Source organism: Eurytemora carolleeae, unplaced genomic scaffold, assembly GCF_000591075.1.
Source record: "Eurytemora carolleeae unplaced genomic scaffold, Eaff_2.0 scaffold1082, whole genome shotgun sequence".
Lineage (NCBI taxonomy): Eukaryota > Metazoa > Arthropoda > Copepoda > Calanoida > Temoridae > Eurytemora > Eurytemora carolleeae.
This window is the reverse complement of record NW_019396971.1, coordinates 51,628-120,312: the sequence shown is the minus strand read 5'-3', so window position 1 is coordinate 120,312 and position 68,685 is coordinate 51,628. Positions and strand designations below refer to the sequence as shown.

General features: G+C 31.3%; 4 protein-coding genes and 2 long non-coding RNA genes across 6 annotated transcripts; 4 read left to right on the top strand and 2 right to left on the bottom strand.

Annotated features, from left to right (window-relative positions):
• Window positions 1-475: 475 nt before the first annotated feature.
• LOC111710647 (A disintegrin and metalloproteinase with thrombospondin motifs adt-2) lies at window positions 476-10,215 on the bottom strand (the record flags this gene model as incomplete). Its single annotated transcript, XM_023484762.1, has 5 exons — window positions 9,974-10,215; window positions 8,681-8,752; window positions 6,234-6,351; window positions 1,527-1,637; window positions 476-567 (listed from the first exon to the last, which is right to left on the bottom strand). Coding segments are annotated over exons 1-5 (502 nt in total), but the record flags the coding sequence as incomplete, so codon positions are not given.
• A 17,927-nt stretch (window positions 10,216-28,142) lies between these two features.
• Window positions 28,143-30,935, top strand: LOC111710644 (uncharacterized). Its single transcript, XR_002767095.1, has 5 exons — window positions 28,143-28,272; window positions 29,149-29,232; window positions 30,231-30,269; window positions 30,594-30,674; window positions 30,833-30,935. It is a non-coding gene; the product is annotated as an uncharacterized LOC111710644 (long non-coding RNA).
• Window positions 30,936-34,514: 3,579 nt separating this feature from the next.
• Window positions 34,515-36,065, top strand: LOC111710648 (uncharacterized). The gene is made up of 2 exons (XM_023484763.1): window positions 34,515-34,803; window positions 35,336-36,065. Exons 1-2 carry the CDS (start codon window positions 34,667-34,669, stop codon window positions 35,751-35,753), a joined length of 555 nt encoding a protein of 184 aa, XP_023340531.1. The 5' UTR covers window positions 34,515-34,666; the 3' UTR covers window positions 35,754-36,065.
• A 5,691-nt stretch (window positions 36,066-41,756) lies between these two features.
• Window positions 41,757-45,214, bottom strand: LOC111710649 (uncharacterized). The gene is made up of 10 exons (XM_023484764.1): window positions 45,085-45,214; window positions 44,830-44,929; window positions 44,563-44,646; window positions 44,449-44,487; window positions 44,278-44,358; window positions 43,746-43,859; window positions 43,471-43,509; window positions 42,663-42,787; window positions 42,348-42,435; window positions 41,757-42,016 (listed from the first exon to the last, which is right to left on the bottom strand). Exons 5-10 carry the CDS (start codon window positions 44,284-44,286, stop codon window positions 41,939-41,941), a joined length of 453 nt encoding a protein of 150 aa, XP_023340532.1. The 5' UTR covers window positions 44,287-44,358; window positions 44,449-44,487; window positions 44,563-44,646; window positions 44,830-44,929; window positions 45,085-45,214; the 3' UTR covers window positions 41,757-41,938.
• Window positions 45,215-58,709: 13,495 nt separating this feature from the next.
• LOC111710646 (uncharacterized) lies at window positions 58,710-59,588 on the top strand. Its single transcript, XR_002767096.1, has 3 exons — window positions 58,710-58,783; window positions 58,847-58,905; window positions 59,501-59,588. It is a non-coding gene; the product is annotated as an uncharacterized LOC111710646 (long non-coding RNA).
• Window positions 59,589-62,866: 3,278 nt separating this feature from the next.
• LOC111710645 (eukaryotic translation initiation factor 3 subunit A-like) lies at window positions 62,867-63,834 on the top strand. Its single transcript, XM_023484761.1, has 2 exons — window positions 62,867-62,873; window positions 63,134-63,834. Exons 1-2 carry the CDS (start codon window positions 62,867-62,869, stop codon window positions 63,832-63,834), a joined length of 708 nt encoding a protein of 235 aa, XP_023340529.1.
• Window positions 63,835-68,685: the final 4,851 nt, after the last annotated feature.

Genomic DNA, 68,685 nt, shown 5'->3' with positions numbered 1-68,685 from the left:
GTCTAGGATGTATATAGGGAGACGGGGGGAAAGGTGTATAGGTCTAGGATGTATATAGGGAGACGGGGGGAAAGGTGTATAGGTCTAGGATGTATGAATATTAAAACTGAATAATAATTAAATATTACAGCGCAGAGAGGACAAAATACAACCTGGACACTAGCCAATACAAGGAGTTTTAATGGTGGGAGCCAGGAAAGGGACGTTGGGGGGGGAGTGCTACAGGGGCCCAGCCCCCTTCCCTTTAACAGCTGAAAGTGGGGAGGGGAACCCGGGGGGATGGAAGATAACAAAAAGATCTAAATTGATGAACACATTTGAGGAAAATCTTAAAGGAAGTGTTCGCGAAAAATTAACGAACCCCTATAATTTTTGCTATTCCCCGAATTGAATCTATTTTCTTCGGTGTAAAGCATTTTTAACCATTTTAATCAATGAATAAAGAAAGAAACAAAGTGTTTAAAAATTTTCTAACCTGAGCATTCTTTATCCTGGCAACCCTGGTACATTACTTCAGTTTCACCAGAACATTTTCCTACCCTGCCATCAGATCCTTCTACACGCCTCCTAATAATGAACATTTCTATTCTATTCTATTCGCATACCCTCTTATCGTCAATGACTTATTATATGCATTTAATTCTCTACGACTTCACTGTTGCACTCTTCAATTTATATGTCTTGCAGGATCCAAGTATCCTTAAGTCCAAATTTCTAATTTAAGAAATGTACGTATTTAACCCTTATACAGATCTATCAAAAAAAAAATGTAAACACATATAAACAATTTTGTATTTATTTCACAAATCTAAAAAAATGTAAACGAATTTGTCGATTCCACGTAAACTATTTTGTACAATTTAAAAAGACAATAAATATTTAGATTTAAAAAAAAAATAATGTACATTTCTTTAGTATCATTAATATTATTTCCTATTCAACTAAATCAAATTGCAATAGAATTCTCTTCAAATTGAAATCTGATTTCTAACAAAACTCCTTTGTATTGAGAGCTCTTGGCAACATTTTTTTAACCACTCTAGATAGGTTACAAATAGAGTTTCCAGCGAAATGGGGGAATTGTTTAGCAAAAATTTCGCATTTTTCACGGACAATTTTTTTTCGCCGAAAATTCAAAATTTTTGCGAAACAATTTCCCCATTTTGCTAGAAACCCTATATCGTATATTATCAAGTTTTTATACCAAAGAGTGGTTAAAAAAAATTCTTTTTGGTTTCGCGAAATTCTAGCATTTTTTCGCGATACAGATTAATGCTTAATTTTGCAAAGAAAACGAAACCTTTCACTATTTTTTGCAAAATTGTCGCATATTTTGTTTAGTTTTCCACGAAATTCCGCATAGTTTTCGCTTCCTTTCGCAAAATTAATTTTCGCAAAAAAGTTTGCGAAATCGGAAGAAAATTTTTGCGAAATTCCTCATTTATTCCGCGGAAGTTTTCTTTCTCTGGAAACCCAAGTTTCAAAGTCGTATTTAAACTCTGATTAGCCATTATAGCGTGTTCTACCTTCTAGCCATAGTTCCAGCTCCACAGGTTGTGGAACAGTGTCCCCAGGAACTCCAGGTCCCCCAGGAACAGAAATCATCAAGGAACGGGGAGCAGTAATCCCAGTCTCCTCTAAAGATAAGAGTTTGGTCAGCTGTGCCTTTAAACTAGATAATTTATCCAACAAACCCTTTATTTGCTGAGCTTAATTCATTAGTTTAATTACTTCATCAATATCTAATATTTATTTCTATAAACATATCTAACAATCATATAATATATGGATAAATTGAAACTGAAATTATCAACGGAAGAATTAATGAAATGATAAATCATGAAACGATAATTGGAAGTTGACTGATCATATTCGAGTATACAGGGTGTCCAAATAAACATGGGAAAATAGTACAGGGTGTCCAAATAAACATGGGAGTGGAGTGCAGTGAAACTTGCATTGTAATATATAATATCTAAAGTTTGGTAGAAGATATGAACAATTTCATAAAAAATGTAAAAGGCTGCTTTTTATCATAAAAAAATCCTATAAAAGTTCATAGATTCCTATATTGTCATTGGGACACCCTGTAGATTAACGGGGGGGGGGGGGGGGATAGCAAAGTTTTCTCTCTATTTCTACTAAAATGAGAGAACATTATTAATGAAAAGAGGGTGAAATTAACCTATTTGATTGTAGATGAGAATCGTACTGATTTAATACAGTGTAACCCTTAATAACGAATACATCAAAAGAACTCATAAAATGTCGTATTCTTCACTTTCTGTTAATGGAATGTTGCAGATATTTAGTTTTTAAATTAAATAATTATATAGAGCATTTTAAAACTGTTCCCGCATATTCCATGGCTTTTTATCTATTTTCGCAAATACTAAAATTTACGTAATATAGTATAAAACTCATTGAAAAATTGTCAAGAGGATATTTGATAAATTTTTCTGATGTATTCGTTAATAAGGGTTTCACTGTATTAAAGAAGGATAAAATTTAGAGATCTTGAGAAATCAGCTAAATTGCAAAATCACAGTCCGAATTTAATGAATTTGAGCCGCGTCTCAAATTCGCCAAAAACCGGTTTTCAATTGAGCGCCGGCTTAAATCTTGAAACATTGAATACAATTTTAAGTGGAACCAACCATGTTTGAGACGCCTCTTAATTTTAAGCCGCGGCTCAAATTCTTTAAATTCGGCCTCATGGATTTTGCTGGGATTAAGTATTTAACTAAAATCTGAGAAAATGAAAGAATAGAATTGTTTAAGAAAGTTCATTTCGGAAAGTAAACTATTAATTAAAATATTCATACTATTATGAGAAAATCCATTAGAAAGGAATTGAGTTTTCGGCCACAAACTCAAATTTTCTAATCCCTTTATCTTTACAACCTGATGAGGTAAACCTTTGATATTTCAAACTTAGACTATTTGATCTAACAGAATTCATAGTTTGAAAAAACCAAGGTCTACGACAAGGGTGCAGGGAATAGAAATTCAGAGTTTGTGGCAAAACTCAATTCCTTTGTAAATTTCCTATTGAGAAGCTAGAAGCAACTACAGGGTTTAAATCTTCATATCAAGATCAATTCCTGAAAATACTTCTCTCACAAATTTTGCTAAAAAAAATTTCTTGAAAAAAAATATTATTTTGCTTGAGACACAATATCGTTATTCTTCAATACTTCATTTTTCTGAACATAATTGTGCAATATGCATTCTGCATTCTCATTGTCACTGTATACTAATCTTTATGTAAATAGGTAAAATGACATAAAAGAAGACTCCCATAACTAGTACAATAATCATGTATTTGTAAAATTGAAAAATCATCTCTTATTTAAATTGTTAAAAGCCATCGTACATAAAATCTACTGTATTTTAATGATAAAAGGCTTAGTTTTTTTGGCTCAAGACTAATCTATCTATCTATATATCTATCTTTTCATCTAGTTGTCTATCTATCTATCTATCTATCTATCTAGCTATCTATCTATCTATCTATCTATTTATCTATCTTTCTATTTAACTATCTATTTATCTATCTTTCATCTATCTATCTATCTTTATATCTATCTATCTATCTATCTATCAATCTATCTGTGTTTGATGTGCTATCTGCACAATTTATTATGATTTGTTTCGGTCCCTGTGTACTCTGTAATAGTGTATATCTACTATACAGTATATACTTATATATACTTATATATACTTATATAGGTTCACTTGGTGGTCATCTTAACCTTTTAGTGACCCCCAACTAGAATAATATCTTCCCCTCCTCATACTTTGATTCCCCCCGGCCCCCCCAGGCCCACTCTCCGCCTTAGGCCTACCCTTTACCCCACGGCCCCTCCAATAGGCCCACTCTCTTCCTTAGGCCTACCCTTTACCTCCGGGCTCACCTTTCTCCTTAGGCTTACCCTTTACCCCTTCGAATCTTTCTTCGATATCCTGCTTGGTAATTGTACCTGAGAGGAGCTTTAATCATGGGAGGTATGGTATAACTTAGATAAACATGGGAAAGAATTGCTTTATAGACTCTAAAATTAGAAGTCTCCACTCACTGTGGATATCGAGTTCAAGCGATCAGGATTAAGATCTGAACATCTTTAATGCCAAAATATGTTTGATATAAATTCTGTTTTCTTTTAGTTTTGTTCCTCTACTTAAAATGACTTAATGGTCTTCGCCATTTTTTGTTGAGCACACTTCTTATTCTTCCTGTGCCACACCTTACGCGCGTTTTCCCCCAGGATGCGCGTCTGCTGCGCCTTATGTTTGCTGGGGGCAAGATTTTTTATTGACTAATCATTATTATTCACCTCAGCAGAGCTGTGATGGAATTCATTTATTAAACGGTCAAACCCGGGTTCCCTCAGGCCCACGGGAAATTAAACGGTCAAGTCATCTTCCAGAAAATTGCCATTTTTTATTTTCAAAACAAATTAAGCAAAGAAGTGAAATTGTCACAAAGAAATGTTGATGGAACAACAATGAAAGTATTTATGTAGTTTAGGTTAAAAAGTTTTTAAAAAATTATTTTAATTTAAAAAATATTTGCAAAATTCTTTTTTTTGTAAAAGTGGAGCCCAGGTTGTAAAAAATATTTGAGTTTGTTGCAAGTAACAAGAATTTTTACACGTTAGAAAGAATCTTACATGCTTTCCATTTTAAAAAAAAGTTTTGAATTTCTGAACTCTGACCAGATAATTATAAAATCACAAAGATGTAGCAGTAATTTAGCAGCAACCATAAATAGCTACAAAGCTTCTCGGTTTGAAATGTAAATAGATAAGTATACCGCGCAAGTTTATAACGATAAAAAATGTTAACTAAATTTGTTTCCATAATTTCTTAACCTTTGCATGCCACAATTAGGCAGTTTTCTTCTTTTGGCCTAATTACAGGCAGTCAAATTTAGTTTAGAGGATATACTTTTCAATGTAAAATGTTTATGCGTGTATAGTGTGTACTAACTAATTTATTGTTGTAAAACTTAATTTTAGGGGGGTTAGAAATATCAAGGTCGCTTGGGAGGAAAAACGCCAAATTGTATTTAGATCTTAATTTTCTGTTTGCAAAGAGAACTTATCTAGAATAAGAATTGCAACAAAGTAATGTTTCTTAGAGGAAAAAAATTATTATCTTGTAAAATCATTGTGAACTAGAAAGAATGAGAAGATTAAATTTGTGCGACATTACTGGTACACCTTTAATTGTGATATATTTGAACACAGAAAATTTATCAGAGCTGAAAACTTTAGAATGGTAAGTTTCGAGATCAATGCTTGATCTCCTCTTTTTCTTAATCTCCAGATTAAATAATCCTTGTGCTCTTCTTGTAATTAATCTCCAGATTAATTAATCGCTTGGGATTAAGGATATCCCATTTTAAAGTTTTCAGCTCCGGTTACATATTTTAAATTCAAAATATATTTGTTTTTACTCTTCTTAGAAACTTTTGAATAAGAGGAGTTATTATTGAAAATTACCGAACCTCCCTGTTTCTTACAACAAAAAAAGGCATTTGTTCAAATATGTTTGCAACCCTTTTACAGACAGTTAATTTTTCTTGTTAAACCAATTTGCTTGAGATTTTTTCAACATTCTTTAAAAATGTGTTTTTGTGACATGTTTTATTTGGTACGCATGGACATTAACGATAGTAATGAACTGACCCAAAGCTGTAAATGTTCAAAGAGTGAGGGGGGGAGTGAGGGGGGGGGAGGAGGTCAATAGTCAAGCTTTAAATCAGTATAAGCAATCCATGGACTCATGGAGAGATACGAATCTAAGATAAGTTGTATATTTAGTAGATGTCTAATATGACTGCGCAGAGTATAAAGATATCCATTTATACCTTATTTTGTCCAGTTATTAACCATTCAAACATCTATCTATCTATCTATCTATCTATCTATCTATCTATCTATCTATCTATCTATCTATCTATCTATCTAATCTATCTATCTATCTATCTATCTATCTATCTATCTATCTATCTATCTATCTATCTATCTATCTATCTATCTATCTATCTATCTATCTATCTATATATCCAGCCATCCATCCATCCATCTATCCATCTATCCTTCTATCTATCTATTACATGTATATATCTATTTATCTATCTATCTATCTATCTAAATATCTATTTATCTATCTATTACATGTATATATCTATTTATCTATTTATATTTCTATCTTTCTATCTGTACCTTGATGTAGTGTAAGTATGACACCAATAAAAAGGTTTTCCATCTCGTCTCTCACATGAATCTGTACATGTCTCCAAATATCTTGTTGTACCGTACACAGGACTGCAGTAATCTCGATCTAGAATAGTAAATAAGTTTTAAAGTTGCTGGTCTAGTCTTTGCCGTACCGCCCCGTCTATTGTACCCAGTAAGTGAGTAGTTGACCCAATAGAATAAGGCAGGCTGAACTATAGTGAATATAAAGCATATAATGTTAATATCTTCAATGAAGAAATCCACGAACAATACCAGATTAATCCATAACTGGTAAAATTAAGAAAGGATGGCATGGAAAGTACTAATTATTTTTCGTCTTATAAATACTTTCTTTTCATGTATGTGTAAAGTGTACTTCTGAACAAACCGCTGTAAAATTTCAACAGTTTATAATTCTAAAAAACCTGGTATAGATTTATTCTTTAACGTTAGATCTCTGCCAAAATGACGCAATGATGATAATTTCCGGAAATTCAAACTATAACGTAAGTTTAAATTTAGAAGTAATTATTCTACAGTTTTTTTTTTTATTTTCAAACAAACATTTTAGGATCATTTTAGAATATTTTATGAGTACATAGGGACTGTAAGCGTAATTTCAAGTGACCCTCAATGCAAATATGCCAATATCCGGTTCTCAACCAATTTAAAGCTTTATCATTTATAAGATCATCAACATTGTTAATCAGATAAAGGTTTCATTGCCTAGAGGGTCACTTGAAATTTCGGTACAGTCCCTTTAAATAAGATTTATTGGAAAATCAGAGCAATTTTGATGAAAACTATTCAACACAAAACGAAACAAAACTCTAATCTTTTAATCACTGTCATAGATCTATGATATTAGAAACACAGCATTCTGTTATTTTATTCATCAGCCAGAAATTAAGGGAAACTTTATAAAAACTTAAATTAGCGTTTGAATTATATTTGGTTTGTAAAGAGGATAAGTTTCAAAGACAAATAGACAGATAGATAGATAGACAGATAGATATATAGACAGATAGACAGATAGACAGACAGACAGATAGACAGATAGATAGATAGACAGATAGACAGATAGACAGACAGACAGATAGACAGATAGACAGATAGACAGATAGAAAGATAGACAGTTAGACAGTTAGACAGATATACAGATAGACAGATAAACAGATAGACAGATATACAGATATACAAATAGACAGATAGACAGATAGACAGATAGAAAGATAGACTGATAGAAAGATAAACAGATAGACAGATAGACAGATAGAAAGATAGACAGATAAACGGATAGCTAGATAGACAGATAAACAGATAGACAGATAGACAGATAGACAGATAGACAGATAGAAAGATAGACAGATAGACAGATAGACAGATAAACAGATAGACAGATAGACAGATAGCTAGACAGATAGACGGATAGACGGATAGCTAGATAGCTAGACAGATAGCCTTTAAAAAAGGGTGCAGCTTTGATATTGCTTAGGGACGGTAACCCCGTAAAAACCCCGCGGAATTAATTTGATGATGAATAAAGCGATTTGGGAGGGGGTGGGCTGGCGGGGCCATATCCCCCCTCATAACAGCAGGACATGTATTAACATTACGTATTAACATTCCATGGTCAACACGAAAATAAATCGTCGGCCATATTCTGAATGAATAATTGCAGACAAAAATTATAATTTATCGATTTCAAGATAAAATGTCATAAGTTCTGTTCCCAAATTGATGAGTTGGTGTCTGTAGGGCCTGGGGTTGAAGAATTGCGTGGTTTAAGAATTTCGAACTTGAAAAATTTGTTGAAAAATTGATGAGGACCGTAATGATTATTCCAGCTGTGTTTAGACCTTCAATTTTCAATAAGAATATTGATTACAGAGGAGCTAGGGAGGATTTCAAGGCATTCTTGGGTTCATCTCTTTTCAATTTTATTTACAAAAGAAATATAAAATATCTTTTTTTGTTTCATTTAAAAATCTGTTGGGAAAACTATAAATAGCAATTTAATAGATTCCTTGATTTTTCATAAATATTTTATGTAATAAAAAACAGAAATATTTTATGTAATAAAAACAGAAATATTTTATGTAAATAAAAACAGAAATATTTTATGTAATAAAGAACAGAAATCTGTACAAATAAAGGCGATCGTCGTTCTGAATGAAATGAGAAAACGTATTCACTATACCAACAAAAAATATAAATATACCCAAAAAAAATGAAAAATATTCATAAACATATAATTATATCAATAAAATGAAATTGCATAGAAATCTTCATTGTCTTGAAAAAAGGTAATTATATTGGTATTATCAATGACAAAAGTACAGAAATTCTTCATTAAAAAGAAAAAAGTTCGCGATATTTCCCCATTTATACAAAAGTCAAGTGTTTTCCTTTATATGGGGGGAGTTAGTTACCTATAAAAGTTCCATTATGAGATTTCTGTTTATGGCACCAAGCGAAAGGAAACCCTCTCTGACTGCAAGCATCTAAAAATAAAATTGTTTTAAAAAAAATAGATACTATCCCATTAAACCTTCATCTGGTCAATAATTTGGAAGATATCATAGTTACACTAGAAAGTGTTTAATTTTCACAACTCCTTAAACTTTTATAAAGAACCAATATTTGAAAACTTTTAAAGAGAAATCATGGATATCTCATTCATTCTTTATCAGGCAAAGCTTTTCAGGTTTCCACTATGAAGGGTCACTTCAAATTACTTCATAAGTACAACTATTTCTATATCTTCTTTAGTTTTGCATCTAAAAACTAAAGCCTAATAAAATCATTATTTCTGTTAAATCAGTGCGCGCTGCGTTGAACTAATTTGAACAAAGGAATAGAGTAAAACACATATAGGGATTAGCAAATCATAGTTTGTGGCAAAGACTCAATTGCTTTTTTAGATTTTAGTTTAGTGAATGATTTATTACAACTCAATTCGAATTCACATCATAAATCATTAACTAATCAGAAAATATCAATTAATCATATTTTATTCTAATATCAATAAAGTTTAAAGATGTGACTGTTTTTTTATTTCTTTATGTTCCTAGGCGTCCTTTTAAGCAAAATCACCGGTTTTGGTTTGTAAATTCATTCAAAATAAACCAATAAAGTTTATATTGGGCACATTTATACATTACCAATTTTAACAATTCCATTATAAAATTCTGTTTTTTTGTGTGTTCAGTAATTTTCATTGAATTTCGCTAATCTAAAAACTTATATGCAGGTTCATGTTAAAATCATCTCTTAACAAAGAAATGTCATTTACTCTCAGAAAAATTAGAATCAATGTAACTTATGGGATTAAATTAGAATCAATGTAACTGATGGGATTAAATTAGAATCAATGTAACTGATGGGATTAAATTAAAATCAATGTAGCTAATGGGATTAAATTAGAATCAATGTAACTGATGGGATTAAATTAGAATCAATGTAACTGATGGGATTAAATTAGAATCAATGTAACTGATGGGATTAAATTAGAATTAAATTAATTTCTATTTGTTAACATTTTTCAGAGAGTAAAAGAAACATTGAAAATGTGGCAGAATAAATAGGCAAATATTGTCTCGCTTTTTCTTTTTATTAAAAATAGAATATTATATTTCTTTCTATTATCACTTTATATGTTCACATTTTAAATTGTACTGCTAATGAGAGAGCAAAGACGACAATCAAGATTGGTTTTCACTCACCTAAACATTGTTCTCCGTATGTAGTTAGACCAAAGGAGGTTACTCTACCCGGCTGAATAAGCCCAACCAGGAGAACCAGGAGAATCATATCCGTCCTGTCCCTTCTCATTCTTAGCTTCTGAAGATTCCTCCTAGTTTAGTTCATCTCCTTTAATCCCTTCTTTACCATATTTAGCGTTCTTAATTTTTAATTTCACCTTTTAGTTTATCTTTATTCACAGACAGATCACATTTTATAAAATAAATCTGAAAAAAAATCATTAATATTTTTTTTTGTAATTCAATAAAAATAGCGTTTAAATTGATTTGTGGTGAGTTATCAAACTCTCATTCTGACTCTTTATATTCATTATTTCAATCATGTAACTCACGTTTATAAACATCCACATTAGAGTGCATCACAGAGATATTATAGAATTATAGATAGATAGATAGATAGATAGATAGATGGATAGATAGATAGATAGATAGATAGATAGATAGATAGATAGATAGATAGATAGATAGATAGATAGATAGATAGATAGATAGATAGATAGATAGATAGATAGATAGATAGATGACGAGGGTAACTAGTTAAATTATATACGCATGTTGTGTCCAGGCGCTAATTGACTAATCATCCTGGAGCAGGGGGATCATTAAAAATATAATTAATTACAGATAATAAATGTAATTAGAGAGAGATTAGTTATATTCATCCTTTATTAAGCCAATTCATAACCACAAAACAAATTAGTTAGGATAGTAAAAAAAAATATTTTTCTGATTTTCTTTTAAATTCAGTCAGCCTTATACCCTTCTACCCTCACAGATTTTAAAGAAACTGTCGACGTACTTCCATTACAGTTTCCTGGCAGAATGCGAATCAATGCAGCAGAACCAAGGAAGGAAATTGACTAAATTTATCCATTATCAAGAAAGAAAATCGACGATATCTATTGTAGCGTGTTTTGAATTCTGAAAGAACCTCTTTAAATACAGGGTTTCTTAAAGTTTTGTCGAGAGTCCCTTTAAGGTGGGCAGCCATGCCCCTTACAAACCGTTTATTAAAATCACTTCCCCCGCATTTTCCTTTTTTAGGAAAATTATGCATGCAGGATATATTCTGGGTCAAACATGAGAACAAGTCACCGTAATATAGGAGAAATATGTGAGGAGGGAGCATGTCATTTAAACAGATAAGAAATACAGAGAACAGAGAGGGAGCATGTCACTGAAACTGATTTAAAACGTGTAGAAAGCATGTCACGGAAACAAAAAATAAACATGTAGAGAGCATGTCACGGAAACAGATTAGAAACATTTAGAGAGCATGTCACGGAAACAGAATTTGAAACATGTAGAGAGCATGTCACAGAAACAGATTAGAAACATGTAGAGAGCATGTCACGGAAACAGATTAGAAACATGTTGAGAACATGTCAAACAGATTAGAAACATGTTGAGAGCATGTCACGGAAACAGATTAGAAACATGTTGAGAGCATGTCAAACAGAGAGACATGTAAAGCGCATGTCACGGAATTATGTTGGAGACGGGACCCAAATGATAAGAAAAGCATCCATTTATATAAAGTAGTAATCTCTGTTCGGATGTTCGATTAGAAATAATAAACCTCTTCACCAATTTGCCTCAAACTTTGATTAAGGAACTCGGGAGAACCCTGGGATGTTCTTTTAAAAAGCTAAGTTGAGTGGGTTGACTTTATAGGGAAAAATTAGGGTCCAGGCAAAACTGGGTCCCCAAGCTAGTAAAATATAAAGAAACATTCTCGCTTTGTCTGTCTGATGTCTGATTATAACTCAGGAACCCCTGGACCGATTTGTCTCAAATTTTGATTGGGTAACTCGGCAGAAACACAAGATTGTTCTCAGTTTAGTTTCCAAGCAAAGCTGGGTTTCCAATCTAGTATTAATAAAAGTCAAGAACATAAAGAAAAATATTACTTGGTAACATGACTGAAAACACGTTATTCTGAAAAAATATGTAATGACATGATCTAATGATATATAGTTATAAAAATATCAATTTACAAGAAGCATCAAAGTGACAAATGGTTTTAGAGAATTGGTGGGTTGATTGATTGATTGATTGGTCTAAGGGAAATTATTTGAAACCTGGTTAAGTATAAAACATGCCTAAACTATACACTGTGGTTTACCAGTGGGACATGTAACCCATGTATTCGACAAAATTATGAATGATTATCCATACTTAGTCTATCTCCCCTAGTCGGCATACTCAAACAAACAAACATATCCGCAGACATTTTCATGACAAACACACGTAAATATCCGTAAACATTTTCACGACAAACACACCAATCCGCAAACATTTTTGTGATAAACAAGCATATTCATTAGCATTTTCATGACAAACAAGAAAATCCACAATTATTTTCATGACAAACAAACATATCTGCAAACATTTTTATGACAAGCAAGCATATCCGCAAACATTTTCATGACAAACACACCACATCCACAAATATTTTTATGGCAAACAAGCATATTTATAAGCATTTTCAGGGCAAACACACCTATCCACAAACATTTTTAGGGTTGCACGAAGAATGTTTTAATGGCAGCGAAGTTTGAGCGGAAATTCTATCGTTTTGTTTAAAATACCGAACACAATTTGTGCCAGATTTTTAAGGATATGTTAGATTTCGATTAACTAGCTTTTCCGATTATTTTTTTAAATAATCTATCATTTTAAAAGTGCCGCATATGGCTTAAAATGACCCCCTTAAAATGCAGACTATAAAGAGTACTGAAAATTAAGTTAACTACTTTATTCTCATTACCACACCCTGCTCTGGTGACTAAAAAGTAAATATTTTGATTCTTTACAAAGTATCCTCAATGGCTCCGGGCTCTTCAAGTTTAGGTGTGCACACTGCACAATCAAATCAAAATATTATTATCATCATGATTTTTTGCCTATTGCCAGAAACAGTATTGACTCCAAGGTATTAATACTAAAAAAGGGGGATAGGGTTTGTGCACTTGACTACCGGTTCAGATAATGTACCGGGCCGATTTTCAATAGAACTAGAACAAGCTTTTCAGTACAAAGAAGTCTAGATGAGGCAAAACGGAACTGTACGCCAAATAAATCCTACCCTCTCACTCTGCGATTAAAACTTTCCAAATTATACTTTATGCAAAAAATAGTTCTAAAATGTACATGTTTAGTGCTATAAAAAGATGTAAGTGAGTTTGTCAGGTAAATTTAAAGGCCAAGTCAACCCAAGTCTTTAATATTAACGCAATCTGGATCTATTTGTGAGTTTCATCAAAGAATAACACTTAATGCCAACATAAAATATAAATCAAGATTGCCCACTGTCGTCTTCCTGCTCAACAGTTTTATGGGTCTCACTGTACTGGTTGAATCTAAGACCTGGAAACAAGGAGTGGTGTTCAATTTAGTTATTGTGTATAATATATATCCAGGTAAACATATTTAATTGCAAGATCACGACCTTTGTGCAATATATTTGCAATATATGTGCAGTTTAAATATATAAATATATAAACATGTATATATATATATTGAACCAAATTAAATCTCGTAAAAAGTTTTCAAGAATTTGGAGGATAATGTGCATTATTGGGACTGGACCACCGAGAATGGATATTTTGTAGAAAAAAAAATATTAATCTAATTTTAACATATATATCCTTCATACACTTTCCGTATATTGTAAAGCGAGTATAAACATTTTTTTCTTCCTTTTTCGTATTTTCTTAGCTTAACCATCAAATCATCAAACCATCAAGCCTTCAAAATTTCCTTCAAGGAGGAAAAATCCGCAAGATATTGTGTTTTTTTTTACTATCGTTTCATTAAAACAGAATTTACGGAAATGAACAAAATATTCTTCACTATTATGAGAAAAGAGAAAAGAGTTCCGCCACATGTCATTAAGTTGTTTATAATTGCCTCCAGAATACAACTAATCATCTTAATCTGAGAAAAAAAATTTCAAAATTAGGTTTAAGGTATCTGCTGAGGTGCACTGTAGTTTTTAGAATAAAAGAAACAAATCGCAGTAACCAAAAGTGTACTGCAACGTATGAAACAAATAGTTTTTCAACATATTTTTGATTCTAAGTTTATATTTCTGCTAATTTATTTAATCCAAAGTTTACAAATTATTGCATTAATTGGGTTGTACAGATTTATTATTATGTTTCGTTGGTATTTAAAACGAGCAACATTGCTAGGATCTTTATTTTTACTTTCACCAATTCCTACAATTCTTCCCAAAACCTTAAATGATACAATTTGAAATGCCATTTATTATAAGTAAATTGCTTGGTTTCAAGAATCTTTTTTAATCTAAATAATACAAATACTTGAAGTTCTACAAAAGTTGCATAAAAATGCAAACTCTGGTTTTTACATTTTGGTCGACTGAACTTGTCAAATCAAAGCAGTTCAATATGATTGACATAAACACATTTTTAATTGATAAAAAATAGAAAAAATACTGGATCAATCATTTTTATCATTTTATGCTTGAAAAGGTATCATGTTTATTAGAAGTTTTTACAAATAATCATCAAACATGCATTAATTTTCGTCATGCTTTTTAATTGGTTTCAAAATAATAAAATTGACAAGAATAATGAATAACAATTATACATCATATTTAAACCCTCTGCTCCCCCCATATTTTTCTTCACTGCGGGTTTTCGGCTTACAAATATCTAAGATTTTAAATTTTAATTGGTTGGTCATATAAATTATATACATAGATTTTGGCTGCTATGAAAATTTGCTTTAATTTTTCAAGACTAGGTCAACTTTAAAGTGTCACAACGCCTTAGATTTTATCTCACTCACTCTCCTCTAAATGCAACTATATCTTCGATCAGTGTACTGCAAATTACAGCAAAACGCACCGACATCTTAGTCGAGAGCTCACTAACTAAAGTACATTTTCTTGTAGCCCTAGAAATGATGACTGTAACACACTTCGTTGGACAACTGCATGTGAGCTTTTACTTTTTAAAACTCTAATTTTCAAATTCTTTTATCATTGCAATCTGATGGTGTAATGCTTCTGATTATGTAACATTTGCGATTTACATTAAGTTACACATGCTACAACACCCGATATAAAATATACATGCTACAACACCCAATATAAAATATACATGCTACAACACCCGATATAAAATATACATGCTACAAATATAAAATATACATGCTACAACACCCGATATAAAATATACATGCTACTACACCCAATATAATATATACATGCCACAACACCCAATATAAAATATACATGCTACAACACCAAATATAACATGCATATTTGCAAAAGTACCCGGGCCAATATAAACTGAGTTATACAGTTTCCGCAAATTGAGAAATGCAAATATTGCAGTTGTTGACATTGTGCAAATAATTGAAAACTGCCAAAAATGTTTAGCAAATATTCAAATAAAGTTTATCCCTAAAAATGGCCCGCAATAAATTAAATTACATATTCAAATATTTTCCGACTTCCATGTTGCCATAAAAGAAAACTAAGTAAAAAAAATCTTACACTAAGGACACTTGAAATACGCCTTCAGTCCCTTTAAATGTTTATTTCTGGAACTTAAATCCATTGCATAAAGCTTATCCTGTGCAATTTGTTGACAAAGTTTTACAAATGCGCAAAATTGTATTCAAATGCATTGAAAACACAGACAGAGAAGAATAGAATTCTTAAATTCCTGGATTCTTCCAACCCAAAGAATTTACAAATCTACGCATATTCTATGCCGGGGGTCAAGCAAAATACGCATAGTTCGCAGGGTTTATGTGTCCGTGCGTTGTACGCAACTGTGTTTTTTTAACTTCAGGATAAAATAAATCACCTTTGTTACGCACACATTTTGCTTTACGCAATTATTTTCAAACCATCACTATACAATACCTTTGCTGTAAAAATATCTCGGGTCATTTTAGAGTTTGAAGATAGTTTAAAACTTTACAGATCGCATATGGCCAATCAATACTTTTACGATACCGTCTATTGAGTCGTTAAAGTCACTACAATTGCTAAATCTAAATATATTTAATAGAGTGGAAGGTTCTCTGATTGTAAGATTATATTTTCCTCTTAAACTTTGAAAAATCTAAATTGACCATTTAAAGCATTATTATGATATTTTATGATTTAAAGGGACAGAAGACGTAGTTTCAATTTTCAGTTAGAGAGAGGCATATCCAATTCAAAATAACCCTTTAAATGAGTATAAATGAGGAATACCTCTTGCTTAAAATATGCTGAATTCTGACAATCTACTTCATTTCCTCTGCTGTATCAATGGTTTAAATGGTACAGTTGGTAATTGCACATGTGGATAATCACTTGAAATTAAATGTTCGCCCCTTTTTTGAGATTTTCGTTTCCTTATCAATCTTTCCTCATTCTTGGTTAAAGAGCGTTTTCATTTCTCATCGAAAGTTTTCTTAGTTTTTCTCTAGTTAATTGTGGCTTGTTCTCTCTGAATTTAATGTGCTTCTGTGGTATTTGAATAATTTCAGTTCCAACACAGTTAAATACGTTGAAATAAGCCAGGATGCACACTGTACAGGTAGTTTACTGGCTGTCCTTTCAAAAATGCTAGTTTCTGCTTTTCATTTTTTAAATCCTTACAGTGAGAATCAGAAAACTATGGACTTTTATTCCATAGTTTTCTGATTCTTTAATTATGACTTTAAATAAGCCATCTGAACATTAGAGTCATCAATTGTGCAGTGTAAACAGATCCATTTCACTTAATATGTGATTTATAATAATTATAATTGTAATAACTCAAATTAACTTCAGTATTGCGTTAATGTTGTTTTCATATTATAAGTTTTTTTCTGGATATCATTGTAATAAAAATAGACGTATCTATAAGTGCTGCGTTATTAAACGACGAGCTTAAGAATAATTCTAATGTTTATTTCACCCCCCTGTACACAGATTGCAGTACTGTGTGCAACACACGCCTACATTATCTTTCAATACATCTAAATATGTTTACATCCATTCCTAACCTGCACGTTCGGACAATCTATCTATCTATCTATCTATTTATCTAACTACCTAACTATCTATCTATCTATATATCTATCTATTTATCTAACTATCTATCTAACTATCTATCTATCTATCTATCTATCTATCTATCTATCTATCTATCTATCTATCTATCTATCTATCTATCTATCTATCTATCTATCTATCTATCTATCTATCTATCTATCTATCTATCCATCCATCTATCTATCTATCTATCTATCTATCTATCTATCCATCTGTCTATCTATCTATCTATCTATCTATCTATCTTTCTATCTTGTTAACATGAGTTCCTGTGTATATATAGATATGTGCGCGTGACTCTTTGCTTCCCCTTTAAAGTTAAATTTAGCTTGGAGTTCACCTTCTACAAATACTTGACTATAGTTCCCACCGTTTTACTCCCATACTAAGGGATGAAAGGATGGAGACAGATGACAATATACACAATAAACATGTTCTATGAAAGTGTATAATTGTGTCAGAATCTAGTTAAAGGGACTCACGCACCCCTGTAGTAAAAGTGAATTCAACCTAAAATCTGACCGCGTCAACCTTGTTGCACCGGCTAGTCCTATTGAGGGTCTGCTTTATTTACCCAATGTCCGGGCAATACAGTACTAACTGGGACCGGAAAGGTTGACCTGGCTTGGAAATTCAAATGTACTACGGCTGCCCGTGGACTGTAAGTGTAATGTTTAAGTGACCATCCATGCAAAGATGACAATATCTCATTCACAAAGGTATTCTAAAAAGGTTTGTCATATCAAGTATCAATTTTATATCAATGTTAATAGTTTTGAAAACTGTTTATTTTCAATTGGGGTTTCTCTACAAAAGTGACTTGCGCATTTCTACTAACTGAAAACATTACCAGAAATATTCATTTTATTTGTACTTTTATAGCAACTAGCTGAAGGGCCCGGCGTTGCCCGTGCAAAAAAATGTAAAAATAAAAAAACACTCCCCAGCCACCCATGAAAGTGCACAAAAAAGTTCAGCCCAATCGGTTCAGCCGGTTGGCCGGCTATACGCAAAATACATATGAATGTCTTGTTTTATTACAAAGATAAGCTTCATAGTTTATTTACATATTGCCCAGACACTGCAGTACACTTCTCATTGAAAACAGAGATTTGTGGCTCCATAAAATCTTCAAGTGTATGTTTGGATATTGATTTCTTCTTTGGATTTAATTTGCGTTTGTTTTTTAACTTTCTTCATTGTTAAGGTTAAAATTAAACCAACATTCAAAACAAATAAAATACAATAATAACCAGAAAACTATGAATGATTATCATCCTAGTTTTTTTTTTATATTTTGCTTAAATTTTGTACTTTAATATTATTATAATGATGATGGCAAAATATTGATAAAATTAAATCAGTGCCAAATTATGAAATTTAAGTTGACGAAAAAAAAATAAGTTTACTTAAAGGGAGTGTTTACGAAAAATGAAAGGGGGTATCGGCTTAATGCGATAAAAAGTGCTTTTGATCGCTACTAATCTTACTTCTATCTGCTGCGTCTTTAAGGAGAAAATTGTTAAAAACGACTAATACCGAAGAACGTAGTGTCCATACAAATTCAGAAAGATGCAATATTCAACTCGGACCGTAAACAAATCATTTTAATTCAAAACAAATCATTCAGATATTACAAACAGTAGTCATCGATTATTTTTCGACGCATTCGTATATAGTTAATATTTCATAATAATAGGTTAGCGACCTCTCTCCTATTCATTAAATGCATGCCATGTTCAAAAATTTTGCCCTGCACTGAATATTTTTTATATTAGTCTGTTACTTTATATGAACCGATAAATTATCTGAACATTATCTAATCGGTTGCCTTAGCAAAGTAAAATTCAAGTTTTACAGATTTTTTCTCCGATGAATTTTCTAAATTCAGTAAAATTCTCAACTATTTAATTATGATTAGCATAACCCTTCCTCTGAATTCAGGTCCCAATTGGTTTAGCCATTAGAACGTTTGTGTGTTACAAACAAAAATATATTAAATATATCTATAAAAAATATTTACTGTGAACTAGACAGAAGAAGAAGTTTAAATTGAAGGGAAATTACTTGACTTTGTGACTACGCAGCTTTAATAGTTTGATTTTACGAAGTATCTGAAGAAACAGATTGATCCAGTAACATTTTAGAAATTCAACTTTTGTATTGTTGATATCGATATCAATGCTTTATCTCGATATTTTGCTAATCTACATAATCAATTAAAAAATAGAAAGAAAAATCAAGAGATCAAACAGATTCTGGTTAAAATTCCTCCCCATGCCCACTGTGGATATCGAGATCAAGCGATTATAATTATGGATATCCAATACAAAGGTTACCAGAGCTGAAAACTTTAGAATGGCGGAAATCGAGATAAATGCTCAATCCTCACTTTTTCCTAATATCAAGACTAATTTAGTCTTTAGATTAATTTGCTAGAGATTAGAGATGCGCTCTTTAACTTTTGAAAAACCGGTTTTTAATTTTTGTGCATCTCTGGTGTTGATGGTTTAATAGCAATTGAACTAATGATCGATTGAACGAACGTAAGTTTTGGATTAATGTGTATTAAGACCAACGTTCAAAATGGCTATTGTCCTCAAATGTGATAAAATATGATTTTAACAATTTGGTTATTAACATGATTAAATATATAAAGTAAATGCTCTTAAGACTAAAAGCCAGCTTGTGAACAGCTGTCTTTAGTTCAATCGAATATTAGGCCAATCGATATAGCATCGCATCTGTAATTGTTATCAAACGTAACTTTATACAGTAGGAATATCCAAAAAAGAGGATTAAGAAGAATATCAAAAGTGTGTACATTGGATGATCAGATTAAGCGATCGGGATTCGGAATATCCCATTCTAAAGTTTTCAGCTCAGCTCAAATCAGATACCATTGGATTCAGAAAAGAAAGTTTCAAGATCTCGTTGGATACTTTTTACTTAACAATTTTGAAAATATTGATATTTTGACCAAGATAAACTTTTCATGGAACTTGCAACTTTAATTTGTTTGTCTATGAGATATTTATATGTATGTATAGAATAGATATTTGTAAATCATATTTAATGTTGTGTAATGTGTTACACGTGAATAAAACAAAATTGATTTTTAACATTTGTTTTTCTTTGTAAACGTACTTTTATCCCAAAATTTGAATTTATTATATTTTAAATTATTTCTCTGCCACGAATGTATTTATTTAAATGTTGATGTTGCAAATTTGACCTTTACACGTACATATCCCACCCAAAACATTCTTACGTAAAAATGATCGATAAAAAAATTATTAATAAAAATAATAAAATTGAATAAGAATTATTTATAACACCGGAATTTTATAGGGAAAAAATTAAATTTGATTCACTAAAAACAATGAAGACCCAAAACATAAGAAGGATGAAATTTTAAAAAAATTATTTTACATCGGAATTTTTTAAGGAAAATCGTCAATTCGATTCACTTAAAAGTAAAGTCACCAAAAAAAAAATTTTGATAGAAAGGATAAATTGAAATAATAATTATTTCACACCGTAATTAAGAAAAAAATTAATTCACTAAAGAATAGTAGTGTCACCATATTAGAGTATGATAAAATTTTCGCGTAGCCTCCGAATTTCGAATGTCACAAAATTGTTAGATTTTAAAAAAATCACAAATTCGCAAATGGTCCCTTTAAGGCCATGAGTTCACATGTCTGGTTGGGAAGCAACACTAAAGTATAAAGGGATGAAGGAGGGATGGGCCGTAGCGCATCTTCCCAGGGACCCACAGAACAAAAAATAAATTGATATTTATTTGTGTGTCCTTAAACCAGATTCTTACGATCTCCAAGTTATTATATCAGGAAAAAATGTTAAACAATTGAATACATTTTTGCGTAAAATTGAGCATAAAATATTTCTATGGGACCCTAGGAACTGCGTGCTGACGCTTATTATATGCGGCTGTGACGCTAGAGCTACGCACCGGGCTGTGTTCACTTCCCAATACTCATCTTCTTGACGCAATCTTGCGTAATCTACAAATCTTCAAACAATTTAAACACCTGAAATAAAAAGACTCAGACGTGTAAATATGATGCCTTGACCCCCCCCCCCCTGCCAAAAACACCCCTTTCATTTTTTTATAATTTTGGTACAAACTGACCAACCATGGGCCTGCACAAACTAATGGCTTGCAACTGTTTTTTATGAAATTAGGAAAATTTTTCAGTGGGGAAAGGGGTCGAATAATTTCAGTAAAAAATATATTTTTAGAAAACTATGTGGGAGGGAGACAGGGTAATTATGGCACATGCATTGAAATGCAGTCCCTTTAAGGTTATATATAAGATTACAGTCTCTTTGAGGTTATATTTGAGATTACAGTCCCTTTAAGGTTATATTTGAGATTACAGTCCCTTTGAGGTTATATTTGAGATTACAGTCCCTTTAAGGTTATATTTGAGGTTACAATTCCTTTAAGGTTATATTTGAGATTACAGTTCCTTTAAAGTTATATTTGAGATTACAGTCCCTTTAAGGTTATATTTAAGATTACAGTACCTTTAAGGTTATATTTGAGATTACAGTTCCTTTAAGGTTATATTTGGATTACAGTTCCTTTGAGGTTATATTTGGATTACAGTTCCTTTGAGGTTATATTTGGATTACAGTTCCTTTGAGGTCATATTTTAGATTACAATACCTTTGAGGTTTTATTTTTATACGATACTTTAAGGCCTTAAATGAACACCGCAACTCCGTATACATTTTACTAATTAAGACACAGACATCAAAAATAAATTCAAATTTTTTCTTTTAAAAGTTTTTTTAGGAGTTTGTTTGCCAAAAGTTTGTCTTTCAAGCATACTCTCTCAGGAGTTTTTCTTTCAGGAGTTTGTCTTTCATGAGTTTGTCTTTTCAGAGTTTATCTTTTAAGAGTTGGTCTTCTAAGAGCTTATCTTTAACGAGTTTATCTTTCAAAAGTTTGTCTTTCAAGAGTTTATCTAGGTTTGTCTTCCAATAGTTGAAACGGCGAAAAATTAGCACATTTGATCGCCAGTAATCTTAAATCTATCTGTTGCGTCTATAAGGAGAATATTGTTAAAAACGACTCATGCTGAAGAACGTACCGTCCATTCAAATTCAGAAAGTTGCAACATTCAACTCGGATCGTAAAACAATCAATTTAATTCCAAACAAATCATTCAGATATTACAAACAATAATCTTCGGTTATTTTTCGACACATTCGTATAAAGTCAATATTTAATAATATTTTTGATTATGTTTTTTAAACTACTATTTCGCTGGCGCTGGATTTTCCAACATTCTTGGAAAATATGAAAATTTCGTCTTAATTATCAAAAATCCTCGAAACAGGAGTAAATGTTTTTAAAAGTAACTATCAGATCATAAAAATTTGTATGGACTCTACGTTCTTCGGTATGAGTCGTTTCTAACAGTTTTCTCCTCATAGACGCAACAAAATTATAGAAGTAAGATTAATTGCGAGTAGCGACCAAAAGCGCTTATCTTTCGCCGTAAGCCTATACCCCCTTTCATTTTTCGCGAGCACTCCCTTTAAGTGTCTGTTTTTTTAGGATTTTTAATATTTGAACAATATGGTGAAGTATTTTGATATTTAACAATAGACGCTTGAATCATTATTTTATAAGATTTACCACGAAATTTTCAAATTTTCAATAAAATTTAATCCTTTTTGAAGATTGTTATTTTCAAATGTTATAGGATTAAATAGCCACTTTTATTGATTATACAGGGTGTCCCAATAAACTGAGAAATTAATGGCGACATTGAAATCGTCTTGGATTTTAAAATAATGTAGCCTACTGTCTTCGTATCTTGCAAAATCACGGTGGTATTTAAAATATTGATAAATCTTACCAAACATAAGCTGTGGATCACTTTTGGGAAACCCAAACTAATTGGAATATTGCTTTTTGTTTTGTTGTTGAGTATTCATGTGTGATCATTTAATGTCCATGTTAATTAGGGCACCGCACCATGTAAGTGTACATGATCCAGTACAGTACAGTACAGTAGCTATAAAGCAAGTAGTGCAGTATAGTACATACAATAGAAGGCAAATGGTACAGTACACCAATTGAATCCTCCCCTGTTAAAGGGACTGTAAAGGAAAAATGAAAGGGGGTATGGGCTGAAAGAAAATCACTTTAGCTCTTGATCGCAACCCATTAAAGTTATATCTGATGTTCCTATCTCGAGAAATTGATATTCAACTGTGTCAAATTTATCGAAAATTAATATATATACAATTTTGTATAAAAGTAGAGGGTTTAAGTAGATCAAATTTAGCAAATAGGCAACCAATCTGAAAACGATGATATCCGATCCCCCCCGCCCCCCTCCTATCAATTTTGTACATGGTTATCATTGGTCAAGTGACCGCAGAGTCCGGCCCCTTGCCTGTCCTAGACACGGCGCTGGCCCCCTAGCCCGTCCTAGCCGCAGCGCTCGGCCCCCTAGCCTGTCCAAGCCACAGGGCTAGGCCCCCCTAGTCTGTCCTAGCTGCGGCGCTCGGACCAGAAATTGTCTTAACGTAACTTTATCCTAAAATAAAATAAAAATAATAATCGCTCTCTAGGACAGACCCAATTACAGTGGCTTCAAAAAAAAATACCGTTAACAAAACGAACTTTTCGTTTCTAGCTATAAACGAACGGCTACCTACAAAAAAAAATTTGCGGTTTTAACTTACCACTAACGAACGCCTAGAAAAAAGTCAGAACGTGCCCAGCCTTACTCACTTACAACTTAATAAAAACTCATTTATGAAATTGATTTATATTCTTTATTTTCTTTCTATTAACAAAACTCAACTGAGACATTATAGTTTATTTTATAGTTCTTTTATTATTTGGATTTGGTTTACAAGTCGTGGAGGACATAGATAGTTGTCTCTCTGTAGTTTAAGCTGAAAGATTTCCTGAGTAAGGAATCAAATAGGAAATAAAAAAGAGACTATATTTTTTTGTTCAACCAAAATTTTGCACATTAAAAGCAAACTTAGAATACAAGTTTTGTATCATTAGAAATAAATTAGAATCTTGATAAGACTATAAAAGTTTTTTAAAATGTTGGCCATGTCCATGCATAAATTTTGATCTGCTTTGTTTCTCTATCTTTAGATATTTGGATGAATCAGATTTTGAACAAAATTGTTAAATAAAATAGTTAACCCTTCAATGGAAATGTACTTGAAATATTACTGTAAAGGGGTTGTGTTTGTAATTGCATGTGACCCTACAACACTACTCTCTAAACCTTTATCTGATAAAAAATGTGAAAGATATCGGCGATGTTTTAACTTGAAGAGTGTTCAACAATAAAAATCTCCTTCACGGTCTTAGTGGCAAGATATCCGCAAGTAACTTGAATAGAAAAATGTAAACCAATAGAATTTGATGGATATCTTATCCATACTTGATTTGTCAAAGCTTTCAATGATACCCTTGGGAACCGTCCATTTCACGCTAAATTTAACTATATGGACGATCCCTTTAATATTACGACTGAGTCGATATTATATCAAGTTATTAAATCAAAAATGTCTTGTTATTTAAAATCCAACATTTAAAATTTGATGAAATATTAATATTAGGATATTTTCAAGTTTTCAAATAAAATAATCCTTCTTAAAAACCCATCTTGTTATGGATGATAGAAATCTTCAATCCAGTAGGTTTGAATCTTTCAAATCAAAATCAGATTAATCTTCAGTAGTCAATTCTAAATATTGTTTTATCTAACTTAAATATGTCTAGCTCGGATTTCCAATCGGAAATCTGTTGCGCGGAAAATCGCGCAGCTGTGCGAAATTGCTCGCAACTGTTCTCGTATTGCGCGGAATAGTGCGGAATTGTTCGAAATTGTGCGGAATTGTGCGGAATTGTGAGGAACTGCGCGAAAACCGCAATTGCGCGCAAGCAAAATCCACTTGCATTGGAAACCATTTAAAGGAGACCGCCCAAATATTTATGTGTATGTATATTTGTTAATTAAAAAGTTGTAAAAAAGTATTAAGCCGATTTTAAACAATTCCATGTAAAGCCCCACTACCAAGCGCGGCCTTTAACAAAAAAAAATAAAACTCTTGATATATGTTCTCTCTATTCAGTACTATCAATAATTGTTGAAAACAAATAGCTTTACTTTAAAATTATTTAATCAATAATGAAATGGGTCTGTTTGCACTGCACAATTGCTGTGTCTCGTGATTATTAAAAGTCATAACTTAAGTCTAAAAGTCGACATCCTATTTTAGAGTTTTCAGGCAGTCAAGCACATGCATGATGCATCACCCATTATCATTTACTTTGGCCTAATCTGAAGCTTTATATCTATATGTATATAAATTTTTGATCTCTGTTAGTTTTTCCGATCATAACTCATGAACCTAATGACCGATTTGCCTCAAATTAATTTAAGGAACTCAGGATAACCACGAGAATATTCTTCGAGAAGCTTGGCTTTGACATTCTAAGATGAGATGGTCGAATTCAAAGCTGGGTTCCCAAACTAGTATTTGTTTGGTAGTTGAACCAGTTCAACTATCTAACTTTCGTTTATAAGTTCTGACCTTCGCACTGTACGGTTTAATGTCCGTACTTTTGCAATTCTGTTTTTGACAACTTAGGGTCACAGTTGAATGTTTTATTACATACATATAAAACCAAAACCCTGCAGAATAGGAAGACGATATTAAAATAACATTTTATAGTATTTAATGTTGCAAAGCAAATATTTGATACGAGCAACTTATTAAATCACTTATTAAGAAAAGGGGCCTTTTACACCACATAAATATGGTGATATTAGGCGCATTGCATTAATTTAAGTCATGAAATAAGTCTAACAGTTGTTTTCAGAAATCCTATGAATGGTTCATGTTCTTCTGGAGGTATAACTTATCAGTATAATCATGTCATCTAAAATTTTGTATGATTTTGTTATTTACTTCCTGAAAGCAAGAGCTAGAAAAACTGCTCTAAAAACTTTTTAAAAATATATGTCTTAAATTTTAATCAAAATTTTCAGATAGAAAAGTTCTAAGTTTAAAAACAAGTGGCTGAAGATTACTAAGAACATGATTTTAATATAAGTTCAGATTAATTATATAATATGATAATTTAATCATTTATCATTTATGCCCGATAAAACACCAAAGCAGTTCCAAAATTTTATAAAATTATCAAATCAAACTATTTTGTAGGAGTTGTTTCGAGCTGCAAGTTTAAAAACAAGTGGCTGAAGATTACTAAGAATATAATTTTAACATAAGTTCAGATTAATTATATAATATGATAATTTAATCATTTATCATTTATGCTTGATAAAAACACCAAAGCAGTTCCAAAATTTTATAAAATTATCAAATCAATAATTGTGCAGGATTTGTTTCGAGCTGCAAGTTGTGGAGTTTGCCATATTCTATGGCAAACAATCAGGGAGCTAAACTTAATATTTTTTCTGAAAAACAGAGTGATTTATTTAAATAAACGTAATTTTGGATTTTAAGATTTGTTTGTATTCTATGGCAAACAATCAGGGAGATAAACTTAATATTTTTTTCTGAAAACAGAGTGATTTATTTAAATTAACGTAATTTTGAATTTTAAGATTTGTTTGTATTCTATGGCAAACAATCAGGGAGATAAACTTAATATTTTTTCTGAAAAACAGAGTGATTTATTTAAATTAACGTAATTTTGGATTTTAAGATTTGTTTGTATTCTATGGCAAACAATCAGGGAGATAAACTTAATATTTTTTCTGAAAAACAGAGTGATTTATTTAAATTAACGTAATTTTGGATTTTAAGATTTGTTCAAATCTCTTTGGAATCTTAATCTGTTAATAAAAATCTTGATTTACCCAGGAAACAAAAGTGGAGAAATTCCGTTTGCACAGAATTCGGCATTGTGATAAAATTTCTTTGAATTGTACAGTATATGATCTCCAAGTCAAAATTTTGGCTTATTTGGAAAATTCATACAGAGGACATGTTTTTGGCATTTTTGAATCTTCCCTTTTAGTAAAACCCAACAAAAGCCAAATTTTCAATAATTATATCAAAATTTTGTTCAGTTCAATTCAGAGCGAATGTAAAAATATTTTTTTATCGCCAGTTTTCTAACTAGAAAGATAAATAAAAAATTAATATTTTGGTGAATTTATCCAGAAACTACCAGTGGTCGATCCCTGCCGGAGACAAGACTGCAATATCAGATATTCTCATCCTCATCACATACAACCTGTTAGTTATCAGAGCCGTCATTAAAAGCTTAAAGGATTTTAATTCTTTTAATTTAATTCTTCTTTATTTGTTAAAGCTAAGTTTTTATTCGCTTGACCTGGGCTTTCATTTGTTTGACCCGGGTTTTTATTTGTTTAACCTGGGTTTTCATTTGTTTAACCTAAGTTTTCATTCATTTAACCCAAGTTTTCATTCGTTTTACCTGAGTTTTTATTCGTTATACCCAAGTTTTCATTCCATTACCCCAAATTTTCATTCGTAAAACACGAGTTTTCATTCCTTCAACCAGAATTTTCTTTCATTTAACCCGAGTTTTCATTCTTTAAATCTGAGTATTCATTTGTTTAACCCGAGTTTTCATTCGTTTAACCCTACTTTTCATTTATTTAACCCAGGTTAAAAGCTTTATATTAGACTCAACAAAAGAATCAGCTGACAAGAGCTTGTGTCACATGATCGACAGATACTAGTTCTTAAACTTGACTTTAGGAGTTAGGCCTGGTGAACAAAAACACCTGTATTGGTTTATGTCTCAATGATGGGTCTTGGCTCTAAACAAATTCTATTCAGAAATCAGAAATTTGTAAAATTCGTAGTTTTGTACGTTTTCTGTTTTAAGATGGCACATTTATCAGAAATTGACTGCACAATTGTTCGAAAATATTTGTTAACAAAAAATGTGCAATTCAGTTTTTTATATCGCGCAAATTTGACAAAAAAAATCGCCATTTCATAGAAACCCTTAGCCTGCACAATAACAAAAATTTTAAAAGTTTGAAAATATAAATTGTTGTTTTTCAGGGAGTTCATCCCATGGATTGGAACTGTGTTTAATGTGGTGAGGGATATTTTTGGAGAGTTCAATTACTTCTTCACTTATGTCGTTGTGGCACATTCCAGGGTCAGTTCAATTTTCTAACCACAAAGTGCAATATGAACCACAAAAAATAAGAGACAGATATGTTGAGTGCAGAGATCATTCTAACCACAGACAATGAGTGACAGATTTGTTGAAATCTGAGAGCAATATGAACCACAGACAATAAGAGACAGATATGTTGAGAGCAGAGATCATTCTAACCACACATACAATGAGAGACAGATTTGTTGAAATCAGAGAGCAATATGAACCACAGACAATGAGAGACAGATATGTTGAGAGCAGAGATCATTCTAATCACACAGACAATGAGTGACAGATTTGTTGAAATCAGAGAGCAATGTGAACCACAGAAATAAGAGACAGATATGTTGAGAGCAGAGATCATTCTAACCACATATACAATGAGAGACAGATTTGTTGAAATCAGAGAGCAATATGAACCACAGACAATGAGAGACAGATATGTTAAGAGCAAAGATCATTCTAACCACACAGACAATGAGTGACAGATTTGTTGAAATCAGAGAGCAATGTGAACCACAGACAATAAGAAACAGATTTTTTGAGAGAAGAGAGTATTTTAACCACAGACAATAAGAGACTGATTTGTTAAGAGCAGAAAGCATTCTACCCAAAGACATTGAGAGACAGATTTGTCAAGCTTAAAGAGCGTTCTAACCACAGAGCCAGAGCCAGATTTGTTGAGATCAGAGAGCATTCTATCCAGAGACAATGAGAGACAGATATGTTGAGTCATGTTAAATTCATCGTTGAAAATTAGTATGACTTTTTTAAATGACTTGAGTAAATTTAGGATTTTTCAAGTGGTTTTTTTTCAATTACTTTTTCTAAATACTCTGTTTCCCGTCACTTTCTTAGAATGATTCATTTTAGTTTGTGTTTAATTCGAGTGTGGGACTATGGAACCTGGCGACTACAATACGATACTTGTACTTATTTAATGTGGAGTTTATTCAGGTCTTGAAAATCCGCGAATTTTTTTTTAAAAATCCGCAAATTTTTTCTTCTTTGTTTTTAAATGTAAACAAAAAGAACATGTTCACAATTTAAATAGAAGATGGGAGCGAAGCGCCCTAAAAGTCTAGTATATCTATACTTTGCTTGTCTGTTTGTTTGTTTGTATCCAATAAACGTCAAAACGGCTGAACCGATCGGGCCCAAATTTGTTTCGGGACCTCGCGTGACCCCAGGGAAGGTTTACAGATGATCGAATTTCCAAAAATTTGCTTTTCTCAAATTTCGATTTTTGAACATTTTGAAAATACACGATTTTTTTTATAACATCCGCGAAATTTTTCTTGTTTTTGTTTCACAATAATGCAAAGAGAACATGTTCATAATTGAAATAGAAGATGGCGCGAAGCGCCCTTAAAGCCTAAAAGTATAAATATTTTGCTGTCTGTCTGTTTGTTCGTATCCAATAAACGTAAAAAAGGCTGAACCGATCGGGACCAAATTTAGTGTGGGACCTTACATGACCCCATGGAAAGTTTGTGGATGATCAAAAATTAAAAAATTAGCCTCCAACAAAATACAGTTTTAATAAATTTTGTAAATCCGCGAATTTTTGTTTTTGTTTTAAAATGATATACAAACAAAATTCGATTTTTGTTAAATTTTGAAAATCCCCAAAATCCGACAGTTTTTTTGTTTTACAATGTATACAAAGAGAACATGTATAAAATTGAAAAAGGGGGCCTGAAAAGCCAAAAAAAAGCCTAGTTTAAACAATTTTACCCAATTTAAAAAATTTGATTTCGGGTAATTACAGCCTAATTTTCACTTTACCCTTTCAAAAAAACAAAAAAAAATTAAAAATCTTTTGCATAATTTATTCTTTTCTTTCATTTTTGCGAAGTTATCAAATGAATCCGTAATTTTGATGAAAGAAAGTTTCTTCAATAATGAAGCAACAAAATTTAAAAAAAAATTCTTACTGGGAAAACTTGTTTTAGGACACATTGGATAGAACTATTCTATGGCTTGGTAAACTGGTAAGGTTTAATTAATGTATACGAGAACAGACTTGCTTAGGTGAAGAATTTGCTAATTGCGCAAACGCTGCAAGAAAATTGCTTAAACTTTTTTTACTTTTGTGATTATGGCTATTTTCCCATAAATTTGACATTTTCCGCGGAATTTAAATAAGGAAGCGGAAAATTGATTTTGACATATTCTAAAGTAAAGATTATTTATCTTCACAAAAAGGATTGCAGAAAATGAATTTTACAGTCAGATTTTTTTTACTTTTTAATCATTTTCATTGAAACATTGTTTACAAAAAAAGGAAAAGGGTGTAACCATTTTTTTTGTTTTAGGTTATTGTGCTCCATGTTGTTGGGTCAATCTGCTACGATTTAATTATGTCTTACTTCAATATATACCCTCTTATAGCTCGGGTAATTATTATTAAATTTTTCATTTTTTTAGGAAAATATAAACAATGCCAACTGATATTCAAAATTCATTTGAATGAAAACAAATCCAGAGATATTTCATGTTGCTCAGAATACTCCTGTGGCAAAAAAATATCCACTTTTTTAACTCTTAATTTTAGGGGACAATAGTCTACACCATGGGATCTAAGGAACTATTTAACTCACTACCTGAAATTCCTAAAACTCAAGGATTAAGCCAAGGAACCTACTTCTTATTCACAATTATCTACCAGGAAAGTTATTACATTTTAAAATATTTTTAAAAGCTTTAAACTAATTACAATTTAGAATTGCGAAATTGGCAAATAATATTTTTTATTGTTTCTCCTCTTTTTTAAATGAAAATTTTGTCATTTTATCTCTTTAGAAGTTTTTGTGAATCTGTAAAATTTAATGACTTAAGGTTACTTTGTATGTTGCCAAGTGGTTCAAGTTTAAGAAGGTAAATTTTAACCATGGACTAATTTTTTACTAAGATATTTTTTTATCTCCTGGATTTTCTTTTTTCTGAAACAATCATTTAAAAAACCATTGTTTTAAAAAAATATTTTGCTACTGAATTTGAGTTTTATGTAAATTATTTTCAATTTTTTTTAGGAAGATAAGGTTATGATCTATGAATGTTGTTTTAAATGTTTTTTTTTTTTATCGAGAAAAATAACCTGAATATCTTAAATGAATCCAAAACTTCATCAATAATAAACCACACACTTAATTTCATTATTTGTTTAGGTTTATACTGCTGAGGCTAATCCTCAAAGAAGGACTTTGAATAGTGCATCTAATGCTTTCAGTGCATTTGCCAGTATTATTGCAATGGTTGCAGGAACAATGGTTTGGGTCAACCATTTTTATGTGTAAGATTCTTTCTTCAATTTAAATTCTAAAGTATGCAATATTTAGATTTGGGTCTGCAGGTATAGGTTTATGTTAGTAATTTCCAGAACGTAAATAGAAACAAAACTAAATAATATAAAAGAAGGATTTCTTTAACAATTGTTTTATAATTAAAATGTCTTTGCAAAAAGATGTCATTAAAAAATTACAATCTTCCAAGATTAACTGGTAATTTATATATTATAATTAAATATGTATTTATATCTGAATTTTTAGAATGCATACAAGCGCTGAATATGAAAATACCAACTCCACCTGTACATTACTGGACAACAATGTGAACCTGACAAGACAGGAAGATCAAGTAATTAAATATATCAAAATCTATTAAGAGATTTGCTTGCTGTCTTATATACTACACTAAGATTATATTTAACACTACACTACACCAAGCTTATATTTAACACTACAGAGTTCTGCTTGCTGTTCTATATACTACACTAAGCTTATATTTAACACTACAGAGTTCTGCTTACTGTTCTATATACTACACTTAGCTTATATTTAACACTACAGAGCTCTGCTTGCTGTTCTATATACTACAATAAGCTTATATTTAACACTAAAGAGTTGTGCTTGCTGTTCTATATACTACACTAAGCTTATATTTAACACTACAGAGTTGTGCTTACTGTTCTATATACTACACTAAGCTTATATTTAACACTACGGAGTTCTGCTTACTGTTCTTTATACTACACTAAGCTTATATTTAACACTACAGAGTTCTGCTTACTGTTCTATATACTACACTTAGCTTATATTTAACACTACAGAGTTCTGCTTGCTGTTCTATATTCTACACTAAGCTTATATTTAATACTAAAGAGTTGTGCTTGCTGTCCACTAAGCATGATTGAGACTGGATTTAAAATCAGGGTTTGTTTGAGATTATATCTTCAATCAAGGTTGGATTAAGAGTAGATCTTATATCAGGGTTGGTTTGAGATAAGATCTTAAATCAGGGTCGGATTAAGACTAAATCTTAAATAAGGGTTTGGTTGAGAATAGATCTTAAATCTCGGTTGGATTAAAACTAGATATTTAATCAGATTTGAAATGAGACTATAGATCTTTAATCAGGATGGGTTCAGATTAGATCTTAATTCAGGGTTGGATTGAGGCTAAATCTTTAATTGGGGCTTTACATTTTTTTCTCTATAAAGTTACATTGAAACCCTTAGCTTTTTTACAGCTGAGTTTTCCTACCCTTTTTATACCAACACCAAGACAAAAAGGAATTCTGGAATCCATTGGGAATTGTAATTTGAAAAAATATTGCTTTACAATTAAACCATCATTTAAATCTTAAACTGTTTTTTACTTTCAGGAGAATTGGGCCAACACAACTTGCACTTCCACAGAGGCACATAATGAACAGATTTTAGTAAAAAACATTTTGTTTATCTTCTTTATTTTTGTCTTATTTTACCTCTTTATTTCTTGAACCCGGAGTATGTCAAATGTTTTGATTGATAATTTTGCAAATTAGTTCAAATTATGCATGAATTTACAGGGACCAGGATATGCTAAAACATTCAGGAAGATTAGCAAGAAAAAAAAATAGAAAAATTAGATAAAAATTGACATATTTAACAAAGGAATTGAGTCTTCGCCACAAACTCTGATTTTCTAATCCCTTTATTTTTGCAATTCAAAGTCGCAGATCTTGGATATTTCAAACAAAAAATTTAGTTAGAACAGTGAAGTTAAGTTTGAGATTGAAAGGTTTTCAGATTACAGAAATATAGAAATTAGAACATTTTAGTTTGTGGCAAATACTCAATTCCTTACTAAACAAAATATTTCTAAATATTTCGCAAAAAATTATCGATGGTGATCGCTACTAATCTTACTTCTATCTGTTGTGTCTGTAAGGGGAAAATTGTTAAAAACGACCCATACCAAAGAATGTAGCGTCCATGCAACTTTAGAAAGTTGCAACATTCGACTAGGATCATAAAAAATCAATTCAATTCCAAACAAATCATTTAGATATTACAACCTGCAATCATCGATAATTTTTCGACGCATTCTTAAAAAGTTGATATTTCATATTATTTCTTATTTGTTTTATATACAATGCCTTAAAACGCCAATTTGTTGGCCGCCAGATTTCTCTGCTCTGAATGAATTCACATGGCAGAGACACCAAGCGGAAAAAAATCGTCGTTTTTAAATACTAAATCTTTTTAGAAGCTGCAAACCCTGTTTCCTGAGATCAGTTCTCCTGGTGTTTGCCTACATAGTTCCAAGTTCATTATTTTTTTTTAATTTTCAAAAATCTTATTTAAATTGATTTTTTTGCCTACATACGTAGACGATGACAGTAAAGTTCAAATCTGGTACAGATAATGTTCTAAAAATTTACCACCATTTTTTAAACATTTTTATTTTTTTTATTTTTTACAAAATTGTATAAATCATCCGATAATAACAGCTGCTGGTTATTTGCAATCTCTGTATTTCCCCAGTCTTAATTCTCTTGTTCGAATTTACGGCTAATTTTGAAAAAGAAAGAAAAGAAATTTTCTTTGACATCCCTGCAAAAAGCCGAATGTATTTTTTTGCAAGCTCAGGTGTCCACTCTTGCTTTCTCAATCTTTTTCTGGAATCTTGCTACCATTTTTTAAATAACATAATTTGCAATTCATATTATATATCGGATAAACCTTATTTAAGGTACAGGGCCTGATCCAATAAACATGGGATTTAAAAAAGGACTTGAAAATCATATTTGCTTTCCAATAATCTATCAATAACAAAGAGTGACTTAAAATAAAGATTGTACGGCTTGTGAGCTTTCAAAAATGTGGTCGACCTTCATTGTATCTTCAAAATTGACTGAGATAATAAACATTTAAACATTGATAAATTTGATCAATTTGAATTTAAACAGATTTGTTCAAAATGGTAAACCATATTTTCGAATTTCTCAGACTAATTAGTAGGTTTAATAGTTACAGTATTTTAGTAGTTATAGTAGGTTTACCTAGAATATTAATAAAATCATGTTTATGTAAATATGCCGATGAAGAAGTCGTCAATTAAATCTCATGTTTATTGGGAGAATAATTTTTGACACAATATTTTTCCTAGGTGTTGCATTTGTCTTCAACAAGAAGCTTAGAAACTATGTAAAAAGAGGAATAAGAAAGGTTTCTCTGAACTCTCTCATTTATGGTGTTTGGAGGTATATATATGTGAACATTGGTTTTGAACTTAAAACATGAATTTATTTATCCTTTATTATCAGAATTAAGAAAGTTTTTATTTGAAAAGACAAAAATCATTTAAAAATAAAGACAAGCCTAATTGCCTCATTAAATTAACTGCCTAATTTTCACAAATGTTCTTAATATATCCGAACCAATGATTTTTTTCTTTAAAACCTAGGGTGCCAGACAATTTGATATTTTTTCTCAATTTCTTAATTTTACCTTAGGTTTTTCTATTAACAATTGTGCCTACAAAAAAAGGACTAAAATTCAACCAAATCTTTTCCTATGGTGGTAATCGACAACTTTTGATTTCAACTTTTAATTTCTATTAAGCTTTTTAATAGCATTGAGATTCAAAAAATGGAAACAAGAGAAGAAGTCAATTAAACCAGCTTCTCTTTTATTTCTTGTAAACTTTGAAATCGAAAAAAAGCTTGTTACCAATAAAAACTTTTTAAAAGTCGTCTTCATTATATTGCTATTATTGCCTTCCACCATATTTAGACCTTGTTCAGCAGCTAGGCAACCAAGAAGAAATCAAAGAACAACACCATTTCAAGTTAACCCAGTCAGAAATCTGACAAGAGCTCCTAGACAGGTGCATCCTAGTAATAGTAGTGGTGAAGCAGGTTTAACCCTGAGTGAACCAAGAAGAAACATCAGCCCAGAGAAAGGAGTCAGGTATCCACCTGGAGAAAATACTGGAGTAATATCTCATGTTCCTTCCTCAAGAATAATCTATACTACTTCAGCGGAGATTCATTTGCAACCTGCAGAAGAGCATCAATCAAATTCTACCAATTTAGAACAAACTCAAGAATATTTTGAAATGAATACCATCATAACGGATTTCCATCAAACAATGAGTAGTATAGAAGAGAATTCTTTAGCTGGAGAAGATACTAGAAGAATGTCCTTCTAGAATGATTTGTGTCTCTTCTGTTCGTAATGATTCTGATCGAGAAGAGGAGAATATTTATGAGCAAGATTCAAGTTTAGAACTTACTTAGGAAGATCCAGTACTAGATCATAACTTTCCTTAATTTGCATCAAAATAAAGCAGTTTAGTTGAAAATTCTGTAACTGAACCTTTTTCAATACTCAATGAAAATCTGTCTTGGAAGATATCATCTTTGTTTACTTGATTTAAATGAAACAAAAAGTAGCACTGAAAGAAAACTGATTTTGAAAAGGCTTTTACCGAATTTTAGCCTGATTAGTTAAAAGGTCTAAAATTGATCTCATGCTTGTATGTATGTAACTATAAATTTGAAGAAAATAACATAAATGTTAATTATGTATAAACAAGTTTCAAGTTTTGTTGTTTGTATATTTGATATAAATTTATTTGTTATGATGTTCATATGTAAATTTATGAAGAAAATAAAAAAAACTCTGGAATGAATTGTAACAAAGATAGTTTTTGTATATAGATCAGAGTATTAGTTTCAATGAATTCTTTTGTGCTAAAATAAACTATAAAAGCTTTTTTATCAAAATAGATCAGGATTTAATAGTTGATCAGAATTTAAAAAATTAAAAATGATTTTAAATTTAAAAATATCAAAAATGTTCTAATTTGAAATATAAATATGATTTGTTCCACATCTTTCAAACCAGCACCAAAAGTTTGCATTTGATGCACTTAACTTTTTGTACCTTCTTTTACAAGACCATAATGGGTAATGCTTGTTTTTTTGCAATTAACTTCAAAAGTGTCTAAATATTTTTTTTGTCATAAATTAAATGCAGTTCTGAAGAAGCTCTTTTGTTCGGTTCTGTTTGTTAGTGTGAAAGGACAATCATTCATGAACATGAATGAAGCTTAGCTCTTACAGGGTGTCCCAAAAAACATGAGAATTCAGTGACAAATTCAATATCGTCTTTGTTATGAATTAGCATTGTAATACCTAATTTCAAAAGCCATAATATTATTATGTCTGCTATAGTTTATTTTATGAGAAGGGTAAAAGACTGTAAAGATGTGTCTATAATGTCTCTGCAAAATGAACAGTGAAGACTAACAAGTTTACTCTGTTTGTATACTGCAATTTTCTTGTTTTACTAAGTACAACCGTATACAGTCAAAACATAAAAAAAAACAAAATGTGAACATAGCAGACAAAACTCTTGCAGATTACAGCTCTCTCAGTAGGTATCACTATACTAAATCAAAGAATTACTTAAAAAGACAATATCGATTTTGTCATTGAATTCCCATGTTTATTGGGGCACCCTGTAGTTAAAACTAAATATTAGCTCTCTGAATTACTGATAAACTTGCTTTTTTAACTCAATCTAAATCTTGTGATAATAAAAGTATACAATATTGTTTTTTAATACTTTGAAAATTTTTCTGTCTCAATACTAAATATTTTTATTTTCACAATTAGGATAAAGGCAGTGAATTGTTTAAAGTTTGCTTAAGTGGGAAAACAGTATAGAAAACAAAAACAGTTGACAATTTACAATAAGTAAATCCATAAACCTTCCCTGGTTTTATGTAAGTTGGTTCAAAAACTTTGGGCCTTATTGGTTTGGCTGTTTTGACGTTTATTGGATACAAACATTCTGACAAATAGATGGACAAGCAAAGTACATACACAGATTTGCACACATGGAGGGAAAATCAAAAACAGGCCCCTCCCTTTCTAAGTGTCCACAAGTAGAATACATCATAAGAAACAGTGATAACCAGAAAGACCCGGAATCAATCTACAATTAATCAGATGACTTCACAATAGAATTTTACAATTATGATTATGAAACAATAATAACAAAATATCCCTAGTGCTATCAATTTCAGAATGTGGTCTGCCTTGTCTGTTTAAAATTACCAGAAATATATATTTAAAGTTGTCCTGATTATTGTCTTTCTGCTTGTGACTGTATATAACATCTTAAAAAACTCGTACTTGAGTTCCTGCACGTTTATTTTCACAACACAAAACATCTTTATTATGAAATATACCTTACATACTACTAACAACAAACAAGATAAAGCATTAAACATTTTTATAAAATAATTTTGTATTACTTGATGTGTGTTAATGGTTTCAAGGGTACCAATATGAATCAGTCATTGTCATCTTTGCTTGGAAGGTCACCAGAAATAATGCTTATATCCTTTTAATAAAAAATGGTTTTGTGGATTGGGCCTTTTCTGGGCATTTTTTATAGTTTATTTGTTTTCAAATATTTTTTTTTAGTAATTGCAAGTTTGTTTTCAAATATTATTTTTGGGGGGGAGGGAGAGGTTCTGGGCTAGTTTACTGAATGATTGGGATGAAAGTAATTACAGCAAGCTTGAGAAAATCCTTTCAATGGGATTCTCAGGTATTGGCTAACTATTAACGGTAGTCAACCTTTCATCTTTGTTACATATAATTTCTTGAGGATTATTGTTATATTCCAGCTTAGTGGAATTCTCTATTTTTATTGAAAGGTGTTGTGTTGGTTTTTATTGATTTACCAGGGGTTGTAATCTGGCAGCACATTCATCCATCCACGCTTCATTCACACTGAGAAGAGGATTGACAAGAATCCAGCTGCCTAAGGGCTTCTTAGAGCTGAGAATATAGAGTGAAGGAATTCTTCTGATATACTGAAAAATGAGGCCCCCGGGTGCCTCACAAACAAGAAACATCACACTCATTGCTCCCAATCCTGAGTTTATTCAAAACTTTAATCTTACTCATGTATACTCTCCTCTTCTTGATCAGAATGATTATGAACAGAAGAGACAAAAATCATTCCTGAAGGAGAACCATGAGACGCTACGCTAGTATCTTCTTCTATTCTACAAGTGCTTATGGTTTGATGAAAATCAGGTGGGGTTATGATTCTTGTGAATGAACGATCTACTTGAGTTTGTTCTAAATTGGTAGAATTTGATTGATGCTCTTCTTGTGGTTGCAAATGAACCTCAGCGGAAGTAGTATAGATTATTCTTGAGGAAATAACATGAGATATTACTCCAGTATTTTCTCCAGGTGGATACCTGACTTCTCTCTTTGGGTTGATGTTTCTTCTTGGTTCACTCAGGGTTAAACCTGCTTCACTTCCACTATTACTAGGATTCACCTGTCTGGGAGCTCTTGTCAGATTTCTGACTGGGTTAACTTGAAATGGTGTTGTTCTGTGATTTCTTCTTAATTGCCTATCTGCTGAACAAGGTCTAAATAGTAAAAGTTTGTTGTATTTAAGTCCTTTTTTCATAAACACAATTGTTCTAAGAAAAACTTCAGGTAAAATCATGGAATTGAGAAAAAATACAAAATTGTCTCCTGCTTTTAAAAGAAAAATTCTACTTCATCAGCTAGAACACTAAGATTAATTATAAAAATAAGTTAGTTAGGAAATTTTGTAATGAATGATAATAAAGAATAAATAAATTCATGTTTTAAGGTCAAAACCATTGTATATATATATATATATATATATATATATTATATATATACCTCCAAACACCATAAATGAGAGAGTTTAGAGAAACCTTTCTTATTCCTCTTTTTACATAGTTTCTAAGCTTCTTGTTGAAGACAAATGCAACACCTAGGAAAAATTCTTTGTTAATAATGTGCCTTTAAAAACCCCTACACAACTAAAACCATACTTTTTAATAATAATAACAATATATTTGAACTGCTAAACTCATCAAGGAAAAATAATAAGAACATAGTTTTAGAATAGTGTTTCCAACAAAATAAATTTGTGGAAATGAACAAAGAAAGTTCATTAAAAATGTAGCTAATTTTGATGTACTATGGAAAAATTTTTTTACTTATTTCGCCAAAAATTTTTGTTCAATAAAATCTAATATTTTTTTCCCTTTCAAGAAGATAGTTGGATTTCTGACGGAGTGTCTTGGGCAAGGCCCCCATTGTTATTTAATGGATAAGGAAAAACTAGCAAATAATCTCAGGAAAACAATAATTTCTTAATATATCTGCTTAAAAAATGTATGTATGAAAATTGATGGGGGGTCACCCCTGTAGTTTATTCTAAGCTTTGAAACCGCTTGCTTCACTATTTTAACATCATAATTGTGAATAGGGTATGGTGGAGAACAGTGAAAATAGGGTGAAAATAGGTGTTTCAACAAAATTAGAAATGCTTAAGAACTTAATTAATTAAGCTACAGGACAAAAATATATATATTTGAAAAGCCCCTGAAAAATTGAATCTTGTGTAGCATATTTTTATATTTTTCAAAATTAAAAATAATTATTTTTGAAAATTTTTCCCACACATTTTTTAAGCTTATTTAAAATCCGCCCTTGCATCCCATAACCATTAAAGTTACAGGGTCTTATTTTTTTTAATGAGCAGGCCTTGAAAAATTCAATCTTATGAATAGTTTTACAAAATGTATGTTCAATAATTTGGCAAAAAAAATAAGTTTAAAGCTGTGGGGAGCATTCAGTAATAAACGAAGACCCAACAAATTTGACTGTTGTTTCTTCAGTCTCATTTTTGTGGGTAATGCTGTAATATATTATGACTGGTTCATGATTCTTGTTGAAACATAAAAGTTAATTTGATATGCAACAAATTATCTAGATGTGTAAATACTAGTCATCTATTATAGGGTGTTCAACTGAACATAACGATATAAAATGAATATCATGTTAAATAATCCCTGAATGTTAAATTTTTTTTTAATATTTCTGCATGAATGCTATGTGTAAGGGTTGTTAAAATCAGCAAATTTAGTTGTCAACTTTGACTTTAATTAAACAGTTTTTAAACACAAAGTTTTAACAAAATATCAAATATGATTTTGAACAAAAGGTCAAACATTTTCACAAAATTCATGAAAAATTTTGATTGAAAATTTTAGCTTTTGTTCACTTTTCCATTCCCTGAACAAAATTTTCACGAAAAAGAGATTGTACAAAAATTTTGAAATCCTATTTAAGAGTTGTTGATGTGAATTTATGTGTAACGGACAAATCAAAATTTTCCCAAATTGCAGAAAACTGATTAAATGGTTTATATTTAAACAAACAATATAGTTAAAGACAAACAATTTTAGTAACAAACTTTTGGTTGCAGCAAATTCAAAATTGAGTTTCTGCCACTTTGGATGATTGATATTTTGTTTAAAAAATTACTTGGAACTATGTATGCAAATACCAGTAGAATAGATCTCAGGAGACAGGGTTTACAACTTCTATATAAATTAGTATTTAAAAAAGTAAATTATATAAATATTTTAATCACATACATATGTAGAAATATATATTTTATCTTTTTGTCTAAATATAATTTTTTCTTTAAAACTTTCTTATCTCAAAACATCTAAATATATACTTTGCTTGTCTGTCGGTTTGTTTGGGTGTTTGTTTGCTTGTTTGATTGTATCCAATAAATATCAAAATGGCTGAACTGCTTGGGATCAAATTTTTTGTAGGACCTCAAATGACCCAAGGGAAGGGTTATGGATGATCAAATTCTCCAAAATTTGCCTCTAAGAAGATTCAATTTATGAAAATTATGAAAATCATCAAATTATTTTATAAAATCTGCGAACTTTTTTGTTGGTTTTTCTTTTACAATGTACACAAAGAGAACATGTTCACAATTGAAATGGGAGATGGGCGGAAGTGCCCTAAACCTAGTATTATATATTCATAAATTAATTAAATTTGGCTATGTTATTCAAATTTTATATTTATTTTTTACTAATCTTCCTGAATTTTTTAGAATAACCTGGTCCCTGTAAATTAAAACATGGTTTGAACTTATTTACAAAATATTGATCAAAAATATTAAACATCCTTCTGGTTAAAAGAAATGAATAAGTTAGATAGTATGATGTTTTAAAAATAAATAAGACTACTTTAACTATTATAACACTATTACTTTGATTAGCAGTGCTATAAAGTTTTAGACAAAAATGTTCCCTTTATTGAGAGGCTTCAAGTCTTTTTACATTATATTTTGTCCTACAAAAAGGCAAAAACTTTTGCGAGACAGAAAATATAAGTCCAAAAGCTTATAACAGACTGTTCCAAACTATTATTATTCATAGGTAATTTTACGAAACATTAGTGAACTTGTCTGGATGCAAAGGTCATTTCTAAATATAGAAAATAGATAGTTTTATAAAAATAATATTCTGTTTAGTAATTCTGTTCTATAATGTGCCTCTGTAGGGCAGGTTGTGTTTTCCCAATTCTCCTGAAAGTAAAAAACATGTTTAAATGTTTCAATTTGAAGCAGTATTTTTTCATTGAATCAGTCAAATGTGAAATGTCAATGGATACTAAAAATGCCATTTATCTTGGTGCTAAGATAAAAAGGGTAGGCAAAAAAAAACTAAAATATTTACTGATTAGCCCTAAAAAGCCATAGCTGCACAAAATGGAGGTACAGTGAATGTATTTTATCTATTTTGAATGTTTTTTTTATAATATACATATAACAAACAAAAAACTATTAATAAAATTTTAATTTAGTGCAGAAAAAAGAACAGCGAGCAAGACTCTAGATAGATTTATATATATCTTACTTGTTCTTCCTGTTTTGTCAGGTTCACAATGTTGTCCAGTAATGTACAGGTGGAGTTGGTATTTTCGTATTCAGCGCTTGTGTGTAATCTGAACATATATATTAAAAGATTTGAATTTTGATTAATGCTATAATTTTTGTTTGCTATTTAAAAAATCCTTCTTAGATAATATTATGTTATCGTTCTATTTATGTTCAACACAAAACCAGTCCCAGAATAAATCAATTCTATTCCCATGTTTTAGAACCCTTGTTACATACTTTTGAACTGTTGAGCATACTTTATAATAAAAAAGAAACAAAAAATTCTTCTTACACATAAAAATGGTTGACCCAGACCATTGTTCCTGCAACCATTGCAATAATACTAGCAAATGCACTGAAAGCATTATATGCACTGTTCATAGTCCTTCTTTGAGGATCAGCCTCAACAGTATAAACCTAAACAAACAATTAAAGGAACTGTTTGCTTTTTTTTTGTGAACTTTAAATTATTAAACCTGTGTCTGCTTAAGTTAAGCATAGACAAAAAAGGCCCCATGACTCTTATAGTTTTTATAAAATTTCACTGTCTCTAACACTTACTGTTAGGAATGAAATGTTTTAATTTTTGTTGACAATGTATAAAAAATAATAAATCTTTTCCAATTGATTTTTGATGTTGTGAAAAAATGACTGTGCTTTAGTTAAAAAATGTTAACAATGACCTTTCATTAACACTTGTGTTGACAACCTTTAGTCTTCTTCAAATAGAATAAAAAACAATTGTTCAGAAAGATTAAAACAAGTGTATCCTAACTTGTCTTTAAATAAGTTTTTAAAAATCAAGTAGAGGAAACCCAGGTATCCAAACTAATTATCAAATTTACTTCAGAATAAAATTTCAATAACAATAGTTTATGTTTAGTAAACCTTCCTTTTTAAAAAAAACGAAAGTTTATCAGTAAAAAATCAAACCAAAAAAAAACAATTATTGTTTTATTTTAATTTTTTAAATAATTAACAACCCTACTTACAGTTCAAAGGATCAAATGTTTACAAGTTATTGGTGACAATACATCAAACAGAAATACCTTAGTTATTTATTAAGTTGAATCCATGTTTAGCATATTGAAAATAGTTACCTTTTTAAACTTGAACCACTTGGCAACATATAAAGTAACCTAAAAAAACAATTAGATATGAAAAATCCTCTTTTAATGATGAGCTGGTAACACCATTTTAAAAAAAAAAAACTTTTCCTCATTCTACTGAAAACAGTCATTCAGCAAAACGAAATGTCTGTTTAAAAGTGGAGAAAAAATCAAGAGATGTGTTTTATCAGAGGTAGCAGGATTGTTAAAATTATAATTGCAATAAGGGAAATGTTTTTTTAAAGTTTTTAAATGTAATTATTTACCTGGTAGATTATTGTGAATAAGAAGTAGGTTCCTTGACTAAAGCTTTGAGTTTTAGGAATTTCAGGTAGTGAATCAAAAAGTTCCTTGGATCCCATTGCATAGACTATTGTTCCCTGAAAAAATGGTGTGATAATTAAAGTTTTTATCCACAAATAAAACATCTGATTGACAAGGTCTGTTCTGAGAAATTAACAATGGTAATATTTTGTTAGTTAATTTTAGAAATAAATTCAATTTTATATTTTGATTCTTATTTTTTATGTTTATGGTAAAAATTTAAATATATCTAAACAAAGTTAATAAGTGGACAAAGTGGACAGAGAAGAAGTTTATTGGGAAAAATGTTTATTTGCATCTATCAATTACTAGTCCATTAAAAATTGTTATTAGTTTTAGACTTAGACTTCCATTCCATTCTGTTTCAGATTTTTTTTTAAATTCAGAAACTGTGAACCATAAAAATTTCATATTTAGATTTTTAAATATTCAGACTTAAATTTAGATTCAACATCTTATTAACTATTTAATTACCCGAGCCATAAGAGGGTAAATGTTGAAGTAAGCTGTGATTAGATCAAAACTGATTGATCCAACAACATGAAGCACAATAACCTAGAAATATAATTAAACATAATAACATTTATCAATTTTCTGAAGATAACATGGAGCATAGAAAAAAAGTTAAATTTGAAAATATCTTACCAGATTACCAACCCATAGAATTGTTGTATCCAATGTGTCCTGAAGTAAATTTCCTTTGCATAATATTTTATTTGTGATATTCAATTTCTAAGGTAATGTTTTTTTCATAACGACCTGAATAAACTCCACATTGAGTAAGTACAGGTATCGCAACGTAGTGGCCAGGTTCCAAAGTCCCACACTCGAATTTAACACAAACTAAATTTATGGTTTTTCTAAGCCTGTCTAATTATTTTACTAAATATTTTAATACAAATATTTAAAGTTAAAAAATACCAACAAATATATATTTACTTCAGTTCATCGAAAAGCAATATTTTGGAACTTGGTAATGAAAAACCTTCAGGCTTATTCTTATCAACTTCAACTAATCTGACTCACCCTTGCATGTGCCACCACCAGATATGTGAAGAAATAATTGAATTCACCATAGATGTCCCTGGCTACCCACCAGAATGTTCCAATAAAGGGAACAAATTCTCTATAAAATTACATGAAAAAAGAAGTTTTATGTGAAATTATTGTTTAATTTACTAAATCTGAATATTAATTGACAAACCTGTGTGTATCAGATATGTAAATTTTTGTTTTTAAATTATAAAAAAAATTGTTTCAAAATTTTAAATAGTATCTTACAGATTGTAGGTGATGAGAATAATTACATCAGATAACCCTGTTTTATTTCCAGCTGGGATAGACCACTGGTAGTTTCTAATATTTGAATATCAATATATCACAATTTTAAGTTTTTCAAAGATAAAGTTAAGGAAGAATGATGTCCTATATATTAGTCAGTTAAGTAGCAAAAGGGTTAGTATCAAAAAACATGGATTTTTCAATGTTTTGGACAAAATTTTCCAATTATTATTTAGTTAGGAGTTAAGGCATAAATTAAAAAAAAATTTTGGAACACAAAAAAATTCTGTGAAATCGAAATCGAAAAATTGGTGGAAAAATGTTTATTCAATTGTTAGTAAATGTTATAACTTTAGAACTGTTGACTTCAAAAATGCAAATAATTGGCTTCCATTTTTTATTATGTCTCATTCAATTTTTCATTGAATTTTGATGAAATTTTGGAAAGCAATAAAATAAACATTGGCAAAACAATTTTTCAAAACATTAATGTTTTCAAACAAAAATTGGTATAGCAGATTTTTTCTTCAATTATCCAAAAAAAATGTTTTATCACATTTTATTTTATTTATGCCAAAAATCAGAGCAAATTAGTAATGATTTTGAAAGGTTTGTCCATAACATTGATAATCCCTGTTTTACTTAACATAAATAAAATCCCTTCGTCTGTTGGTTGGCATGTTTTGATACAAGAATGCTATGGCGAAAAGGCAATGCATTTAAAATTAGTACCTCTTTCCATCATATCTTAATTATCTCTCAGTGGATTTTTTTCAATTAAAAAATGTACACAGTAGACTCAAATTCAGAAGTTGCAACTACAAGTGTTGTCCAAAACTAAATGTATGAAAACTTTTATAATTAAATTTTTTGTGATATATAGAATCCTAATAGTTTGCCACAGAACATGGCACACTGTGCAACTGATAGCTCGAAATAAATCCTGAAGCAACAAATTTTGCATTAGGTCATTACACCTTAAAAAAAAAATTTCAGAGAGTATGATCATCTACCAAAAAGAAAATATTTTTGGGAAAACAAAAGATATTTTATTAAATTAAGAAATATTGGAAATATTACAGAGAATAAAATCAGGTAAGCCCTGCTTTGGAATAAATCAACCCTTCTGAACTGAATAACTTTTGTTGGCTTTATGTTTTAAAATTTAAAAAAAATGTGTTAAAAAAACTAAAATTCCTTAATTAACAAAGCCAAAACCAAATAAAAGATTTGCTTCAAATAAGTGCTTCATTAAATTTCATTTGCCTATAATACTAAGTACCACAATACAAAACAAAACAAACAAAACAAAAAATTAAAGTAACTGAGTCTTGAGGGTGTAAACCTCTGATATTTCAAACTCAGATTATATTATGTAACAGAATTCATAGTTTAAAATGTCTAAGATCTACAAACATAAAGGGCTTTGAAAATCTGAGAATTTTACAAAAGCTCAATTTTTTTTAATGCGTCCAGAAATTTGGTAATATGAATTATCTGAATATGTACCTCTAGAATGATGTGCACCATTATTTCAATTTGTCATTGTTTCTGTGTTAAACTTGTCTTAAGTTTTTTAAAAAAGAACAAAAAAAATTATATTCTTATTCATAAAAGTAATAAAAAGTAAATTTTTTATCATAAACGTAGAACAAGTTTATAATGGTGGTGAATAATAATGATTTTTATTTTCTTACATCATTTTTCTGGGAATCATCTAATGTTACTGTATAAGTTGCCTTTGACCTTGAGTTGCAGTTGCATATAGCACAAGTTTAAATCAAAGAATTTTAAATACCATCAAAATTAGAGCTATGTTATTTTTAAAAGATTTGTTTCTACATTGTATCTTTTAATCTTTATGTATAAATTGTTTGATTTTTGGCACTGTGTCCATATTTTAAAAGAAGCCTCAATCATTTAAGAAAGATAGAAGACTACTGGAATTAAGCTCCTAATCTTAAAAACAAGGTACTCAAACAAATACAAATTTAATCCCTGGTCTAGTAAAATTAGATTTTTATTTCGTGGAATTGTTATTTACTTGGTCTAATTTTTCAGCCTTTTAACAAACCACATGGAATATTTTTGTTTAATGTTGTTTTCCAGGGAAAAAAATTCCTTAGGGTAAAACTAGCTCAAACAAAAAATTTTAACAATTTAAAATAATTTTCCTAACTGTTATTCACACCATGTTAAAAATGTTTAAAAATCATTTAACTAAAGGTTATGTTGACAGTATTCAACAAAACAATTGAAAAATCAAATATTTAAAAACAGGTGAAAAATTGAGTCATATTTACATCTTTTGTTATGTCCATCTGGGAGTGGTTGATGTATATTTTTATTTTCAAACTTAACACCATAATACTAGAAGTATTTTCACAATTTAAGAATGGTCTAAAAAATGTTTTATTGACAAAATAAGGAGATGATATGTAAGTTGTTTCCCAAAAAATCCATAGTAAAAACCATATTCATTGCAATTTCCTCCTTAACTCATAATGCTTTGCCTATAAAAAAATTATTTTCATAGAATGATGCCATTTGATGTCTCAACTGCAGTGCACAAAAACAAAACTCCAATATCTTTAAAGACTATGAAGAAATTAACCTTTAGTGAATTATTTTTAAAAAATAACTGTGACTGTATTACTTTAATGGGCCTAAAAGCAATGTTACTCAAATAAACGGGATTTAACCATTGTTAAACTAGTTTACTGTAAAGTCGTAAAAGATATCAAACATTTATTTTTTACTGTGCAATCTTAACGTCAATGAGCATCTTTTTCTGAAAAACAATTTTATAATAGGTTGCATAATATGGCCAAGCAAGAGGAGTTCAGGAGGAAATTGCATCGAAAACTGTTTTTACTATGGATCCAAAATTGTATCACACTTCAAAATTCATTAAACCAATTTAGCAAAGAATGGGGAGAAAGTCAGGAAAATGGCTGGCTCATTTAGGAAAATTATTTTAAACTGCTGAAATTTTGTATTTGATCTATTTTTACCATAATGTTTCCTAAAAGTGTCTCACACATCTGGGATATTTTTTTTGGGGCACTCAAGAGTGGATAATCAATGTCAGATTACAAACATTGAGTTTTTACCATAAACTTGATTTTCTAATCCCTAGATCCCTGCTACCAAAGAAATTAAAACTATTTTAAATAAGGTGCAAAAGTTTGAAATTTGACAGGTTTAGAACATCAGGCCCAAGGATGAGAAATTTTTGGTTTGTGGCAAAACCAAGTCCTTTAAGTGCTTTGAAACTATTTAAAACCCAACATACTGTTATAAAAAAAAAACAAGGTCATCCTTGCATGGACAAAAGTTTTAAATGAATCAATTCTAACTAGGTTATTTTCATATTTTTATTTAAAATTTCATTTAAAACCATTCAAATAACTTGACTTTTGCAGCTTTAAATTAAAGAGAAATTTTTAATATTTGAAGATTAAGGATTAGAAATATTATGTTGAGAAAATATCTTAAGGGGATGATACAAATTTGAAGCTTTAAGTCTGAAGTAGTTTCAAGAAATAATAAAAGATGAGTGTATTCTTTAAAAATGATTTTATAGAAAGAGATTTATACTTGAAATTTGAAATTTGAAATCCAGAAAATTATAGATTTAGTCCAAACCTAAAGAATGTGGAGGCCACAACATTTTTCAGAGAATCTTGGTTGGTATAAAAAGATTATGAGAAACTTTGGGGGGATTTCATGAGTATAAAATATTTTAGCTTAAGCTTAAAGTTATGGTTTATTTATGGCAGCATTTAAGCTGAAACTTAACCTGTTCTTTAATTTAGGACTATATTTATCAAAATGACTTACCTTAATTACCCACTGACAAGCAATAACAATTTTTTCTTTTAAGGGGGAGGGGGGCTAAGCAGCTGTTTGAGCATGAAACCCCACTGGAAACCATAAATTTTACGGAAAGGGTGGGCTCACCTGATTCAAAATTTAAATCATTTCCATATCATTTATCCTTGAAAGAGGGAGGGGTGGCTGCTCTCAGGGTTTTGGAATTGCTCCCAGGGTTTTGAGTGCTCCCAGGGTTTTGGAGTGCTCCCAGGAGTTTAGAGTATAATGTGAAAATTTATCCGACCATTTATGAAAAGCTTACACATTAAAGATTATTGGCAAATGTAAAAAAAATATCGTTTTTTAGCTAGATACATAAAGGTTTCATTTGAGCTGGTCTAGTACATCTCATATCTTTGTATGTTATCTTATTTCAAATTTTTCTTTCAGAAAAATCCAATTTTTGCCTTATGAAATCTTTAATTGATTGGTGCCATTAAAAAATGTGTTTTTACTGAACAGTCACAAAATAAAAATTATTTTATGTTTTTTTAGTTTTCCTCAGATATCTTAATAATTTGAGGATTTTTGGTATGATGCGCCCATACAAAAGGCTCTAAATTTATCCTTGAATCATAAAGATTAAGAACAGTTAAAGAAAGCTTTAGGTTATTTTAATTTTGTATTATGAAAACAAAATACATTTTAGTGGGGGGGGGGGACTCAAGTGGGGTTCATATGTACTATAATTGGTGCTAATAAGATTGGGAAATCGCAGAAAAAATTAAGAGGGGTTAGAATCAAATCAAAGATGGGCTAAGACAGGAAAATAATGTGTTCAGGGACATAAAATGATGTTAGGTATTTTCCCAAAGGCAACTTCCCAAGTGGCAATTTCCCAAGTGGCAATTTCCCAAGTGGCAATTTCCCTATTGTGCAATTCCCAAGATGCAACATCCCAAAGGTTAAGTTAGGCCTTCTTAGGCCCTGCACGGTAAAATGGGGGCCAAGCTCTGCAGCTAGGATGGGTTTGGGGGTCTGCTAGAATGGGCTGTTGGTTGAGCCTTGCAGCAAAGACGGACTAGGGAAGTTGCTGCTTGGGAAATTGCACATTTGGGAAATTTTTACTTGGGTAAATACCCTGGTGAGGTTGCCACTTTAGAAAAAGCCCTTGGGAAAGTACACAATATTTATAAAGCATTGCAAATTTCCATGGGATGTTTTTTGCAACAATAATAGTCTCTGTGTTGGACTCGGAAACCTTGGTTATAAACCAGCTCTATGGACTACTAACTGGAGAAGGTACCTTGCCGGTACCAACATTAAAAGATAAAACAACATTTATAGATCAATCTTCAGAGCAGAAAGAAAGATTTCCAATTTAGCATAATCTTGATGATAAATGTGATGTAAAGGAATTTTGTGGTTTTCTTGGGTTCTGATGAGACCTTTTTTAGGGTTCCATCTTAAATGTGTCAAAAATCTTTACAGATGGGAAAATGTCCCAATTTAAATATGAACTGATCCAGCTTTTGGGGATTTAGGACAATCTGGGCAGATTTGTTTGTCTTTACTTTGTTATATTTATGTTAATGCTTTCATGATAAAGAAATACTTAAAATATAATTTAAATTTTAAATTTCAACATAAAAATATATTCCCTTATAAAAATGATATGATCACAGAAAAAATGAGAAATTAAAACCATGGTGAACATCATTCTAGAGGTATAAAGAGAATTTTTATTTGTACTTTTATATGGCTTTATTATTAAATAAGAAATAATTTTTTTTCTCCAAGTTAATTAATATTTTTTATGGATTTTTAAAACTTCAGGAATATCAAAATATTTTGGGCTCAATCTGTTCAGCCATTTTTGTGGTTTTAAGATACAAACAAACATAAAGAAAAGCAAAGTATATATATAGATTTGAATTGATAAAAAAAAAACTACAAAGATATAAAATTTAAATTTTTTATTTTGGTGACTTATGTTTCCCATTCCTAAATATAGAAAATATAATCTAAAAGAGAGGGGAAGTCAATCTATGTGTTAAATCTTTCATAATTGTTTCAGAATTTGTTTCGATCTATCAGTTGCACAGTGTGCCATGCTCTATGGCAAACCATTAGGAACCTACATATCACAAATATTTGAAAAGATTAAATCTTTTAAAAAAGACATTCTTTTTATAAGAGTTATTTTTTAATTTTTTGAGCTTCTACATTTTTCTAGTCTAATTGATATGAAATTGTAAAAAGCCTTAAACACTTTCTATTATTTCTATGTGAATTTGTTTTAGTAAGAAAAGTCTTATTTTGGAAGTTAATCCATTCCCACTGTATTTAATTTATCATACCTATAAACAAAAAACAAAATTTTGACCTAATAGGCTTTGCTATTCCCCCGTTTGTTTATTGAACCCAAACATAGAAACCAACAGACAAGAGGAATTTAAGAATATATCTATCTTAACTTTATCTTTGAACTTTAATACTAAAAAACTAAAAAATGTGATACTTTGATGTTTGAATCTAAGAAACTACCAGTGGTCTATCCCAGCCGGAGATAAAACAGGGTTATCTGATGTAATTATTCTCATCACCTACAATCTGTAAGACTCTATTTTAAAAAAAATGAGCTATTTTACCAAATGATTGTTCAGTGAGAAAACGGATTAAATAGATGGAAAATTAACTATAATTTTAAAAACAAACAAAATCAAATAGATTATCAAGTAAAATAGGTGGCAACACTGAAATGGAATAATTATACACAACGTCACAAGTTCCAAATACAAGGAAAATGAAATTTTCTTACATTAGTTGATATGCTTTTCAAGATGAAATAAAAAAGTGTAAAAACAGATTGTAAAGAACACATAAAATTTCAATTATTTTACTGTAAGATAAGAATTTTTTTCTAAAATTTTGACTATTATTAATAATTATTTTGAACACAAAAACTGAGTTGATACTTGAGAAAAAAGAATACAGCTGTACTAGGAGTGTACAAATTCTAAGTTGCCTCTATTTTACTAGAATCTATGATTTGAAAAAAATCAATTTTTTTAATGCTTAAAAAACTAACCAAATGGGTCGTTCTTTCACAAACAATGAACAAATAGAATAAAGAAAAAATAATAATAAACCCATCTCTATTCATACGATTGAGTGAAGGCCTTGGTCTTAATGTGTTTTTTTCTTTGTAATTTTGTAGAGAATTTATTCCCTGGGTTTCAACTTTCTGGTGGGGACTGAGGGACATCTTTGGAGAGTTTAATTATTTCTTGACCTATGTGGTGGTGGCACATGCTAGGGTGAGTGCTTTAATTATTTCTTGACCTATGTGGTGGTGGCACATGCTAGGGTGAGTGCTTTAATTATTTCTTGACCTATGTGGTGGTGGCACATGCTAGGGTGAGTGCTTTAATTTTGGGTTCAGGGCTGGGCATAATATTTAGTCCACCATTAATTATTAAAAGGGAAATGAAAGTCCTTTTTTAAATGGAAATTTAGCTAAAGAAAGTATACTTTGTAATGGGTATGATTGATAAATGTCAGATTAAGGTTCAGGTAACGTTCTTAAAGTTAAAACAGTTGAAAATCAAAAATAAATTGCCACTTTAAAACATTTAAACAGTTTCTTATTGCTATTTACTTAGTTTGTGTTCAACTCCAGTGTTGGATTGTGGAATTTGGCAACAACTATCAGATATATGTACTTACTCAACATTCAAATTATTCAGGTAGAATATTGTTGTACCTTCATTTTAATTCTTTTTGACAATTCTTCTTGATTGAAATATTTATTAGTTTTATTCTTTATTTAAAGCTCTTTTAATAGGTTTACAAAAATAGACAATCCCAAACTGATCTCAAATTGCTGGTTAATTGCTTGGAATTTACAGGGATCGCAAGTAATATCCACGTGTGTTGGAAACCCTACTATATGATTTTTAAATAAATAACTGAATAATTTTCTTCAGGAGACATCAGATGAGACAATTCTAAAACTAGGAAAGCTGGTAAAAATAAAACATTTGTCAGACAATAATTTTATGACATTCTTCATTGTTCTAATTCTTTTCATTATTCCTTTCACATATTTTACATTTATGTTGATTTGTAGGTTTTTTCTGTTTTATCACATTCTGGGAAATGTTATTTTGCTCTGTGTTTTTGTAGGGGATTGTGTACTTAATCTTTTTTAATTATTGTGCTTCTGTTTTTATAGGTGATTCTATCACACTTTCTATTCAATCAGTGCCTTATTCAATCAGGGTGTCTATTCTGAACCAATAGAAATTGCATAGCAGTATCATCTATCTTTCTATCTATCTCATCATCCAACAATTGGGCCTTAATAGTAAATGCAAATATTCACTTCTACTGAAACTACAATGAGCTATAATCTTTCATATTGTTTCTGTAGGTCATTGTTCTCCATGTTGTTGGTTCCATCTGTTATGATCTCATCATGGCTTACTTTGAAATCTATCCACTTATGGCTCAGGTAAAAAATCAGCATTTGCCCAATTACATTTTTTTCCTGAAATCCATAATTTTTAATGTGCTTACCTAGATTATGAAAAAAAAACTAAATGGCGGCTTTTAGTTATGATTCATTAATAAACTGTACTCTTAATTTCCAAAATTAATACCAAGACTAATTGAGTCAATTTAAAAAAAAACATTTATGATGTTTGTGTTTAAAATAACGATTATTTCTCAAAATCTAAATTTAGGGCACAATTGTGTATGCACTTGGGTCTGAAGAGTTATTCAGCTCTCTCACTGAAATTCCTAAAACTCAAAGCTTTAGTCAAGGAACCTATTTCTTATTCACAATAATCTACCAGGTAAATAATTACATTTAAAAACTTAAAAAAAAACATTCATCTTATTGCAATTATAATTTTAACAGTCCTGCAACCTCTGATAAAAAACATTTCTTAATTTTTTCTCAAAATTAAAAAGGACATTTATTTTTGCTGAACTACTGTACCAGTAGAATAAGGAACCTATTCTACATCATAAACCTTTATTTATGATTAAGTTAAATCAAATATTCCTCTTTCCTTTTTTGAAGAAAATCTATAATAATTATTAAAAAAGGTTTAAAACTAAAAAATATCTTACAATTACTAATGCATAAGGACAAATGTAATGAATAAATGTTAAATAGCTTAAACAAATTATACCACATCAAATTTAGAATAGGAAAATTTACACCTAAAACATAATATTAAATAATAATGTAGTTATGGGCAAAATTTTTCTTAATTTTAAATGTCATTGACATATTATTTGTAAAATTGAATTTATCCAAGGTGTCATTGTATGTGGCAAAGTGGATCAAATTTAAAAAGGTAATTAGTTTTAGAATGTTCTTTCAACTTTAATTTTTTTCAAAAATGTTAGAAATATCCATGGGAGGTTTGGGCTGGAACATTGTTGAAAATTAACTGAAGATTAAATGAATGTGTTTCAAAATAACAGCATCTTTTGTTTAATTTTTTTTTTAAATCACATGTTACATATAAAAAATAAAAGAAACTTTTGTTATGTGTTTTCAATTTTGATGAACAATTAAGGATATCTAAAATATCTTCGTTTACATCATTAACTAGATTGAGATCATTAATAATGTGTCCAGAAGTTGAATTTAAAGAATTTGAGCCACGGCTTAAAGTTGAGATGCGGCTCAAGTTTCACTTAAAATTTCATTCAATGTTTCAATATTTAAACAGGCATTCAAATGAAACCAGTTTTGACAGATTTGAAAGGATTTACTTGAAAACATCTTATAACTGTGAAGGGTAGATTAAGAATATTTTATTTTGTAAATTTCTTGATGGGATTATTTTAAATTTCTGTAATATCAGTATTTGAACAAGGGATGATGGAAATTTAAAAAGAAAATTATATTCCTAGAAATAAATTTAGGAGTAAAATTCACTGTGTTCAAGATTTTAACAAGATTCACTTAAACTGTTAAACCTTGGTGCCAAAGCTCACAAACTTTCTAGGTGTATGAAACTGAGGCTTCTCTCTCATGTTTTCTAGATGCATGCAGCGTAGGCTACTCTCTCCTGTTTTCTAGGTGTATGCAGCTGAGGCTACTTCTCTTGTTTTCTAGGTGTATGCAGCTGAGGCTACTTCTCTTGTTTTCTAGGTGTATGCAGCTGAGGCTACCCTCTCCTGTTTTCTAGGTGTATGCAGCTGAGGCTACTCTCCTGTTTTCTAGATGTATGCAGCTGAGGTTACTCTCTCCTGTTTTCTAGGTGCATGCAGCTCAGGCTAATCTCTCATTTTTTCTAGGTGTATGCAGCTGAGCTTACTCTCTCCTGTCTTCTAGGTGTATGCAGCTGAGGCTACTCTCTCCTGTTTTCTAGGTGTATGCAGCTGAGGTTACTCTCTCCTGTTTTCTAGGTGTATGCACCTGAAGATACTCCTGTTTTCCAGGTGTGTGCAGCTGTGGCTACTCCTACTCCTATTTTTTAGGTGTATGCAGCTGAGGCTGCTCCCAAAAATAAAGCTAGAGTTAAAGCATCAAATGCTTTAACTGCTTCTGCTAGCATCATGGCAATGGTTGTTGGATGCTTGGCATGGGTCAACCATTATTATGTGTAAGATTCTGAATATTTTTTATATTTGATCATTATTTTAGTTACATTCAAAATTTGTTAACTAAAAGCATGATTTTAATTGGAGTCGTAAGGTAGCTCACTAAGTACGTTAGGTTCCATGTTTTATTTAACTCAAATGCTGGAAGCAAAAGGTCTTATGCTTGGTGCCAGATAATAGAAAAGGCTGTTCTCAAAGATGTTATTACACATAGAATGAATGGACCTAACTAACACAACGCCTACCTGTATATTTTGTCTGTTTTATTTGTAAGATTTACTACTGAATTGGGATTCTTTGGTTTAAATTAGAAATTATAGGGCTTTAGAAATAATTTTAAGAGACTCCAGATGAAATTTCTCCTATTGAACATCTATTTAAAGAATTCACAATCAATATCTGTTTGACCTTTTTCTGAGTAAAACTAACAAAGATTTAAGAAAAATGTGATCTTAATAGTTTTGGGCATTAGATTTCGTTTCGTTTTTGCCACTTTTAAGGTTTCTGGACTTATAAAAAGAATTCACAAAATTTTACGCAACTTTTTTCTTACCCTGTATGGAATTTTAACACTGAGAGAAGATATTTGCCTAAACGAAATAAATAAAAACCAAAAGTACGATTGTTTCTTAGAAACTGGTTCAAAAGGTACAGTTGTGAAAGTCCCGTCAAAATATTTTTTAAGGATTTACAACAGAGAGAGCTATGAAAAAATAATGAACTCTTCCTGCGTTGATTCAGTGCAATCAAATCTGTCAGAATATAGCAGTCAAGTAAGCAAATTTAAAGTTGTGTCTATTAAAGCTTTAGCAGTATCATTAATTATCTTTTTAGGTAAATTGGACAGATTCGTGCCCACTCATACCAAAGGCTTATTTTTGAACAATTGATAAAAAGATCCAATAAAATCTTCCATTTAAAGATAAGCATCCCCGATTTATTACGGTAGCCATTAAACCTGATCAAGGACGTCAGATATATCCCTATTAATCTACTGACACATTTTGTTTGCAAGCTGTTATATATTTAATAAGTAACAATAGTAACTTTCTGAAAGTGACTGAAAATACAAATTATTGAAATCGTATTGTTGCTTAAAAATAGAGGAATTCAACCAGGTTTCAATATGCTTAAACAGAAAGATCTCTCTACTCAATGAACAGTCGCAGGTTTTTAAGGGCACCGTTGTGAAAAGGGCCTTGCCCTCTTTCCATGGAGGGTCACTTGAAAATTACCATTACGGCTTAAAGTCCCATTTTGAATCCTTTTTTAGATCTTATTTGTGCTTTATAGGTGCAATAGCAAAATTATCATTAACCCTTAAAGGGGGGAAAGCCTCATTTTTTGTTTTGTTAAGTCCATCAAGCAGATTCTATGGCAATGCACACTTCACAGTGTCAGTGCAGTGTAAAGAACTGCTGGATTGCTATCAAGTGGCTTTCAGATAAAAGAAATTAAAACCTCAAAGAAAATGAAATGTCCATATTTTCTTACTACAAAAACCATTAATTTTGAGATTGTCAATAAGGAATATAACAGTTGCCGAAAAAAGTACAAATTATTTAAAAATAATGGTGACTTAAATTTTTTTGCTTAAACTTGCAATTTTTGTCACATCATTTTTTCAATATTAGTATGAAATATACATATCTCTTTCTTATTAACTGTTCATCTCCAAAAAATAACACCGACCCACCATTTTTTCAATATTAGTATGAAATCTACATATCTCATTTTTATTAACTGTTCATCTCCAAAACATAACACCGACCCACCATTTTTTTTCTGCGAAAATTTGTTTATTCAAAAAGATGCTTAGTTGGTTTATAACCTATTAATTTTCACACACCTTGAAACCCATTTAAAAAAAATTTTAGCATAAAATCTACAAACCTCACTCCACATATTTAACTGTTCATTGGGGAAAAAAATACTAACAATCCATCATAAATCAAAGACCTAACTTTTCCTTCAAATTTGGAGAAAATTCTAACAACATCTATGTATTTAAAGATTTTACATATCCACGTTTTAAACACTTTATATTGTACTTTTGTACTTGTTATACTTTGTAAATAAATCACTTACTCAATTCCTACTTACTGAGTCTAAAACTAAAGAATGCGCGAATTTTAAGTTCGAGGTTAAAAGTTCTGTAAAATAATGAATAGCTACTTAAATATTAAACTTTCTCAATTTTAAATTTGAATTTCCCGGGAAAATCTGAACCAATCAGAGAAAAGGATTTACGGAGAATATTACATAACCTAAAACAAAACATACAACCGTTTTTTGGGTTTACATCCAAAAATTAATTTATCTAAAACGTGAAATTTCTTTAACAAGGTTTTCACTTTTAAATATATCTTAAAGTTGAATGCAACTTTCTCAGCTGAATGATGATTGAATAATAGACAAATAGAGAAAAATCCTGAGTCTAAAACTAAAGAATGCGCGAGTTTTAAGTTCGAGGTTAAAAGTTCTGTAAAATAATGAGTAGCTACTTAAATATTAAACTTTCTCAATTTTAAATTTGAATTTCCCGGGAAAATCTGAACCAATCAGAGAAAAGGATTTACGGAGAATATTACATAACCATCGCTAATCAGCTGATTACGTAACCGAAAACAAAACATATTTCGAGACATACAACCGTTTTTTGGGTTTACATCCAAAAATTAATTTATCTAAAACGTGAAATTTCTTTAACAAGGTTTTCACTTTTAAATGTATCGTAAAGTTGAATGCCGCTTTCTCAGCTGCAGCTGAATGATGATTGAATATAAGACAAATAGGGAAAATGCAGGATTTCAAGATAATTTAAGCCTCTGTTTAAATTTTAACTCGTCGATTTCGGCGAGTTAAATATTTAACCACAGGGTTAAATATTTAACCTCACGGTTAAAGTTCAGGTTTAAATTAAGTCAGAAGAGGCATTTAACCATGAACTTAAAATTTAAGTCAAAACTTTTCGTTCTTTAGTTTTAGACTCTGGATTTCAAGATTTTAACCCTGTGTTTAAATTTTAACTCATCGATTTCGGCGAGTTAAATATTTAACCACAGGGTTAAATATTTAACCTCACGGTTAAAGTTCAGGGTTAAATTAAGTCAGAAGTGGCATTTAACCATGAACTTAAAATTTAAGTCAAAACTTTTCGTTCTTTAGTTTTAGACTCAGATTTAGATATTTAACTGAAACTTTAATACAATTGTTCAAACTCCTAGAGTTCTGATAATGCACCAAAATTCAGGTATTTGATTAAAATAGATACACGCTTTAAAAAAATTCAAATATTGTTTAATATTTTTTTTAGAAGCTGCAAGCCTTGTTTTGTAAGGTGGATTTTGTTGGTGTTCGGCTACATAGTTCCATGTAAATAATTTATTTAACATTTTTTTCACACAGTGGTAGGCAATGAATGACAATGAAGACGACTTTCGGTTTAAATTTTGATTTATATCAAGCTGTTAAACAGTATGGATGCACATAGACATATAAGTCCAGAGAAGCTGTCAATTAATAAAGCTTCTCTTTGATTACTTGTAAACTTGTATTTCGAAAAGGCTTGTTAACAATCAAAACTTAAATAAAAATGTCGTCTTTTTGTATTGATATAACCGCTTACCACTGTACCAAAATGGTCACTGACATCAAAGATGATTACATCGGGAATTATTTTACAATATAGATACAATCTCTTTTATGCAAGTCTAGCTATGCCAGTTTTTTTCTAAAAAACAATATTTTAACCATAATATATGTTAATGATTGTTATTTTGATCAAACTCCAGTAGAATTATTATTTTATTAAAAAAATCATTTAATTTTGAGTGAACTTTAATCTAATCAGGGGGATAACTTAAATGAAGGGATCAAGCATCTATTCACAAATTTAATTGTCCTCAAACTGGATATCAAGATTCGAGATTAAGTTCTGGATATTCTTTAATAGTATGTTTGGTCTTAGGTGTTGCTTTTCTTTTCAATAAGAAACTGAGAAACTACGTAAGAAAAGGATTGAAAAATGTGTCTCTAAGATCTCTCATCTATGGTGTATGGAGGTTAGAAAATCATGATATTTTTGAAAATCAATTTTATTTAACCCCAGAAACTGAGCTGGGATTTTTTTAATGGTGGATATCGGGATTGATGATTGATCCACTCTATTTCGTAATCTCCAGATTAAATAATGCTTGTTTTCCTCATGTTATTAATTTCCCGACTAATTAACCGATCAGGATTAAGGATATATTCAGATCTAAAGTTTGCAGGTCTGAGGCCGAATTTAAAGAATTTGAGCTGCTGCTTAAATTTAAGCCACGGCTCAAATATGGTTTGTTCCACTAAAAATGTATCAAATTTTAAATAAAGATTAAGGCCGGCACTCAATTGAAACTTGTTTTTGGGGGATTTGAGCCGCGGCTTACATTCATATGATACACAGCAGTTCTGTGACACCCTGTACATGATACACAGCAGTTCTGTGACACCCTGTGCATGATACACAATAGTTCTGTGACACCCTGTACATGATACACAGCAGTTCTGTGACACTCTGTACATGATACACAGCAGTTCTGTGACACCCTGTACATGATACACAGCAGTTCTGTGACACCCTGCACATGATACACAGCAGTTTTGTGACACTCTGCACATGATACACAGCAGTTCTGTGACACCCTGCACATGATACACAGTAGTTCTGTGACACCCTGTATATGATACACAGCAGTTCTGTGACACCCTGTATATGATACACAGCAGTTCTGTGACACCCTGTACATGATAAACAGCAGTTCTGTGACACCCTGCACATGATACGCAACCGTTCTGTGACACCCTTTATATGATACACAGTAGTTCTGTGACACCCTGTATATGATATACAGAAGTTCTATAGTATACACAAATCCAAATCAATAAGTTTATATTTAAACTTACTTTTCATTGCTTAAAAAAACCTACGGTTGCTCAAATGTCGTCTTCTCCAGTATTATGTGTCTCATTTGGGGTTTCCAGTAAAGAGGAAAATGTTTTCGAAATTTGTACGCGAATTGTCGTGTATTTTTTTCATCACGAAATTCCGCACCATTTTCGCTTCCTTTCGCAAACTTCATTTTCACGAAAAAATGCGAAATTTCACGAAAAATGTTGCAAATATGGAAGAAAAGTTTCGCGCAATTTTTTGTGAAAATTTTTCTTCGCTGGAAACCCTAGTCTCATTGTACTTATTTATTTTCAGACCATGCTCTGCTGGAAGAAATGAATCAAGAAGATATGGAAGAAGGCTAACACAAGTCCGCCCAATTAAACGGTTCCAAATAGTACACAATGACCCCAAACTGTTGCCCCAATCTACACAAAAGGAAAAAGTCAAATTATTAGTACGGCTTGAAGACTGTAACTTTAACTTAATGCCAAAGTTATAGAAAAATCAATTTATCAAAGCTGGGAACTGTTGTTATGTGGATATCGAGATCAATGCTTGATATTTATATTTTATTAATCTGCAGATTTATTCAATCTTCATTCGAAATTCGCAGTTTAATTTTACCCTGAAGCAAATATTTCATGAAGTACAATTGGTGGCAACAAAGAAATGGGCCAATTATTCATGACGTCACAAGTGTCAAATATTTGATATGTTTTCCAAGATTAAATAAAAAAGTGTAAAAGCAGAAAATAAAGAACACAAAATCGCACTTATTTGACTGTAAGATATTATCTTATTATTATCACTATTATTTATATTTTTGTTGGACACATAAAACTGTTGACACTTGACGTAAAAATACAGCTGTACTGAGAGTATACAAATTCTACGTTGCCATCTATTGTAATTTATAATCTACTTGCCCTGAAGGGATAACTGAGATGAAGAGAACGCATTAATCCTCAAATTATTTAGTGTGCTCAGTGTGAAACTGGGATCAAGTGATCGGGATTATAAGCATCAAACACAAAAGTTCCCAGCTCTTCTATATATAAATTTGGCTTGTCTGTCTGTTTGTCTGTATTCAATAAACGTCATAACGGCTGAACCGATCGGGCCCAAATTTTTTGTCATCACTTGACCACAGGAAAGATTCATGAATGATCAAAATTTCAAATATTTGTCTCCATCAAAATTCGATCTTCATTAAATTTTTGAAAATTTTGAAAATCCACGAATTTTTTTGTAAAAATCCGCGAATTATTTTTGTTTTGTTTTACGATGTACACAAAGAGAACATGTTCACAATTAATTTAGAAGATGGGCGCGAAGCGCCCTTTAAGGCTAGTATTACATATTAGAAATTCAAAACCTTATTTTACTGAATGGATTTTTAGGACAAGGATCTATGATTTAGAAGTTTTAAGAATTTAGGGCGCAGCATGCCCTTCTTCTATTGCAATCTCGAACATGCTCTGTTTTTACACATAGTAAAACCAAAAAACAAAAACATATTTTACGGATTTTATAAAAACTTTTTTTGTGGATTTTGAAAATTTTAAAAATCTTATTTTGTTAGAGGCAAATTTGTGAGAATTTGATCATCCCTGGATTAACTAACAAATAAACAGACGGACAGACAAGTAAAGTTTATAGAAAGATGAAATTTGCTTTAATTTTAAGAGAGTTGAAAGTTCTAGAGATGAACAAGATAATCTTGATAGAAGAAGATTAGTTATGCCAGGTAGTTTCATAGATGAAACTAACATTGAAAAAGTTTAAAAGGGTTGAAACTTCTAGAAGATAATCTTGAGATAGAGATAAGCATATCAGTTGTCAGGTAGTTTTATAGATGAAACTAAAATTGGAAAAGTTAAAGAGAGTTGAAACTTCTAGAAGAGAACAAGATAATCTTGGGATAAGCAGATCAGGTAGTTTTATTGATGAAACTAACATTGGAAAAGTTTAAAAGGGTTGAAACTTCTAGAAGATAATCTTGGGATAAGCAGATCAGTCATGCCAGGTAGTTTTATAGATGAAACAACATTGGTAAAGTTAAAGAGAGTTGAAACTTCTAGAAGATAATCTTGGGATAAGTAGATCAGTCGATCATGTCAGGTAGTTTTATAGATGAAACAACATTGGTAAAGTTAAAGAGAGTTAAAACTTCTAGAAGATAATCTTGGGATAAGCAGATCAGTCGATCATGTCAGGTAGTTTTATAGATGAAACTAACATTGGAAAAGTTAAAGAGAGTTAAAACTTCTAGAAGATAATCTTGGGATAAGCAGATCAGTCGATCATGTCAGGTAGTTTTATAGATGAAACAACATTGGTAAAGTTAAAGAGAGTTGAAACTTCTAGAAGATAATCTTGGGATAAGCAGATCAGTCGATCATGTCAGGTAGTTTTATAGATGAAACTAACATTGGAAAAGCGGTAGACTATAAAGGAACATAAGATATGTTTCCTGCAATAGAACTTTTGTAGAGAAACCACAATTAAAAATATTCAGTTTTTCAAATTATAAAAATTGATGTATAATTCAAACTTGATCAGACAAAACTTTTACAGGTATCGTTGTGAATCAGGCTTTGCCCACTGTACATGGAGGGTCACTTGAAATTACTCTTACAGTTTCTTTAATTACAAATTTTGTTTTAGGCTCCAATCGTATGAACCTCTCAAGATCAACAGTAATAACCACCGCTCTTGTTCATTCTGCTACTGAGATGGTGCAGAGGCCTCCACAAAGAAATGCTGCAAAAAAAAAATCTCCAGAGTTTCAATCTAGGACTGGTTCAGATCAGGAGTATGAATCAAGAACTGGTTCAGATCAGGAGTATGAATCAAGGACTGGTTCAGGTCAGGAGTATGAATCAAGGACTGGTTCAGCTCAGGAGTATGAATCAAGAACTGGTTCAGATCAGGAGTATGAATCAAGAACTGGTTTAGATCAGGAGTATGAATCAAGAACTGGTTTAGATCAGGAGTATGAATCAAGAACTGGTTCAGATCAGGAGTATGAATCAAGAACTGGTTCAGCTCAGGAGTATCATTTAAGAACTGGCTCAGATCAGGAGTTTCAATCAAGGACTGGCTCAGATCAAGAATATCAATCAAGGACTGGTTCAGCTCAAGAGCATCAATTAAGGACTGGTATAAATCACGAGTATCAACCAAGGACTGGTTTGGCTCAGGAGTATCAATCTAGGACTGGTTCAGCTCAGGAGTATCAATCAAGGACTAGTTTGTCTCAGGAGTATCAATCTAGGACTGGTTCAGCTCAGGAGTATCAATCAAGGACTGGTTTGGCTCAGGAGTATCAATCTAGGACTGGTTCAGCTCAGAGTCAGAAGTTATAATCAAGGACTGATTCAGCTCATGAGTATTAATCACGCACTGATTCAGATAACAAGTATCAATCAAATAACTGATTCAGCTCAGGAGTATTACTCAAGGACTGATGCTGAAATATCCTGATGTTTTTATCTGAATTATCCCTGTTTTGGGCGAAATAATTATTTTCTGAATTAAGTTGAAAATTGCTTAGTTTACAAATACTTGTTAAGATCTTGTTGTTTTCAATGTGCACAGAATTTATATGTGAAAAGGTAAAGCATGAAAACAAATAATCTGTGTGTAAAATATCTACTAAAAATATTTACTTTGCTAATTTATTCTATACTGAAATATAAATAATATGACTCAAAACATATTGACTAGCTAAAGAAGCTTGACACTAGAACTATAGACATGCTGAAAAACTGAAAGGCATGGGAATTTTTCCAGGGAATTAAACCTTTTATGATATTCCACGTGGCGACGGGGGGCGGGGGGGGGTTGGACTCAACTCTAAGTGTTTAAGCCCCTGTTTACAGTCTGGACTATGGGTTTATAATGTGCATAGAAAGTATGAATAAGTAAGGTATGAAAAGGTTTGGTATGCGTCAAACTTTGTTGTATTTATCCTTGAATATTTACTATTTTTAAAAAAATAAGAAAAAAAATTTTTTTTTAAATGAACATCATTAAAAAAACTGAACAGAAATGCAAAGGATTTGAATTTGAAATTTTTTACTTCATCCTTGAGGTCAGTGGCTGGCCTAATGTTGATTAACATCAAGGTGCAAATGAATGATAAGGATTTGCAAATTTGAAATAGCAAAGAATACGAAGTATAATCCGCATATCAACAGGATTAATATACTGTCCTCGTCCTGTCACCTTGTACAGGGGTTCCCAAAAAATTGTAGAAACGGAAGACGACTAGTTTTCCGAACAAAACTCAACTGACAAAGTGCAAAAAGGCGCAAATAATTTGCACACAGACTTTATTTATGAAAATACAATTTAAGTAAAAGATATGTCGAAGAGAAATACCCTGAAAAATGGCTGAGTATTGACACAGACATTTGATTTCTGTTGAAATTAAATTCGTGAGAAAGTATGATAATGGGTTCTTTTATGTTTGGAAATCAATATTATAGGGGGTCCATTCTAACCTTTACTGAAAGATAGATAGATAGATAGAAAGTTAGACAGATAGATAGACATATAGCTAGACAGACAGATAGACTGATAGACAGACAGATAGACTGACAAATAGACAGACAGATAAACAGACAGATAGATAGACGGACCGATAGGCAGACAGTTATACAGACAGATAGACAGATAGACAGACAGACAAATAGACAGAAAGATAGACAGACAGCTAGACAGACAGATAGACAGACAGATAAACGGACAGATAGACATACACATAGACAGATAGACATACAGATAGATAGATAAACAGATAGACAAACAGATAGACAGACAGATAGAAAGACAGATAGACAGACATATTGACAAACAGATAGACAAACAGATAGACAGACAGATAGAAAGACAGATAGACAGACATATAGACAGACATATAGACAGACAGATAGACAGACAGATAGACAGACAGATAGACAGACAGATAGAAAGACAGACAGATAGACAAACAGATAGACAGAAAGATAGACAGACAGATAGAAAGACAGATAGACAGACAGATACACAGACAAATAGACTGACAGATATTAGCATTTCTTTAAAAAAAACTTTTCTACTCATTTCACCAGAAAAGTGTAAAGAGCGCGCAATGAGAGACACTCCTTATTTCCCCTCCCCCCATCCCTGTCCACCATTGTCCTTCCCCCCATCCTCCTTACTTCCTCCTCTTCTTCCTGTGCTGCCTAAAGAATAGGAGTGGTCTGCATTGCTGGACTAGAGATGTTAAAGAACCTTGAGAAATCTTAGAATACATCAACACATGAATAGATGCTATAGACAACATGTTTAGATGCTAGACCACATGTTTAGATGCTAGACCACATGTTTAGATGCTAGACCACATGTTTAGATGCTAGACCACTGTTTAGATGCTGGACCACATGATTAGATGCTAGACACATGTTTAGATGCTAGACCACATGTTTAGATGCTAGACCACATGTTTAGATGCTAGACCACATGTTTTGATGTAAGACCACTGTTTAGATGCTAGACCACATGTTTAGAAGCTGGACCACATGTTTAGATGCAAGACCACATGTTTAGATGCTAGACCACTGTTTAGATGCTGGACCACATGTTTAGATGCTAGACCACTGTTTAGATGCTAGACCACATGTTTAGATGCTAGACCACATGTTTAGATGCTAGACCACTGTTTAGATGCTAGACCACATATTTAGATGTTAGACCGCATGTTAAGATGCTAGACCACATGTTTAGATGCTAGACCACTGTTTAGATGCTAGACCACATGCTTAGATGCTAGACCACTGTTTAGATGCTAGACCACATGTTAAGATGCTAGACCACTGTTTAGATGCCAGACCACATGTTTAGATGCTGGACCACATTTTTAGATGCAAGACCACATGTTTAGCTGCCAGACCACATGTTTAGATGCTGGACCACATGTTTAGATGCTAGACCACTGTTTAGATGCTAGACCACTGTTTAGATGCTAGACCACATGATTAGATGCTAGATTACATGTTTAGATGCTGGACCACATGTTTAGATGCTAGACCGCTGCACTGTTTAGATGCTAGACCACTGTTTAGATGCTAGACCACATGTNTCTGGGTCAAGTTCATTCCAACAGGAAGTGAAAGAATACAAGGGAAATCTATTTATAAATAAATTTTTACATCTAGGAACAAAAAATTGATCTCGATTTCTTAAGGGGTATTGGTGCATCTCAATATCTGAATTCCTGGGGAACACTGGATCCATATAGAAAGAAGGAGGGGCGTAACTAAAAGCTATGGAATGCATGAACGAAAGTTTTTGATGAAGAATAAGGTCCGTGAAGGGGAGTATCTTTAATTCATAATATAGAGGTTCAGAATGAGCATTATATCTAGCTTTTGCAATTGTTCTAATACATTTTCTTTGTATAAGACTCAGAGAATTAATATTTTTTAGACTGGTACAGCTTATAAGTGGTAGACAATATAAAAAGTGAGGATGGACAAGAGCATAATAAATACTTTTTAGAGCTGAGGTCGAGAGAAAATTTTTAACCTTATTCAAGAAAAACATAGACTTTGAGATTTTATTTAGAGCAGTTTTAATGTGATAATCAAAAGTGAGGTTTTCATCAACGTAAACACCAAGAATTTTATATGCAGGATAGGGGGCAGAATTATTATGAATTCTCTCGATGGGATAAATTAATTCAGGGTCGACGGGAACATCAAAATCATTATTATTGAAAAAAAATCTAGCTTCTGGAATAATTTTACCCTTTGGATGAAATATCATTATCTTGGTTTTAGATGCATTTATCGCAAGTTTGTTTGACCGAAGCCAAATACCAATTTTTTGTAATTGTTTAGATGCTGGACCACATGTTTAGATGCTAGACCGCTGCACTGTTTAGATGCTAGACCACTGTTTAGATGCTAGACCACATGTGTAGATGCTAGACCACATGATTAGATGCAAGATTACATGTTTAGATGCTAGACACCATGTTTAAATGCTAGACCACATGTTTAGATGCTAGACAACATGTAATGTAAAGATGCTAGACAACATATATAAAATAGATTTTGATGTAAGACTGGATATATAGAATACATACAACATGTAAAGATGTTGGATCACAATGCATGCCACATGTTACAGAAACAACTAAGTATTTATAGATATACATATCAAATATGTGTTGAACGAGGCCACAGGGATTTTAGAATACATACCGTATATAAAGATGCTGGACAACAGACTTTTCAAAATGCATACCACATAAACACCACATCAAGGAAGAAAGATTTAATGAATAAAACCGACAATTTGCGAAGTATAAGATATATCATAGTTATGGAAAGAAGAGGTTTTGTGATTTTAAAATAGAAATTCAAAGTGACCATCCATTCAACGATTGGCATGTCTACCAGGCCACCTACCCATCCCTACCAGGACACATACCCTTCCCTACCTATCCCTACCAGGACACCTACCCATCCCTGCCAGGACACCTAGCCATCCCTACAAGGACACCTACCCATCCCTACCAGGACACCTACCCATCCCTACCTATCCCTACCAGGATACCTACCCATCCCTACCNCAGGATACCTACCCATGGACACCTACCCATCCCTACCTGGACACCTACCATCCCTACCAGGACACCTACCCATCCCTACCAGGACATCTACCCATCAGTACCTATCCCTACCAGGACACCTTCCCATCCCTACAAGGACACCTACCCATCCCTAACAGGACACCTACCCATCAGTACCTATCCCTACCAGAACACCTATCCATCCCTACAAGGACACCTACCCATCCCTCTCAGGACACCTACCTATGGATACCTACCCATCCCTACCTGGACACCTACCCATCCCTACCAGGACACCTACCCATCCCTACCAGGACACCTACCCATCCCTACCAGGACACCTACCCATCTTACCAGGACACCTACCCATCAGAACCAGCTGACACCTACCACCTGTACCCTCTGTATAATGGTGTGTTAAAGTGTGGGAGAAGCGTACTAGCCTACAAGGGCAACATTGGAATTCTCAAACCAATTTATCATAATTTGTCAACTAAGAAATCTGCAGGGATAAACACTAAAAATTTATTTTTTTCAAAAACCCGGAAAACTTGTGTTAAATTGTATTTTTTCTTTGATTTTAAGTTTGGGGAGG

Coding starts and splice junctions, on each gene's coding strand:
- LOC111710649 (XM_023484764.1), bottom strand. Junction 42,788..43,470: donor AGTGGTTCAAGTTTAAAAAG/GTAACTATTTTC, acceptor TTGTTTGTTTAG/GTTTATACTGTTGAGGCTGA. Junction 42,017..42,347: donor TGACAAAACAGGAAGAACAA/GTAAGATATATA, acceptor TTTTACTTTCAG/GAGAATTGGGAAAACACAAC.
- LOC111710648 (XM_023484763.1), top strand. CDS start 34,667: ATGTTTATTGGGAGAATAATTTTTGACACAATATTTTTCCTAGGTGTT. Junction 34,804..35,335: donor CTCATTTATGGTGTTTGGAG/GTATATATATGT, acceptor CACCATATTTAG/ACCTTGTTCAGCAGCTAGGC.